The sequence below is a fragment of the Pongo abelii genome, chromosome X, assembly GCF_028885655.2.
Source record: "Pongo abelii isolate AG06213 chromosome X, NHGRI_mPonAbe1-v2.0_pri, whole genome shotgun sequence".
NCBI lineage: Eukaryota > Metazoa > Chordata > Mammalia > Primates > Hominidae > Pongo > Pongo abelii.
This window is the reverse complement of record NC_072008.2, coordinates 137,052,063-137,124,151: the sequence shown is the minus strand read 5'-3', so window position 1 is coordinate 137,124,151 and position 72,089 is coordinate 137,052,063. Positions and strand designations below refer to the sequence as shown.

The 72,089-nt window shown below is 41.9% G+C and overlaps 1 protein-coding gene across 4 annotated transcripts; it reads right to left on the bottom strand.

Annotated features, from left to right (window-relative positions):
* Positions 1 to 26,032: 26,032 nt before the first annotated feature.
* Positions 26,033 to 64,626, bottom strand: ARHGAP36 (Rho GTPase activating protein 36). Of its 4 annotated transcripts, none has more exons than XM_054545064.1 (12): positions 57,425 to 57,482; positions 33,990 to 34,148; positions 32,677 to 32,742; positions 31,937 to 32,172; positions 31,499 to 31,691; positions 31,225 to 31,280; positions 30,842 to 30,992; positions 30,163 to 30,311; positions 29,811 to 29,987; positions 29,474 to 29,571; positions 29,235 to 29,341; positions 26,033 to 27,291 (listed from the first exon to the last, which is right to left on the bottom strand). In XM_054545064.1, exons 1-12 carry the CDS (start codon positions 57,480 to 57,482, stop codon positions 27,134 to 27,136), a joined length of 1,608 nt encoding a protein of 535 aa, XP_054401039.1. In that variant the 3' UTR covers positions 26,033 to 27,133. The 4 variants fall into 4 exon arrangements, with proteins under 4 accessions (XP_054401039.1, XP_024096478.1, XP_054401038.1 ...); XM_054545063.1 differs by lacking the exon at positions 57,425 to 57,482 and adding an exon at positions 64,212 to 64,626 and having other exon boundaries at positions 26,042 to 27,291; XM_024240711.2 differs by lacking the exon at positions 57,425 to 57,482 and adding an exon at positions 42,894 to 43,012 and having other exon boundaries at positions 26,042 to 27,291.
* Between the last annotated feature and the right edge of the window lie 7,463 nt (positions 64,627 to 72,089).

The window sequence follows — 72,089 nt, the reverse complement described above, 5'->3', positions numbered from 1 at the left end:
GCCTCTATGAGTCTAGAAGAACCACAGTGTTACTGGGCTTGGGGTATCCTCTAAAGCAGATACAGCTTAGATCACAATACCCAAATTCTTTCAAATATATGGAAAAACTTCCCAAGAAGGTTGGGTACAAACAATCTGAGACTTTGAAAACTATAATAAATACTTAACTCTTCAATGATCAAACACAGATGAACATCTACAAGTATAAAGATGATACAAGAAAACATTACCTCACCAAATGAACTAAATGAGGCACCAGGGACCAACCCTGGAGAAACAGAGATTTGTGACCTTTTGGGCAGAGAATTCAAAGTAATTGTTTTGAGGAAACTCAAAGAAATTGAAGATAACACAGAGAAGAAATTCAGAACTCTATCAAATAAATTTAACGAAGAGATTAAAATAATTAAAAAGAATCAAGCAGAAACTCTGGAGCTGATAAATGCAATTGGCATACTGAGTATGCATCAGAGTCTTAATCACAGAATTGATCAAGAAGAATAAAGAACCAGTGATCATGAAAACAGGCTATTTGAAAATACACAGAGGAGAGAAAAAAGAAAAAAGAATAAAAAACAATGAAGCATGCCTACAGGATCTAGATAATAGCCTCAAAAAGGCAAATCTAAGAGTTATTTGCCTTAAAGAGGAGGTAGAGAAAGAGATAGGATTAGAAAATTATTCAAAAGGATAATAACACATAACTCCCCAGAACTAGAGAAAGATAACAACACTCAAGTACAGGAAGGTTATAGAACACGAAGCACATTTAATCCAAAGAAGACTACTTCAAGGAATTTAATAATCAGACTCCCAAATGACAAGGACAAAGAAAGGATTCTTTCTTAATAATAATATAATATATATTAATATATACACTAATATATATTATATATAATATAATAATAAAAGCACCAAGAGAAAAGAAACAAATAACATATGATTGAGCTCCAGTATGTCTAAGAGCAGACTTTTCAGTGGAAATCTTACAGGCCATGAGAGAGTGGCATGACATACTTAAAGTGCTGAAGGAAAAAAAATCTTTTACCCTAGAATAGCATATTTGGTGAAAATATCCTTCAAACATAAAGGAGAAATAAAGACTTTCTCAGACAAAGAAAAGCTGAGAATTTCATCAACACCAGGCCTGTCCTATAGGCAATGCTAAAGATAGTACTTCAATCAGAAAGAAAATGACATTAATAAGCAATAAGAAATTATATGAAGGTAAAAATTAACTTGCAATGATAAGTACACAAAAAACACAGAATATTATAACACAGCAACTATGATGTGTAAACTACTTTTAAGTAGAAAGACTGAAAGATGAACCAATAAAAAATAATAGCTACAAGTTTTCAAGACATAGCACAATAAGATATAAATAGTAGCAACAAAAAGTTAAAAAAGCAGAGGGCTAAGTTAAGGCATAGAGTCTTTATCAGGTTTTTTTGCTTGTTTGCTTGTTTATGCAATGAGTGTTAAGTTTTTATCACCTTAAAATAATGGGTTACGAGATAGTATTTGCAAGCCTCATGGTAACCTCAAACCAAAAAACCTACAACAGATATAAAAAAATTAAAAGCAAAAAACTAAATCATATTACCAGCGAAAATCACTTTCACTAAAAGAAAAACAGAAAGGAAAGAAGGAAGAGAAACTACAAAACAATCATAAAACAAATAAAATGGCAGGATTAAGTCCTTACTTATTAAAATAACATTGACTGTAAATGGACTAAACTCTCCAATCAAAAGGCAAAGTGGCTGAATGGATGAAAAACCAAGACTCAGTGGTCTGTTGCCTACAAGAAACATACTTCACCTATAAAGAAACACAAAGACTGAAAATAAAGGGATGGAAAAAGATATTACATACCAATGGAAACCAAAAACTAGCAGAAGTAGCTATATTTATATCAGACAAAATAGATTTCAACACAGAAACTGTAAGAAGAGACAAAAAAGTCACTATATAATGAGAAACAGGTCAATTCAGCAAGAGGATATGACAATTTTAAATATTTATGCACCCAACACTGGAGCACTCAGATATATAAAGCCAATATTATTAGAGCTAAAGAGACAAACAGACCCCAATACAATGAGAGCTGGAGACATCAACACCTTACTTTCAACATTGGACAGATCTTGCATTCAGAAAATTGACAAAGAAACATCAAACTTAATCTGCACTATAGACCAAATGGACCTAATGGATATTTACACAACATTTCATTCAACAGCTGCAGAATACACATTTTTTTCCCTCAGCACATGGATTATTTTCAAGCATAGACCATATGTTAGGTCACAAAACAAGTCATAAAACATTTTTAGAAAATTGAAATAATATCAAGCATCTTCTCTGACAACAATGGAACAAAACTAGAAATCAATAACAAGAGTAATTTTGGAAACTATACAAATACATAAAAATTAAACAATATGCTCCTGCATGACAAATGAGTCAATGAAGAAATTATGAAGGAAATTGAAAATTTTCTTGAATCTAATGATAATGGGACCAAAACATACCAAAACCTATGGGATACAACAAAAGCAGTACTAATACTTTATAGCTATAAGTGCTTACATTAAAAAAGAAGAAAAATGCCAAATAAACAACATAGTGATGCTTCTTAAAGAACTAGGAAAGCAATAGCAAATCAAACCCAAAACTGGTGAAGAAAAGAAATAATAAAGATCAGAGGGGGAAATAAATGAAATTGAAGTGAAGAAAACAATACAAAAGATCAATGAAACAAAAAGTTGTGTTTTTTTGAAAAGTTAAACAAAACTGACAAATCTTTTAGCTAGACTAAGAGAAAAAGAGAGAAGACCCAAATAAATAAAATCAGAGATGAAAAAGGAGACATTACAACTGATACAGCAGAAATTAAAAGGATCATTAGTGGCTACTTTGAGCAACTACAGGCCAATAAATTGGAAAATCTAGAAGAAATGGACAAATTCCTAGGCACATACAACCTACCAAAATTGAACTATGAAGAAATCTAAAACCTGAACAGACTAGTAACAAGTCATGAGATCAAAGCCCTAAGAAAAAGTTTTCCAGTACAGAAAAGCCCAGTACTCAATGGCTTCAGTGCTTAATTCTACCATACGTTTAAAGAAGAACGAATACCAGTCCTACTCAAGCTATTCCAAGAAATAGCAAAAGAGGGAATACTTTCAAATTCATTCTATTAGACCTGTACTACCTTGATCCAAAACCCGATAAAGACACATCAAAAAAGGGAAACTATAGGCCGATATCACTGATGAATAGTGACACAAAAACCCTCAACAAAATACTAGCAAGCTGAATTTGACAATACATTAGAAAGATCATTCATCATGACCAAGTGGGATTTATCCCTTGCATTTAAGGATGTTTCAACATATGCAAATAAATTAATGTGATATCAACAGAACGAAGGATAAAAGCCATATGATCATTTCAAATGCTGAAAAAGCATTTGATAAAATTCAACAGCCCTTCATGATAAAAACTTTCAATAAACGGGGCATAGCAGAACGTACCTCAACATAATGACAGCCATATATGACAGACCCACAGCTAGTATCATACTGAATAGGGAAAACTGAAAGCCTTTCCTCTAAGATCTGGAACACGACAAAGATACTCACTTTTACTCACTGTTACTGTTACTCACTGTTACTCACTGTTAGTGGGCATCATAGCTAGAGCAATCAGACAAGTAAAAGAACGAAGGGGCATCTAAATTGGAATGCAAGAACTCAAATTATCCCTGTTTGCAGACGAAATAATCTTATATATTTTTAAAAACCCTAAAGATTCCACAAAAAACTATTAGAACAGATAAACAACTTCAGTAAAGTTGCAGGATACAAAATCAGCAATAAAAAATCAGTGGTATTTCTATAGGCCAACAGTGAACAATCTGAAAAAGAAATAAAAAAGTAATCACATTTACAACAGCCACAAACAAAATGAAATACCTAGGAATTAACTTAAGAAGTGAAAGATCTCTATCATAAAAACTATAAAACATCAGTGGACGAAATTGCAGAGGACACCAAAAAAATGGAAAGATATTCTATATTCATTGAATGGAAGAATCCTTATTGTTAAAATTTCTATCGAGACTACCCAAAGCAACCTACAGATTCAATGCAATCTCCATTAAAGTACCAATGATATTCTTCACAGAAATAGAAAAAAACTGTCCTAAAATTTATATGGAACCACAAAAGACCCAGTACAGCCAAAGCTATCCTAAGCAAAAAGAACATACTGGAGAAATCATATTATCGGACTTCAAATTATACTAATAAAGCAATAATAACCAAAATAGTATGGTACTGGGATAAAAACAAACACATATACCAATGGAACAGAATAGAGAACTCGGAAAAAAAATCCACATGCCTACACTGGGGAAAGGATAGTCTCTTAAATAAATGGTGCTAAAAAAACTGGATATCCATAACTATATGCAAAAGAATGAAACTAGACACACTGTATCACACTATATCTCACCATATACAAAAATCAAATACAAATGTATTAAAGACTTAAATCTAAGACCTCAAACTGTAGAATTACTACAAGAAAACTGGAAACTCTCTGGAGCATCAATCTAGGCAAAGATTTCTTGAGTAATACCTCACAAGCACAGGATACCAAAGCAAAAATGGACAAATGGGATCACATCAAGTTAAAAAGCTTCTACACAGCAAAGGAAACAGTCACCAAAGTGAAGAGACAACCCACAAAATGGGAGAAAATATTTGCAAACTACATCTGACAAGGGATTAATTACCAGAATATATAAGGAGCCCGAACAACTCTGTAGGGAAAAAAAAAACTAATGATTTGAGTAAAAAGTGGGCAAAATATTTGAATAGACATTTCTCAAGACATACAGGTGGCAAACAGCATATGAAAAGGTGCTCAACTTCACTGATTATCAGGGAAATGCAAACCAAAGCTACAATGAGATATCATCTCACCCCAGTTAAAATCTATTATATCAAAAAGATAGGCAACAACAAATGCTGGTGAGGATGTGGAGAAAAGGGAACCCTCATACACTGTTGGTGGGAATGTAAATTAACACAACCATTATGGAGAACAGTTTGGAGGTTCCTCAAAAAAACCAATATAGAGCTGCCATATGATCCTACAATTCCACTGCTGGATATATACCCAAAAGAAAGGAAATCAGTATATCAAAGAGATATCTGCACTTCCATGTTTGTTGCAGCTCTGTTCCCAATAACCAAGATTTGGAGGCAAGTTAAGTGTCCATCAACAGATGAATGGATAAAGAAAATGTGGTACATGTAAACAATGCAGTACCACTCAGCCATAAAAATAATGGTATTCAGTCATTTCCAATGATATGGATGGAACCAGTGGTTATTATTCTAAGTGAAATAAGCCAGGCACAGAAAGACAAACATCACATGTTCTTACTTATTTGTGGAATCTAGACATCAAAATAATTTTACCCATGGAGATAGAGAGTAGAAGAATGGTTACCAGAGGCTGTAAAGGGAAGTGGGGGTTGGGTGAGAGGTAGGCATGGTTTATGGGTACAAAAATTAGCTAGTATAAATGAATAAGACCTAGTATTTGCTAGCACAACAGGGTGACTATAGTCAACAATAATTTAATTGTACATTTTGAAAATAACTAAGAGTGTAATTGGATTGTTTGAAACACAAAAGATAAATGTTTGTAAGGTTGGATACCCCATTTTCCATGATGTGATTACTATGCATTGCATGCCTATTCAAAATATGTCATGTACTCCGTAAATATGTATACCTATGTACCAACAAAATTGTTTTAAAAATTAAATAAATAAATATAAGAATAAAGATAAAAAACAAAAACTACCTTTTTGAAAACATAAATGAAATTGACAGATCTTTAGCTAAACTAAGAAAAAGACAGCGAGATCACAAATAAATAAAATTATAAATGAAGGAGGGGACATTACAACTGATACTACAGAAATACAAAGAATCATAAGAGACTACTATGAACAATTATATGCCAACAAATTGTATAGCCTAGAAGAAATGAATAAATTTCTAGAAACCTACAAGAAGACAGAATCAATAATAAAAAATCTTCCAAAAAAAAAAATTCAGGGCTGCATGACTTCAATGGTGAATTTTATCAAACATTTAAAGAAGAATTAATGCCAATCTCTCTCAAATTTTCCCCCAGAATGGAAGAAAGTTGAACACTTCCAAACTCATTCTGAGGCTAGTATTACCCTAGTACCAACGGTAGACAAGGACACTACAAAAAAGAAAATTACAGGCCACTGTCCCTGATGAACATACATGCAAACATCAACAAAATACCAGTAAACCAAATTCAACAGCACATTAAAAGTATGACACAACATATCAAGTGAGATTTATCCCTGGGATACAAGGATGCTTCAGCATATGCAAACCAATAAATATGACACACCACATTAGGAAAATGTAGGATAAAAATCACATGATCATCTTAACAGATACAGAAACAAGCATTTGACAAAATTCAGTATCCTTTAATGGTAAAAACTCTCGACAAATCAAGTATATAAAGAATGTACCTCAGTATAATAAAAACCATATATGACATGCCCACAGGTAACATCATACGTGACAGTGCAAAGGTGAAAGCTTTTCCTCTAAGATCAAGAACAAAACAAGGATACCCAGTCTCACCACTTCTATGTAACATAGTAGTGGATGTTCCAGCTGAAGTAACTAGGCAAGGAAAAAGAAATAAAAAATATTCAGCTTGTAAAGGAAGAAGTAAAATTGTCTCTGTTTGCAGATGACATGATCCCATGTGTGTGTGCGTGCACACATGCATGTGGCTCTAAAAACTGCACCAAAGTAGTCTTAGAACTAGTAAACAAACTCAGTAGAGTTACAAGGTAAAAATCAACATATAAAAGTCAATTGTGTTTCTCCACAGTAACAATGAACTATCCAAATAAGGATTTAAGAAAAAAAATCCATTTACAATAGCATTAAAAATAGTAAAATACTTAAGTATAAATTTAAGCAAGGAGGTGAAAGACCTGTACACTGATAACTATGAAATATTGATGAAAGAAATTAAAGTAGACACAAATAAATGGAAAGATATCTCATGTTCATGGAAGAGTTAATATTGTTAAAATGTACATACTATGAAAAGAAATCCACAGATTTAATGTAATCCCTACCAAAACTCAAGTAGCATTTAAAATAAAACATAGAAGAAACAATCCTATAAGTCATTTGAAACTGCAAAAGACTCCAAATAGACAAAGCAATCTTGAGCAAGAATAACAAAGCTAGAGGCATCACACGTCCTGATTGTAAATTATATTACAAAGCTATAGTAATCAAAACAGAGTGGTATGGCATAAAAACAGCCATATAGACCAGTGGAATAGAATAGAGAGCCCAGAAATAAACCCACACATATACAGTCAACCAATTTTTCACAAGGGTGCCAAGAATACAAAATGAGGAAAGGATAGCTTCTTTAATAAATGATGCTGGGAAAACTGGATATCCACATACAAAAGAATTAATTGGACCTTTATACCACACACAAAATTCAACTCAAATGGATTAAAGACTTAAATATAAGATGAATAACTATAAGGAAAAAGAGAACATAAGGAAAAGTTTCCTTAACATTTGTCTTGGCAATTATTTTTAAAATATGATACTGAAAGCACAGGCAACAAAAGAAGAAACAAACAAATGGGATCATATCAACCTAAAAATCTCTGCACAGTAAAGGAAACAATCAACAAAATGAAAAGACAATCTACACAATGGGAGAAAATATTTGCAAACTGTATATTTGTTAAGGGGTTAATATTTTAAAAATATATACAAGGAACTCATATAACTGAATGGCAAAAAATAATAATAACCTGATTTTAAAATGGACAAAGAACTTGAATCGATATATCTCAAAAGAAGACATACAAATGGTCTACAGGCATATGAAAAAGTGCTCAACATCACTAATCATTAGAGAAATGCAAACCAAAACCACAATGAGAAATCACCTTACACTTGTTAGAATGGCTATTAATTAAAAAACAAACATTAACAAGTGTTGGCAAGGATGTGGAGAAAAGTGAAATTGTATACACAATTGTGTACATAAATTGGTGCAGCCGTTATGGACAGCAGTATGGAGGTTCCTCAAAAAATAGAAAATTGAACCACCATGGAATCCAGTAATCCCACTTCTGGTTATATAAAGGCATTGAAATCAGAATCTTGAAGAGATATTTGCACTCCCATGTTTATTGTAACATTATTTACAGTAGCCAAGATTTGGAACCAATCTAATTATCCAACAGTGAATGAATGAATAAAGAAATTGCAGTATATAAACACAAAAAAAATACCATTCAGCCTTAAAAATTAAGGAAATCCTGCCACTTGTAACAACATGGATGGATTTGGAGAACATTATGCTAAGTGAAATAACCCAAACGCAGAAAAACATATACTACATGATCTCACTTATATGTGGGATCTAAAATAGTCAAACTCATAGAATTACAGAGTAGAATGGTAGTTGCCAAGGGCTGAGTTGGGGGCAGGATGGAAAGATGTTGGTCAAGGGTACAAAGTTTTAGTTATGCAAGATAAAAAAAAGTTCTGGAGATCTACCATACAGCATAGTGCCCATAGCTCACCATACTATATTGCAAAGAAGGTAGTGTTTTCTCTTTCTTTTCTTTCTTTCTTTCTTTCTTTCTTTATTTTATTTTATTTTATTTTTTTTTTTTTTTATGGAGTCTCACTCTGTCACCCAGGCTAGAGTGCAGTGGTGCCATCGTGACTCACTGCAGCCTTGACCTCCTGGGCTCAAGCGATCCTCCAACCTCAGCCTCCCAAATATCTGGGATCACAGGCACGTGCCACCATGCCTAGATAATTTGTATTTTTTTTTAATAGAGATGGGGTCTCCCTATGTTGCCTAGGGTGATCTCAAACTTCTGGGCTCAAGCAATCCTCCGGTCTCGGCCTCTGAAAGTGCTGGGATTACAGGCATGAGTCACCATACCCTTCTTGTTAAGTGTTTTTACCTCCCTCAACAAAATAATAATAACAATGGCAGGAGGAAACTGGGAGGTGATTGATGTGTTTATGGCCTTGAGTTTGGCTCTTGTGTAGGGATATACATATAAATAAATGAAATAGAATTGAGAATCCAGAAATAAACCTTACACATATTGTCAGTTGATTTCAACAAGAGTGCCAAGACAAGGCAATGGGCAAGGAAAATGATGAAATTGGACCCCTGCCTCATACCATACACAAAAATTAACTCAAAATGTATCATATACGTAAATATAATAAGACTTGAGACTATAAAATTATTAGAAGAAAACTTAAAGGTAAATTTTCATGAGTTTGGTGTTAACCAGTGGTTCCTTGACTATGAAATCACAGTACAAGTGACAAAAGAAAACATAAACTGAACTTCATTAGACCAGTACTACCTTGATCCAAAACCAGATAAAGACACATCAAAAAAGGAAAACTATAGACCGATATCACTGATTGATAGTGACGCAAAAATCTTCAACAAAATACTAGCAAGCTGAGTTTGACAATACACTAGAAAAATCATTCATCGTGACCAAGTGGGATTCATCCCTGTGAAGGATATAATCAAGGAAGTAAATCAAGGAAGTAAACACACAACCCATAAGATGGGAGAACATATTTGAAAATTATATCTTTGATAAAAGACTTGTATTCAATATTTATAAAGAACACATATCTTAACAAAGAGACACACAGACATAATATAAAAATGAACAAATGCTCTAAATTGACATTCTTCTAAAGAAGACACACAAATGGCCATTAAACACATGAAAAGATACTTAATATCATGAGTCATTAAGGAAATAGAAGTCAAAAGCACAATAAGATACCACTTCACACTCACCAGAATGGCCATAGTAAAAAGAAGACAGAAAATAATGAACAATGGCAAGAATATGAAGAAGCTGAATTCCTCATACATTGTTGGTGGGATGGGAAAATTGTGCAGCTACTTTGGAAAGCAGAGTGACATTTCTCCAAAATATTAATCATGAATTTTCTGTTTGATCCAGAAATCCCTCTCCTAGGTGTTTACTCAAGAGAAATCAAACATATATCTGCACAAAAATGTTCATAGTAGCACTGGTCATAACAGCCCAAAGTGGAAACAGTCCAAATGCCAATCAGCTAATGAAGAGATTAGTAAAATGTGATATATCCGTAAAATAGAATATGTAATGCCAATAAACAATGAATGTAGTACTTATACATACTATAACATGGATGAACCTTGAAAATAAGTTCAGTAAAAGAATCCAGTCACAAAAGATCACACATTTTAAGATTCCCTTTATAGGAAATGTCCACAATAGGCAAATTTATAGAGATAAAACTTAGATTAGTGTTACCTAGGGCTGAGGATAAGAAGGAATAGGGAATGACTGCTAAGGTGTATGACTTTTCTTTTAAAAGGGAGGTACATGTTCTAAAAATTGGGTAGTGTTGATGGTTACACAACTCTATCAATTTTCTAAACCATCAGATTTTATACTTCAAATGGATAAATTTTGTGGTATATGAATCATATCTCAATAAAGCTGTTTTTAAAAATGAAAAAAGGAAAGCTAAAATGGCTACATTAATGTCAGATAATGTTAATGTTAAGACTAGCAATATTACCAGGGATAAAACGGCCTTTGTATACTTATGAAGGGGTCAATTCACTAATGAAACAACAATTCTAAATGTGTGTGTACCTAACATCAGAGCTTCAAAATAGATGAAGCAAATACAAATCTTAAAACAAAATAAACAAATTCACATTTATAGTTGGAGATTTCAATACTGTTTCTACAAGCACAGATAAATAAATATGTGCAGTATACAGATTATACTATACTTGAGTTATACTGTTAACTATTTGTCTTAATATATATAGAAAATACAGCACCCAACAACAGCAAAACAAACAGTTTCAAGTACACATGCAACACTTGCCAAGATATACTACCATATTTCTGACTTGTAAAACAAACTTCAACTAATTTGAAGGATTTGAATCAGACAAAGTATGTTCTATAACCACACAGAATTAAATTAGAAATAAACAACAGAAAGATATCCAGAAATCTTCTAAACAGTGTAAAATTAATAAATATTTCTGATTTTCCTTTTGAACAGGAAAGAGTAACAGGGAGCAAATTTACCATCCCACTTGACATGACTAAAAACAATCAATGTATATGAAATAATGGTTCTCAAGACATTGAATGTCATGCAACAAAGGATAGTGATCCCTGAAAGACAGAAAATGAATGAGATGAGCCAACAATTGTTCCAGCTTGCTACCTGAAAGAGGTACCAAAGTGCAGTGCAGAGGATAGAAACCCAGGTGTTGCCCAGAATCCAGGCATTCTCTCTGAGTTGAGGAGTTAGACCTAGAAGTCCTAGGAGTCCCAGGTAGCTAAAGTTCACAGGGCAGAGTAATTGAAAGGAGACAGTCATACAGATAAAGAAATGAGGAGATCTGCAGAGTGTCCTTATTCATTGCTTAGATCAGGGCTGATGGATTTGTGCATGTAAGAACCCAAAGGGATTATAGAAATAGTACCTCACATTCACATAAGGCAGAAAATAATTTCTGTACCTACCACCAGAGTGAAAGACCTTATAATTCATGGGACATAGAGAGGAATAATCAGAAGGGTCTTGTCTGAGTAGTGAAGAAAATGAACCCTAGACTAAATGCTGTTCTGGTCTACCTGGAAGTTTAAAAGGAAGACATGTAAGCACCAGCCTTTTTTCAAGTAATTTAGCTGCATCCTAGAGCAAAGCTCAAGACTAGTTATAGGAATACAAAATACACAACACCTATAAGTCAAAATTCACGTCTGGCATCCCACCAAAAAATTACAAGATGAGCAATGCATCAGGAAAACACTACCCATAATAAGGAGAAAACTCAGCTAATCAGAACAGACACAAAACTGGCACAGATGATAAAATTAGCACATAAGAACATTAAAATAGTCAATTTGCCTGTATCTCGTGTTCAAGAAGATAGAGGAAATACTGAATGAACACGTTAGCTGGAGAAATGGAAGATACAAAAAAGACCCAAGGCTAACTTGCAGAGATGTAAACCACATTGTCTGAGATGAAAAATACAGTCAATGGGAATAACAACATATCAGACATTCAAAATAAAAGATAAACAAAGATAAGCATATAGAAATCAAAACTCTCCAAAATGAAATACAGGGAGAAAAGAGATGGAAGTAAAATGAGGAACATCATTAAGTTGTGGGATAATTTAAAGTAGCCTAATATATATGTGATTGGAGCCTCTGAAGAGGAGGAGAGAGAGACAGAACACTAAATATTTGAAGAAATAATAGTATAAAACTTTCTAGAATTGGTGAAATCTATAAAACCACAGATCCAGTAACTTCAGCATGTCCAAGCACAACAAAGATGAAAAAAATACATTAAGCACATCATAATAAAATTAACCACAGTAATTCATGAAAACAAACTCTTAAAATAAGCCTAGAAAAAAGACACATCATGTAGAGGAAGACAGGTAAGAATGATAGATAATTTCTTTTCAGAAACCATGAAAGCTATAAGACAGTAAAACAATATGTTTAAAGTACTGTAAGAAGGACAAAGTAAATCCACAATTCCATACCCAGCCAAAATGTGTTTTTTTTAAAAGGGATAAAATAACATTTTAGGATACAAAAAAGCTGAAAGAATTAATCACTAATTACATTTTGCACTAAGCAAATTGTACAGGAAGCCCTTCAGGTGTGTATCTATAAATATGGATATGCACAAAAGAAGGAAAACCACTAGGGTTTTAGCATATTAAAAGTAAAATACGTGACATTTTCAAAAAATTGGGAGGGAGGAAATGGCATATCTTAGGATTCTTATGTGGCAGAGAAAATATGAATATGGTTCCCAGGATCTCTACTTCCTGTTTTTATGTCCTGTGTAATCCACTCCCCTTGAGTTTAGGTGGGACATGTGATTTGCTTCTAGCTGGTAGAATACGACAAGAGTAATGGGATATTACTCCTTTAGTGAGGTCATGTTATACGGCAAAGATGATGAGCTGCCACTCCTATCATTATATTGCGTTATAAAAGTCTTACCAGACTGGTAAGAGAGATTTTCTGCTAGCTTTAAAGAAGCAGACGAACATGTTATGAACTGCCTATAGAGATAGTCACATGGGAAAAACTGAAGACAGCCTCTAGGACCTTGGAGACACCTCCAGCTAAGGTAAGAAACAAAGGCCTTTAGTCATACAGTTGCAAGGAAATTAATTAGGCCAACAAGTTTAATGATTTTGGAAGCAGATTCTTTTCTAGTTGATTCTCTAGATGAAAATATAATCAACCAAAACCTTGATTGCAGCCTTTGAGACCCAGAGCAGAATATCTCATTAAGCCATGCCTAGATTCCTCACCCACAGAAACTGTGAGATAATAAATGTGTGTTGTTGTGTGTCGCTGCACTAAAGTTTGCAGCTAGTGCCCCAAGACAAGAAAAATAAGAGATGAGTCTTTATTACAGACCCCAAAGGAATAAGGAAGACTTTATTCACAGATACCACAGTCATCAATGTAGAAAAGCCAACCAATTTTACAAAACAAAACTATTATGACGGATAATATACAAATTCAACTTCCAAAATTTAATTTTATTTCTACATACTAATAGTGAGCAATCAGAAGTTAAAATTTTTTAAAATACCATTTACAAAGGCATCAGAAATGTGAAATACAAATAATTCTGACAGCAGAGCTGCAATATTACTGAAAACTATAATATGTTGCTGACAGATAATAAAAAAAGACCTAAATAAGTGGAGATTTACAGTGTTAGTGGGTCAAAAGAATCTCGGAATTGATCTACAGATTCAATGCAATACCAGTCAAAATCCTATGAGACTCCTTTCATTAAGCTGATAAACTGACTCCAAAATTCCTATTTAAATGCAGAGGACCAAGAATATTCTAAACAACTTGGATAAAGGAGAATAAACTTGGTGGCTAAGACAGCTCAATTTAAATGTTAATTTATAGTCATAAAGATAGTATGATACTGACATAAAAATAGACAAATAGATCCTTCAAACAGACAAAATGTAAAAATACAGAAAAAATGAATTAACTGATTTTTGATAAAGTTATAAAGGCAATTCAGTGAAGAAATGGTAGTCTTTTCAATAAATGGTGCTAGAAAATGTGAATATCTGTATGGAAGAAAAAGTTAAACTTCAATCCATACCTTATACTATATACAAAATCAACTCAAGGCTAGCGGTGGCTCATTTCTGTGATCCCCGCACTTTATGAGACTGAGGTGAGTGTATTACTTGAGCTCAGGAGTTCAAGACCAGGCTGGGCAAAATAGCTAAACCCCATCTCTACAAAAAATACAAAAATTAGATGGTTGTGTTGGCACACCTGTAGTCCCAGCTACTTGGGATACTGAGGTGGGAGGATCATTTGAGCTCAGGAGATCAATCCTGTAGTGAGCCATGATCACACCACTGCACTCCAGCTTGGGCAACAGAGTGAGACCCTGTCTCCAAAATATAAAAATAAAAATAAAATTTAAAAATCAACTCAAAATAAATCATAGACAGAAATAAACAAACTAAAATTATATTTTTTACATTTTGTTTCTTAATATGATATATTAATTACATTGATTGGCATTACTAGTCAATAGGGAAATGCAAACCAAAACCACAAGAAGATGCCATTCAGACTCATTGGGAGGGCTATAATAAAAAAGTCAGATAACAAATATTATTGGCAAGGATATGAAGAAATTGGAAATATCAGACATTTCTGGTAGGAATGCAAAATGATGCAGTCACATTTTTACAAAGTGTTTGGCAGTTTCTCTAATATTTAAACTTACGGTTACCATATGACGAGCAATTCCACTCCTACATGCATAAGAGAAATGAAAACATACTCCACACCAAAACTTGTATATGAATGTTTATAACAGCAATATTTAAAACAGGAAAAACTGGAAACAAGCCAATTGGTCCTCAACTAATGACTGAATAAGTTAAATGATAAAAAATTTCTAGGAAACAAAAAACAAGAACACAGGACCAGGAATAGGGTGACGCAAGTGAGGAACCGAGGGTGCAAAATATAAGGACATCCTCATTCTCAGGGACTTGCCCAACCCTCAGCATGAGTTCCTCCTTAAATTTTGTGCCTTAGGCTCCTCATCTCCTCCCTCTAATGTCGACCTGAGAGAGACATCTTGTGATCTTGGATTAGGCAAAGATTTTTTAGAAATGACACCAAAAGCAAGATTCATAAAATTTTTAAAAATGATAAACTAGACTTCATTAAAATTTTAGAAGTTCTGCTCTCTAAAGGGCACAATTGAGAGAATGAAAGTCAAGTCACAAACTAAAAAAAAAAAAAAAAAAAATCCAGATTGTACAAAGAACTGTCAACATCCAATCCAAAATCTTAGTTAAAAATGGGCAAAAGAGTTGAACAGATACATGATCAAAGAAAGAGGAAAAATACAAAAAAAATGCTCTACAACATTATTTACTAGGTGCATGCAAATTAAACATGGTATAGCTATACAATTAATTGTTATTCAGCATTTAAAAGGAATAAAGTTCTGATACATACTGTTAATACATATAACATAGATGAAACTTAAAAACATTATGCTACATGAAAGAAGCTGGTCACAAAAGATCACATATTGCATGATTCCACTTACAAAAAATATCCAGAAGAGGCAAATCTATTAAGATAGAAACTACTTTGGTTGCCTAGGATTTGGGTGATGGGGAGGATAGAGAGTGACTGCTAACCGCTACATGGTTTCTTTTTAAGGTGATGAAAATATTTTTATTTAAATTCTGGCAATGGTTGCATGCCTCTGAAAGTATACTAAAAGCATTAAATTGTATACTCTAGATGGTAAAATGTATATGAAAATTATATCTAAACAATTATTTCAAATAATCATGAGATTTCTGCTTAGGAAAAGCACATAAATCTTTCTTTCCAAACTCCTGCACACTAAGGACAACTATAAACTCTGGAAGTAACTCAAAAGACAACCAAAGAAAAACTCTGAAAAGTGGAAGAGGAAGGTGTCTTGGTTTGGGACCATAGAACTAGGAAAACAAAATGGCAGCCAGTCGTATTATGACCTCTTATCCAACAGAAAATGGTGACCCAGGCCTGCCATTTCCTCACCACCAGCTTAGCAACGGAAGGTAGTCATATAAGCTCATTTTTCCTCAGGATCAAATAGAAGTGCTATCTATAACAGATGAGCCAGACAACAGTGAAAATCAATAAGAGAAAAATGTCAAAACACTTGGAAACTAAACCAAACTAAACCAACCGTGGGTCAATGAGAATATCTCAAAAGAAATTAAAAATGTATCAAACTGAATAAAAATAAATACTCACCATATAAACACTAGTGGTATACTGTTAAAGCAATGCTAAAATGAAAATAGATAGCATTAAATGCTTACATTAGAAAAGAGTAAATCAATGATCTAAGTTCCTACCTAAAGAAAGTAGAGAAGAGAATAAACCAGATGCAAGCAGAAAGGAGGAAATAATAAAGGTATCAGTATAAATAAAATTGAAAACAGGAATATAATAGAAAAAAATCCATGAAACAAACAGCTGGTTCTTTGAAAAGAGCAATAAAATTGAAAAATCTACTACAAGATTGACAACGAAAAACAGAGAAAAGACACATATTACTAATATGAGGAATGAAACAGACTATCACTATAGACCCTGCAAACATTCAAAGGATGATAAGATAATACTAAGAACAAATTTAATCTCATAGATTTTGCAATCTAAAAGAAATGTACCTAATATTTGAAAACCCAAAATAAAATAATCTGAATAGTTTTATAATAATTAAATAAATTAAATTCTTTAATTCATAATTTTTCATAATTTCTAAAGTTCCCAAAAAAGAAATCTCTAGTCCCAGTTGTTTTCACTGGAGAATTCTACCCAATGTTTAAAGAAGAACTAGCACCAACTCTATACAATCTTTTCCAGAAAACAGATGAGGAATTACCAATTTCCAATGCATTTTATGAGGCCAGTATTATCTTGATACCAAAACTATATAAAAAAGTACAAAAACAGAAAGTTAAAGATCAATTACGGATCATTAATCTAGGCATAAGAATTCTCAGAAAACAATAGCATAGTGAACTCATTAATGTAAAAATAAACAACTTAAATACCATGACCAAGTAGAATTTATTCCAGATATGTAAGCTGGTTCCATATTCATAAATCAACCATTGTAATCCATAATATCTACAGGCTAAATGAAAAATCATATGATCATATCAACAGATACAGAAAAAATATTTAACAAAATCCAAAATTCATGATAAAAAGCAAAAACCTCTTAGCAAGATAGGAATAGAGAGGCACAATCTCAACTTAATAAAAAGCATCTATTATACAAAAGACCTACACCTAACATCATAATTAATGGTGAAACACTGAACGCTTTTTCCTCAAAGATGAAGAAAAATGCAAGGATGTCCTCTCTCACCACTATTATTCAATATAATATTGGAAAGTCTAGTCATTGCATTTAGATAAGAAAAAGGAATAAAATGCATATAGATTAGAAAGAAAGATATAAAACTGCCATTATTTTCAATTGACATGATTATCTGCATAGAAAAGTTCCAAGTAACCTATTAAAAAACACTCTCTTAAAACTAGTAAGTAAGCTCATCAAGGTCACATAAGACAAGATCAACACACAAAAATCAATCCCTTTTCTATATACTAACAATGAACATGTAGAAACTGACATTAGAAATGCAATATTAGATATGTCTGGTTCCAGCTCCAATGTATAAACAGGTTGGAAGTTGTCACTTCCGTCCTACAACAAGAAAAAGCTGGACAAACTAAAAATCGACAACTTTTCTTGACCCATCAGATAACTGAGGTCACAGGGCAAACTACCATCCCTAAATCTGGAGAGAAAGGCAGGTTAAAAAATCTACAGCAACTGAAATCTGCTTAACTAAAGCAGAAGCTACTGGAACCATAAGATGGTAAAAACATTTAAACGGTAGTTCTGAAAAATTGCTAAAAGGCTGAGTGTGGACTAGTATGAGAGTCAGAAACTCATAGGATCCACAGTCTTAGGAAGATCCTCACATTTTTAAATCTACTTTCCCTTCTAGGAACCCCATCAGGTTCTTACAATGAGGATACAGGATCCAAGAAAAGTCTCCTTATGGCACTGGAGAGATAATAGAAGAGTAACCTTTCTGAAATACATCTAGAGCCCTCTCCATAACAAATGCTAACTCTCCAACATAATTCTGAAACTTTATCCTAGCTGAGAGAAGAGAATTCATCTGCCCTCCTGCATCTTCCAGCCTTCCTGTCTCACCTGAGGGAAAAATAGTAAACAAGGGTCAGACTTTTGAAGAAATAGATTGGAAATTTTCTCCCATTTTGTAGGTTGCCTGTTCACTCTGATGGTGGTTTCTTTTGCTATGCAGAAGCTCTTTAGTTTAATTAGATCCCATTTGTCAATTTTGGCTTTTGTTGCCATTGCTTTTGGTGTTTTAGACATGAAGTCCTTGCCCATGCCTATGTCCTGAATGGTAATGCCTAGGTTTTCTTCTAGGGTTTTTATGGTTTTAGGTCTAATGTTTAAGTCTTTAACCCATCTTGAATTGATTTTTGTATAAGGTGTAAGGAAGGGATCCAGTTTCAGCTTTCTCCATATGGCTAGCCAGTTTTCCCAGCACCATTTATTAAATAGGGAATCCTTTTCCCATTGCTTCTTTTTGTCAGGTTTGTCAAAGATCAGATAGTTGTAGATATGTGGCGTTATTTCTGAGGGCTCTGTTCTGTTCCATTGATCTATATCTCTGTTTTGGTACCAGTACCATGCTGTTTTGGTTACTGTAGCCTTGTAGTATAGTTTGAAGTCAGGTAGTGTGATGCCTCCAGCTTTGTTCTTTTGGCTTAGGATTGACTTGGCGATGCGGGCTCTTTTTTGGTTCCATATGAACTTTAAAGTAGTTTTTTTCCAATTCTGTGAAGAAAGTCATTGGTAGCTTGATGGGGATGGTATTGAATCTATAAATTACCTTGGATAGTATGGCCATTTTTATGATATTGATTCTTCCTACCCATGAGCATGGAATGTTCTTCCATTTGTTTGTATCCTCTTTTATTTCCTTGAGCAATGGTTTGTAGTTCTCCTTGAAGAGGTCCTTCACGTCCCTTGTAAGTTGGATTCCTAAGTATTTTATTCTCGTTGAAGCAATTGTGAATGGGAGTTCACTCATGATTTGGCTCTCTGTCTGTTATTGGTGTATAAGAATGCTTGTGATTTTTGTACATTGATTTTGTATCCTGAGACTTTGCTGAAGTTGCTTATCAGCTTAAGGAGATTTTGGGCTGAGACAATGGGGTTTTCTAGATATACAATCAGGCAACCTACAAAATGGGAGAAAATTTTCACAATCTTCTCATCTGACAAAGGGCTAATATCCAGAATCTACAATGAACTCCAACAAATTTACAAGAAAAAAACAAACAACCCCATCAAAAAGTGGGCAAAGGATATGAACAGACACTTCTCAAAAGAAGACATTTATGCAGCCAAAAGACACATGAAAAAATGCTCATCATCACTGGCCATCAGAGAAATGTAAATCAAAACCACAATGAGATACCATCTCACACCAGTTAGAATGGCAATCATTAAAAAGTCAGGAAACAACAGGTGCTGGAGAGGATGTGGAGAAACAGGAACACTTTTACACCGTTGGTGGGACTGTAAACTAGTTCAACCATTGTGGAAGACAGTGTGGCGATTCCTCAGGGATCTAGAACTAGAAATACCATTTGACCCAGCCATCCCATTACTGGGTATATACCCAAAGGACTATAAATCATGCTGCTATAAAGACACATGCACATGTATGTTTATTGCGGCACTATTCACAATAGCAAAGACTTGGATCCAACCCAAATGTCCAACAATGATAGACTGGATTAAGAAAATGTGGCACATATATACCATGGAATACTATGCAGCCATAAAAAATGATGAGTTCATGTCCTTTGTAGGGACATGGATGAAATTGGAAATCATCATTCTCAGTAAACTATCACAAGGACAAAAAACCAAACACCGCATGTTCTCACTCATAGATGGGAATTGAACAATGAGAACACATGGACACAGGAAGGGGAACATCACACTCTGGGGACTGTTGTGGGGTGGGGGGAGGGGGGAGGGATAGCATTAGGAGATATACCTAATGCTAAATGACGAGTTAATGGGTGCAGCACACCAGCATGGCACATGTATACATATGTAATTAACCTGCACATTGTGCACATGTACCCTAAAACTTAAAGTATAATTAAAAAAAAAAGGAAAAAAGAAAATAAACAGCCCTAAAAAAAAAAAAAAGAAATAGATTGGAAACACTGCAGGCAAAGAATGGAACAGGAGACAGGAGGGGAAAAGCTCTATCATTAAAGAAACACTTGTAAAAGTCACATTCCAAAGACACAGACCCATTAAAAGAGAGATGTAATCAGAAGATTATAAAATATCCCCCGATCCACACCTCAACACCATACCAACAGGGCTCTAGTATAATAATAGTGAGTTACAATTGAAAGAGCTGCAAGACACAGACTCTCTCTCAGAGGAGTACTTAGGAAAGCACAATGTTAATTGGGGAGACAAAAACAAGAACACTAGAAAAGTTTAAGCCTGAGGCACCAATAGTTACAGAAAAGATTAAACAAAGCCCAATTCTTGCCAGATTAACACGAATCCTCAGACTAGAGGTTTACTTACCTTAATTCCTGACATCAGATACAATACGTTCAGCTTTCAACAAAAATTACAAGGCACACCAAAAGGCATGAAAAATCATAGTCTGAATAGACAATGCAAGCATTAGAACAAGACTGATACAAATGTTGGGATTATCAGACAGGAATTTAAAATAACTAGGGTTAATATGTTAAGGGCTTTAATCAAAAAAAGTAGACAACATGCAAGAACAGATTAATCATGTAAGGAGAGAGATGGGAATTCTAAGTAAGAATTTTTAAATGCCAAAAATGAAAAAACACTAGCAGAAATGAAAGCTGCTTTTAATGGGCTCATCAGTACATTGGGCATGGCCAGGGAAAGAATGAGTAATCTTGAAGATAGGTCAACAGAAACTTCTTAAACTAAAATAAAAAGAAAAAAAGGATGAAAAAAGAAAAGAGCATCCAAGAACTATGAGACATTTTCACATGATGTAACATGTGTAAATAGATTACCAGAAAGAGGAGAGAGAAAGAAACAGAAGAAAGATTTGAAGTAATAATGGTACATCAATTTCTAAAATCGACGATAGACATCAAGCCACACATCCCGGAAGTTCAGGTGACACCATATAAATTGCCAAAAGTCATACTTAAGCATATCATATTCAAGCTGCAGAAAACCAAAGGTAATGAGAAAGTCATGAAAGAAGTCAGAGGGGAAAATACTTTGCCTATAAAGGAACAAAGATAAGAATTACAGTGGACTTCTCACCAGAAATCATGCAAGCAGTGGCACAAAAGCAATTCAATGGAGAATAAATAGTCTTTTCAACAATTGATGCCAGAGCAATTAGATATCCACATGAACAGACATTTCACTGAAGACTATACAGATGGCAAATAAACACATAAAAAGATGTTCAATGTCATTAAGCATCAGAGAAATACAAATTTAAACCACAATGAGATATCGCTACACAGCTATCATGATGGGCAAGATAAAAAGAAATAGTGACAAGACCAAATGCTAGCAAGCGTGCAGATACATTGCTGGTGTGAATATAAAGTTGTATAACTACTCTGGAAAGTGGTTTGTCAGTTTCTTATAAAACTAAACATGCAATTGTGTATGACCCAGTAATTGCACAGCTGGGCATTCATCCAGAAAACTGAAAACATATGTCCACTCAAATTCTGTACACGAATGTTCATGGTGGTCTTCTTTATAATAGCCCCAAACTGGAGAAACAACCAAAATGTCCTTCAGTAGGTGAGTGGTTAAACAAACTATGGTACATCTATACTGTGAAATACTACTCAGCAGTAAAAAGAGATGAAGTACTGCTACACACAACCTGGATGAATCTCAAAGTAATCATGTTGAGTGAAAAAAAAAAAGCCACTCCCAAAAGCTCACATATGTATGATTCCATTTATATAACATTCTTGACATGACAAAATTATAGAAATGGATAACAGAGTAGTTACCAAGGGTTAGGAAAGGGGGTGGTGGGGATGAAAGGTAGATTTGTCTATTTTGCTATAAAAGAGCAACAGGAGGAATTCTCATGGTGATGGAACATTGCTGTATCTGGACTGTATCAATGTCAGTGTCTTAGTTGTCATATTGTACTGTAGCTTTACAAGATAGTACAACTAGAGAAACTGGGTAGAAGATATTCAGGACCTCTCTGTATTGTTTCTTAAAACTGCATGTGAACCTACAATTATCTCAAATAAAAATGTTTAATTTAAAAAATTTAAGTAAAACATCAAGAGATGGTGGTGTGGTGGTGTCACTGAGACCGAGGAAAGTAAGTGTATTACCAATGTTTACTGAATGTAATAATAGGTTATTGGTGGTGACTTTTGCCACCATTTTATTAGAGTAGTGGGAATAGAAGCCTGATTGGTATGGACTGAAGAATAAATGGGAGGTAAGAAGGAAGACAGAGACCGGGCGTGGTGGCTCACACTTGTAATCCCAGCACTTTGGGAGGCTGAGGTGGGTGAATCACTTGAGCTCAGGAGTTCAAGACCAGCCTGGTCAACATGGCAAAACCCCATCCCTACAAAAAAATACAAAAAAAAAAAAAATAGCTGGATGTGGAAGCATGCGCCTGTAGCCCAAGCTACTTGGGAGGTTGAGGCATGAGGATGGCATGAGCCCAGGAGACGGGTTGCATTAAGTCACAATCGTGCCACTGCACTCCAGCCTGGGTGACACAGATGAGACTCTGTCACAAAAAAAGAAGGAAGATACAGAATAGAGTAGCCTCTTCTTTCAATGAGTTTGACAAAAAGAGCAATATAGCAGTTGTTACAGGGTGATGACGGATCAAGGAATTGTTTCTAAGGATGAGAGACACTTGATCATGAGAATATCCTGAAGTAAGTGAACTAGTAGACAAGGAGAGATTTAAAAATCAGGCAAAAGAACTGAGAAAATAGTGTAAGCAAGGTTTTAGGGGTGGGGGTAATGGAGAAGGAAAGTGGAGGAGAGACAGAGCAAGGGAAAAGAAACTAGAATAGGAACTTCTAAGCTGAAGGAGTGCTATATAATAAGAAGTAGTGCTATGCAATATGAAGTGAGAGTTAGTGAAGCCAAAAAGACCTTTGTAGGTGTAGGGTCAAGGAGCTGAAGTTAGCCTCAATCTCCTTTATGAAGTAGGAGTCTGAGCCATTGTATGGGGTGTGGTGAGGGTAGAGTGAAAGGGGCTGTTGTTTGAGAGGAGTGATGAAAATCTTGGAGTGCAGATACGACGAAAATTGGAGAAAGAGTTGACCTAGGGTGTGTGAAAGGATTGCAGGGTGGCCAGAAGGGCCAGCTGAGGTTGGAAATTCTTGGGGTGCTGCTCCTTTCTCCCACAGTGGTTATTATGGAATCAGAGAAAACATTTGTTTGGAAAGACTGAAAATTGGAGATAAATAGTGCAGATGTGGCATTTGGAGGGCAAGGGGATGATAAGGCAGTTAATACTAAATCAATATGCCCCAAATTTTGTCTGGACAGGGAAAATAGTGAAGAGAAAAGGAAGGTCTTGGGTACTGGACCTCTCAGGGAAGCCAAAGAGCAAATGGCATGGACCCAGCCTTCATTAGAAGAGTTGGGCCTCGGTGGGATATTGGAGTTGAAGCCACGCCCAGTGATGCCAAGTGACTGGGAGTGGTTGAAGTACTAAGAAGTTAAAGGTCAGAGAGGTGTGAGGCCAGGGTATATGGCTAAGACTTCCATGTGTACATTGTTGGTGGCACCCAGAATAAGGACAGGACTTGGAGTGTCAGGAAGCCTGTGAGCTGGGTCCTTACAGTGTGGAGAACAGCAAGGATAATGCCCACATCTACGAACACTCTCAGGCACAGTCCCTGGGGCTGGTTAGGAATTGGCACTGGGAAGCAATGTAAGATTAGGAGAAAACCTGGTTTCAGGGAAGGCCAGAGAGTGAAGGCAATGTTTTCAAATAATCTACTTTCTTCTTTGTTATCTGGTTTGTTTTGAAGCTGAATGGTGAAAGTACACGTAAACTTTTCAAGGGACACATTTTACTTTTTTGACCCCATAAAGTCCTGGAAATGCAGTCAGAAAGTCTGTCTGAATCTTACTCCCAGATCTCTGACCTTTCCCAAGTCTGAGCCCTAGTATGACTATTCATATAACAAGAAGGTTGGAATGGTTGAACTCCTACATTTTCTTCTGCCTCTGATATCTGTAAGCCCCAGCTATAACTGCTAGAATCTGCCTGAAATATCAGTTATTGTCTAATAGCCTGTCCTTTCTGGAGAGTAAGGACCTATAAGGAAGAAACCTGAAACTTGCTTGTTGAAAGTCCAAACACCAATATAAAAAAATTGCTGCAGACATCACAGTGCATCTTTGTGTCTGAGGCAAAATCCCAGGATGAATGGGCCAGTATAATCTAGTGTTTAAACAAGCCAGCTTTAGAGACTGGCTGTTTTTTCACTAACCAACTGTGTAATTTGGGCAGGTTATTTAACCTCTCTGTACCTCATTTTCTTCAAGAATAAATTGAAGATGACAGTAGCATATATCTCAAAGTGTTATTGTGAATGTTAAATTAAATGATGAATGTAAAGTTTTTAACAGTGTCAGACACTTTGGAAGATCTTGATACGTGTTAACTATCATGATTATTATTATTTACAAAATTTATTAGTGTAGGAGGGGACAATGCTAAGAGTCTGCAGTCTGTAAAGCTCTATGCAAGGAAATACCCTAAAGCAAAGTGTGTAAAAATAAATAACACAAACCATTCCACTTTCTAAGGCCCTGTATCTAACATGGAAAATTTCCAAGTATGTCATGAAGCCATAAGTTTTCAAGAAAGGTTGGAAGGCTTATCAGGCAGACAGCAGTATGTTCTTCCTCTGACCCTTGGAAGTTATATGTCTGCTGATGTTTCTAGGATTTTATTTTTCACTGATTCAGGGGGAACTTCTCAGTTGAAAATACCTAGTGGTCTCCTCATTTATTCCCCTCCCTTCCCCCTTAGAGGCTCTCCTCTTAAGCTTCCTTTGCTTCCCCTACTTCTCTTTCATCTCCTCTTAACCTTTTCTACTTTAACAGTAATACTTCCACCCCCTTTATTCCATTATAGCCCTTCCCCTTTATTCTATTTTACTTCCCTTTATTCCACCTCCTCCCCCATTTATTCCACATCAGCCCCTCCCCTTTATTCCATATCATCCCCTCGCCTTTATTCCACCTCACTCCACCCCCTCATTTCATGTCACTCCCCTTCCCTTTATCCCATGTCATTCCCTCTCTATTCCATGTCTCCCCCTCCCATTTATTCAACTCTATTCCCTCCCCTTTACCCCACATCACTCTATCCCCTTTTTCCCACTTCACTCCCTCCCCTTTATTCCACATCACTCCACCCCCTCATTCCTTGTCACCCCCTTCCCTTTATCCCATGTCATCTTCTTCTTTATTCTACATCACCCTGTCCTGTTTATTTCTATTCACCTCTCCTTTACCCCTTCAGCTCTCCAGTCAGAGCTTCCCAACTCACCCCCCAAATTAAAAAGAAGAAAAACACAGTAAGCCATGAATATGCTGCTGTCACAATACAGATGTTTATTAATGATTAAATGCCAGAGAAGTTTTAACAATCACAAATCTTTGAGCTCAGCAGTTGTTACCCATTAAATGATCAATTTCTATCCCTCAATACAATACATTCTTTATTCTATGGACCTTAGCAGTTGTTACCCATAATATCAGCTGTAATTTTGGATGTCATACGCAACCCATATCTGTGTGTTACCAGAGCATGTCCCACAATTTTGTACTGTCCTGTATAAAGGAATTACAGAGACGATAGTTAAGAACATTTGTAATCAAGTGACTTTACCTACTTGGAACTATGTGTCCTTACCTAACTAGCTGTTTTGCTGACAACAGGTGTAAACACAAATTGTCTTTAAAGCAGATCCAGGCAATAAAATCTAATTTTTCCTCTAACTTTGGATCCCAGAAACACTAATTAGATCCACACTTGAGGTTTCCCTGTTGGCGTGACCTGAGCAAAACTGCACAGAATTTTGGGAGAGGCCATTTGGCAAGCCATTGGTCTGAATAATTTGGAGGGGGAAATCCTAAGGTGGTGGAGTTGCTGCGGGGACACGGCTATGAGTTGGTGTGACATGATTTCGCATTAATTGTTTGTCAGCTGTCAGTAGGCTGACCTAACGTTCTAGCAAGCCTCTTGAGGGCCTTTCCAACTGAGCTCTCTGGAGGAGGGTAGGAAAGTCAGGGAAATCATGCAATCCCATTTGGGGAAGGGAAAGCATCTCAAGATTTGTGAGGTTCCCTGGGAAAGGTGTTTACCATAGATGTCACATCAATTAAAGGAAAGTCTGCAGAGAGAGAGAGAAAGCCAAGATCAGGGGTAAAAGAGAAAGGCAAGGCAGCACTGGGGAGCTTGGGCATGACACAGAAACATCTCTGCTTTTACCAGCAGAAGAGACCAAGCATCCCCAGGGAAGGGGCTGGCAGTGTGTTTGGAATTCTCATCCTGACCCGAGCATCAGGTGGAACTCCTTCTTACCTTCAGATCTTTACCTTCAACTCTCTCCTTAATGTCTCCTGTGACATCCCAGATGTACTCCCACCCTTTTCCCCTGTCTGGCACCTTATAGAAGGAAAAACATCTAAGGAAAGAAGTAGCTGACGCCAGTTTTGGCCTCCTTCTCCCGGGGCACACGGAGCAATGGGCGGTCTTGCTCCGGAATGGGAGGGTTACCCGCTCCTTCCTCATCGTCATGGGAACGGGCAGTGCCAGGAGGCAGAGCTGGCTCCTCAGAGGAACCTGAAAAATAGTAACAATGTTAACTCCTTATGTTTCTAGATCTTATACTTTGCACAGCACCCAAGGCACTAAGACCTAATTTTGAGTTTCAAATACAGTATGAGGCAAGAAGGTAGGACAGGGATGATTATCCCCATTTGACATATAAGAATACTACAGCCTGAGAGCAGAACACAGATCTCTGAAACTAGGACTACTGTGGAAACTGGGAAAAGAGCTGAGTTAGGAAAGAGAAAGAGTAAGACAGATACCCTGCGCTCAGAGGGAATGGACAATACCACCCGGGAGACAGGTAAGAGGGTGACTTCCTAATAACCACCACCACCCTACAAGTAGCCTGACTAATTTTACCAAGCAAATGAATAACAAAGCTAGAGCTGAAAGCTGACAGCACTGCATAGAAGACAGAAAGCAGGTGTTGCCCTTCAACACCTCTGGGGAGGACTTGTAGTCCATGACTTGGCCAGGCTGAGACTTGTTTTTAAGGAGAGTGGTATCTACAGGGAATGCAACACCTGCATCTTTATGAAACTGAATTGCCTTTGGATTCTGAACCTCTTTAGAGTTGAAATCTTCAGGCATTGGGACTTCTCCCACATCCATGACTTCTTCAAGATTGACAGCCAGGTCTTGTGGAGGGTCTGGAATTGTATTGAGAATGGAGACATCTTCAGTTTCTGGAGCCATAGTGGTAACTTCTTCTTCTTCAAATGCATTGGCTTGGTCTTTCTGATGATCTTGAACTTTGTTGTAAATCTGAGCATCCTTAGGTTTTGGAGCCACATAGAGAACTGAATCTTCTTCAAGACTGGGGCTTTCTTCAGAGTCTTGGTTTCCACTAACATCAGAGGCTTCTTCATGTCCCGGAATTTCTTCAATATCTGAGGCTTCTTTGTTGTTTGGGACTCCACTCACATCTGAGGATTCTTCATGGTCTTGCATTTCATCAAAATCAGAGACATCTTCAGGGCCTGTGACTACATGGAAAGCTGGGACCTCTTCAGGGCCTGCAATTCCATTGGTCTCTGGAGCTTCTTCATGGCCTGGAATTTCTTCAATGTCTGAGACTTCCTCATCATTTGGGATTCCATCAAAATCTGAGACCTCTTCAAGACTGGGATCTTCTTCAGAGTCTGAGAGTCCATTAACCTCTGGAGATTCTTCATGATTTGGGATTTCATGTCCACCAGGGGCTTCTTCAGGGCTTGGAACCACATGAAGAGCTGAGACTTCTTCAAAATCAAGGTCTTCCTCAGAGTCTGAAACCCCATTTACCTCTGGGGCTTCATAGTCTGGGATTTCTTCAGTATTTGAGGCTTCATCATTTGGAACTTCATCAATATCTGGGACATCTTCAAGACTGCGATCTTCTTCAGAATATTGGATTTCATCATTATCTGAAGCATCTGCATGGTCTGGGATTTCATTGTTTGGGATTACATCAAGATAGGGAACTTCTGCAAGGTTAAGATTTTGGTGGTCTTCAAAATCTCCTTCTTCTAGGTCATGGTTTGGGTTTTCTCCAGAGTTCAGGATTTCTTGCACATCTGGGGCTCCTTCAAGGTCTGGGACCATACCAAAATATGGAATTTCTTCAAAGTCTGGGATCTCAATGAGTTCTGGAATTTCATTATCTGGTTCTAGCATATCTCCAAGGGGAGGAAGATCATCAAAATTTAAAGTATCATCATTATCATCATCATCATCTTCCTCATCAAGCTCTGGTATTCCTTCAAGATGTGGGCCCTGAATCTCAAAGTTATTTGGGATTTCTAGACCTTGAGCTTCCCCAAAGACTACTCCTTGATTAAGATATTCAAATACTAGCTCATCATCTTCCTCAGAGGACTCATCTTCCTCAAGGGGCTCATCTTCAGCAACGACCTGGCCTTCAAAAAGGGCCTGACCTTCAGCAAGGGACTGACCTCCAGCAGGGAACTGACCTTCATCAAAAGGCTTGCTTTGAGCAAGTACAGCAGCCCGGGCTTCAGCAGAGGTTTCCACTGGATCAGAAAGTAGTGCATCCTCTTCCATCTTTATGCGTGCACTCCTGAATGGGAAGGATTTTGAAAAAGTCAGTTTGTGCACTTGCATTACTTAATATAAAGATGGCCTGGAGTTGGAAAACCTCATAGGAGAAGGTGCTTCAGGCTAAGCGTAAACAAACCCAAAAAACACTCACTGGATCTTCCTCAAGTTCCTGCGTCTGATAAAATCAAGCGCTTCCGGGCTGGACTTCCACACACGCTTAGCAACCTGCCTCTGAATATGCGGAGGCACCTGAGGGTAGAATTAGTAACATTAGCCATCATTACACAGCACCTTTTCATTTATACTCATCTCTTTCAGGTACCCAGGACTAAAGGTACCAAGGCCAGCTAATGTGGGAGGAATTTCTAGACTGGACGATCTTGTGGCTGCCTGTTTTGGCTACCCTCAAAGATGCAGGTACAACTGTGCCTTGCCTTGTGAACAGGAGAAGGATGTGTAAAACAAGTGCATCCAAAACTTGCACCTACCTGGAAGAGGACATCCCAGTTATCAATCATGGCACGGACCACATTGACAGAAGCAACATAGTGATCAATCCCCAGTTTTGTTTTCCTGGACTCTCTCTTGCCAAACTTTCCCTTTTTCAGGAGAGCAGATCCAAACACCAAGGCCAAGTTAGTGGAAGTCATACGGTTGCCTGGGACCTAGGCAAAGGAAAGCAGAAAGTGATGACACTGAGGTAGTACTGGGAGTTGTACAAATGAATATGTCTCTTTTTATTCTTGTTTCTCTCTCTCCTCTCCATCCACCCTCTTGCTGATATACTGCCACATATGTCCCCTACTACAGTTTTCACTACTCTTTCCAAGATCTTTTTACCAACTGTCCATCAATGCCAATCGAGTCCTCGCAGTTCTCAGTGATTTTATGCAGGGCCTTCAGCAGACGCTCCAGGGTATCACTGTGGCAGGGTGGCATCAGGTAGACCAGCAATTGCAGGGCAGAAAGCTGATCCTGGGGCTTTAAAGCTAGAAGAAGGAAAACAGGGGCTATCTCAGGGGGATAGTCTTGGCTGCAGACTGATACCAAGGGAGGTGAGATTCTGCTTGAAACTTGCTGGCAGTTATGGAGAAAGTACCCAGGCATCTTGCCTTTGCTCATTTCCAAAGCATTTGAGCTCAGGAACTCTGAAAGCAAGAAGTGCCCCCATAAAAACCAGACCTCCCCTACAGAACCTGAGTGGTTTTGTTTTTTTTTTTTTTTTTGACCTGAGAGGGCACATACATCTTCAAGAAGCTCTAGAGAAATTTCCAAGCAACAGACTTATAATGGAACATTTAGAAATACAAAGAAAGTAACCCAAATAAGTTTTCCATTAAAATTTTATTTTTAATTGACAAATAATAATTGTATATATTCTGGGGAGGTTTTTAAAATCTTCTTATGTTCATTTTGCCTTAGTTCTTCGAAGTCCTCCAGCCTGAGCTCTGTCCCTAGAACCCCTAGACCCCAGTAATATTTCCTTTCCTTGCCCTACTAGGGAGGTCAGAAGACTCACTTGCTGTCAGGAGGAATGACATGTACAGATCATCTGGCAGCAGAGAGTCCTTCATGTCACGGAAAAACTCCTTGAGGAGTGCAGCCACATCATGCACATTCTGATTGTCATCCAGCACTACATCCAGACCTTGATCAAATTCTTCACGGAGCTAGGAAAAGGAGAAGACAGGGACTGTCTGCCTGGCCCACCACAGCTCCATCTTGGTCATTCCTTCAACAGGTTCCAGGATTCAGTGGAGGTAGCTGGCAATATGGTGGGCCTGGGGGCTACAAAGAAGAACCTGCTCCTCCCCCCACCAGGTAGTCAGGTCTATGGGGGAACCCCACCTCCTCCTGCTCTTTCTTATTGGAGGAACAAACATGTAAACATAGCCAATTTACCTGACGCACTCTCTGCACGGAGTATTCAAGGGTAAAAATCCCCACTGCGCTTAAGCCTGAAAGAAAAGACCAGGGGATGCTAAGCATCTCTGAATCCCTTTCCCAAGGCATTTCCCTTCTCCCCCCACCCCCTACTGCATCCCGACCTCCACTGGGTGTCAGGGGAATGTTATCCAAGCCCTTCATCCTCGACCTCTTTTCTCCCCCCATTTCCAGAACATCCCTCCTTTCCCTTTGCTTCCTTCCTTGATTTACCCATTTGCAGCTCCCTTACCATGTTTTTCAATGAATTGGCAGCAAGCCTCAACAACCTGGGGGATTTGTTTCGCAATCGGATTGAGACTCATCTTCCTTTTGGATCCCAGAAGTCGTTGGCCAATTGGAAAGGAAATTTTTGAAAGCTGCAGGGTCTGCAGCAGCAGGGCTCCGTCTTCCAGCTCAGCCAGGCTATCCACAGACACTGCACCCTGTGGAGAAATCCAGATTATCTTAAAATGGGAAATAAAGAGGGTCAATTAGGACCTTCCTGAGTACTGTATGTATGACATTCAGAACAAGTTACATTCCCTTTGTGGCAAGCCAAGGACACCACTTCAACATATTGTGTTCAGCTGCCCCCTGCCTCTGAGGGCACAGGCCTTGACCCTCCGGCCTCACATTCCTGCATACCTCAGGAGAGGCCCCTGCCTGAAACCTGGAGGGTTTAACTCACTCGACGCCCACGGCGAGTGAACTCCCGGGGCAAAGTGGGCTCATTCCGCCTGCGACTGAAAAAGCGCCGGATGCGGCCAAACACCCTTTGCACCACGTTTCCCCGACGACGGCCCGCAGCCTGACCGGTGGCTTCTTCAACCTGCATCGCAGCTGTCAGTTCAAGATGCTTGCGGCGGGTAAACTCGTTCACCAGGACCTCTTCCAGGCGAATGCCAAATGTCTTGAGAGATACAGCTGGGGAGCCACGGAGAGAAAGAATGAGAAACGTCAAAGCCTCGCAGAGCTTAAATCAGGAGGAAGCAGGGACTGTAGCACTCCTCCCAGCAACCACCCGCAGCCAACCCCACCTCTCCAGAACCGCAGCGCCCCTCCCTGGGGAGCTAGCCAAAAAGACCCCGCAGTGGTTTGGCGAAAGGACTCAGCTCCACTCAACCACCCCGACGAGGCTCGAGGTCCCTGCCTTAAATTTTCCCTGGGGGTGACTACCTTGAAGCAAAGAGGGCGATTTCTTCGGGTTGATCTGTGTGGGGTGAGTCCACCAGGAAGGTCTGAGAGGACCGCCCCAAGCACCTATAGCTACTGCGCCATTTCCTGATATCACCCCCTGTGGGGTTTGGGAGCTGAGGAGAGTGTCTCCTGGGACAGTGGACGCCACCCAGTCTCCAATAGCCAGGGCCACACTACACAGGGGGTTAGCATTCTATTTCTTTTCTAAAGAAAATATAAGAGCCCCCTCACCCCTCTGTTGTCCTCTCAAAATCAGAAACCACTTATCCAAGGTGTTCGGACGGTCAATAGATTGAGCTACAGGAAGAGAAAAAGAAAAGATACACTTACAAATAGGACTTAATAAGTGACTAAAACATCCCAATACACTGATCTGCAGCAGGGGGAGGGGGTGGCAGAGAGGCGAGCTCTGTCCAGCGGGCGAAAAGTAATTTGCTTTCTATGAGCCTCAGTTTCCCCACCTAGCAACAACGACAAGCCTATCTCACTCTTATCAGACTCCAAGAATTTAACCAAACCAGACAATCTAATGCGCCGCGCGCGCACCGCGCATCTTGCTACGCACCCGTAGTCGCTCAATACAACACTTAAAACATAAATTCCGGGGCTCTGAAGCCCCCAGATCACGCAACAGGAGAGGGGAGGGAGGGGCTCTCCTGCAGCGCCACCGCGGGTGAGGGTCGCCAAGTTACTGCGGGCGCACTCGCACCAGGTTGCCGTCGGCTCCCTGCGCTGCGGTAGGAGAAGCGGCGACACCTGGCTGTCCCCGCACTCCGAATCTGGCATCAGTGGCTGCCAGCGGGGGCTCCTCGCCCTTTGCTTCACTCAATTCAAGCGGCGTTCGCGGTGCGCGCCTAGCGAAGCTGCCACCCCCAGCACTTTCCAATACCTCTGGGGCGCGCCTGGGTCCGCGCTACCCGCCTGGGCTCCGCTGCCAAATCCGCGCGCTTACCCCTGAGATTCCCTGGTGCGCTCGAACCTCGTCCTGCGCCGCGTCCTGCTCGCTCCCCGGCAGCCAGCTGAGGTGGGCAGCGCTCGAGGCGCACCTCCTGCCGCCGCCCCCGCGCCCGCACCGCCCTCCCGCTCACCGCCCGGCTAGGAGCGTCTCTCTCTCTCACGCACTGTCTTGCTATCTCCCTCTACTCTCTGTCTCTCGACCGCGCTGTCTCTATCTCTCCCATTTCTCTCCAGAGTGTCCCTCTGCGCTTCCGTCTCGCTCTGCCCTATTCTCGCACCGCACGTGGTGCGTCTGTCTCTTCACCGGCCCTCTGTCCACTTGTCTGTCCCTGACATCTGCCCGTCTGTCTTACTGCCCCCTCAACCCCCAGCCTTCGACCAAACTCAACTAATTTTTACCTCTTCTGCAATTCAACAAACAGCCTTCAACTCCGGCTTCTTCAGTTCCCCAGACGCCAGGAGAACTGACCAAGTCCGAGATCAGGCGTGAGCCCCTCCCACCCTGCCAGACCCCTAATCCGCCCCGTCCTGCCCGGAGGGTCCACTCTCCCGAAGGCGAGGATGCCACAATCCGGGGTACAGCTTACCTCTGTCAGGTTTGAATTCGGAGAGGAAATGTCTGGCCACGAGTTCGTGGTAAGCAGTCTCTTGCAGCTTCAGACGCTCCAGCTCGGAGAGGCTGTGTATTGATACCATCTTCGTCCTGCGGTCGGGGTTGTGTCCTGGGGCTCCTCCCAAGACACTCACTAAAAAAATGAAGGCGGACAACAACAGCAAAGGGGGCATGATTCTGGGGCACAGTGCCCTTGCTGCCTTCAGAAAAGGAATGCAGCCACCCATTCTGGAATCGGATGATTATCAAGGCTGCATCATCCAATTGTCACTGGACCTGGTGGAGAGAACTATGGGGGTGGGGGTAGAGGGGGAGGGAAAACTGGGAGGCGGCTTCACCCTCAAGCAGAGCAGCCTCTGGTTGTTTTTGCTAAAAAAGAAAAAAAAATCCAACTTCAAAAATTCAGCCCTTAACAGATAGTCCAGGAAAAAGAAAACCTAATTAGAAAAAAAAAAAAAAGTACAAAGAGAGAAAACAAGAAGAAAAAATAAAAGAGAAAAACATTTTTTAACAAAAGCACTTTGAAACAAAAATAAGATAATATTTTCCATTAATTAATTAATTAATTAGAGCGTTTTTAGAGGTTTTTTTTTTTTTTTCTTTCCATGATGATACTCGATGCTGGCCAGGTTGGATAAAAAGGGGACTTTCATCTAGGTTAGGAGAGCTGCAAATTCAGACAAGTCCAGAAAACAAAATGAACACATGGGTCTAGAGCCAAAAATCGTCCCCAGGCCCTTTGACCTAGTAACTCCCCTTCTAGGAATCTATCCTAATAAAATCTTCCTACAGACAGGGAGAAGCATATCCACATAAACCATAATAGTAACAGAAAAAGGGGAAAAAAGCTAGCCCAGCAATGATATTAGTTATATAAATTTTGTAATGGCCACAGTATGGAAAAATTTTGCAATCATTAAAGTTATATTTACAAAGAGTTTTTTAACAACAAATACAAAACACAAAATTGTATTAATTTTGATTGCAACTATGTGAAGAAAAACATGCTTAAAAGACTGACGGAAATGCACCCAAATGCTAACAGCATTTGCATTAACTGGTGAGATTTTGTTTGCCTGTTGCCTTTTCTCTATTTACCAAACATTGTACAACTTCATTATATTACTTTTTCATAAAAAAATCATTTGTACCAAAACCAACAAACATCATTTCCAGACCATTTCTAGTGAGACTCCTTAAACAGAATTGGTGATCAAAGTGGAGTTTGTCTTAGTGTAATGGTAAAACCTATTTTATATGTGCCTTCTCCATGATGCCCACTATCTTATACTACTTCCAGACTACAAAGCATCCCCCGTGGGGTATGCCCCTACACCTCACACAGCATCCTTTCCCGCACATTTTCTATTACTCATTTGTTCATTCATTCATTCATTCATTAAAGAAAAAAAAACACCTGTATTAATTGCCCACTTTGTGCCAGGCGCTAAAGATTCAAAGGATGAGCAAGGTAAGCAAGGTAATACTATTTCTTTTTTTTTTTTTTAAAGATTTAACAGTGCATTGAAGGAGATACACAAGTTAGCAACAATTTACAAAACCTTGTGATGTTAGACCTCCAAGATATAAAAAAAGTATTGTGAGAGCATAAAGGAGAAAACATCTAAGTCTGCCTGGAGACAGAGGAGGGGAGCATCCAGAGAGAACAGCTTGTGCAAAGGAAAAGAGATGGGAGAGAGGTTGTCATATTCTTGAAGCTGTATAAAGGGATTGGAAGGAGATAAATCTGGATGGGCAGGGATGAGATCATGGATGGCCCTATAAGCCAGCTTAAAGAGTCGGACTTTTTCCTGAAGGCAATAGGGCTTTAGGCAGGGAGTGAAAGAGTCAGGGTTGCACCTTGGAAAAATCACAGAAAGCCATGAAAAAGCTGTTTTGGGTAGAGAGCTGGAAGTAGGTAGATGAGCCAAGAGGCAAGGGATATTGACACAAGTCAGTGTCATTAGGGCTGGAGTAGGGGATGAATCTCATGGATGGAACTGACAGGGCTTAGGGAACATCTTTAATTGCAATGGAAAGAAAACAACTTAGGATAGCTCCCAAGTTTACGGTTTGGGTAAATATGGCTGGTTCCTGATAGAGAAGATAATTCAGGAGATGGGGAACTAAACCTTTTGCCAAGAAAGGAAGTAGTTACATACAACTTTACTGAATGTCTCTTTCCCATGGAATCTACAATAACACTCCATATATGATTTGGGGGGTGGGGAGCTTAAATTTCAAAGATCAGGCAATGCAGCTTTGGCAGAGAAAAGTTAAGTAACGGTTTGTCATGCAATAATCTAAATAGATGAGCTATCTTCTGTCCAAAAACAAACAAACAAACAAACAAACAAATAAACCATACCTTGAATTTTGTCTCCAAAACTCTTTTGCCCACTTCCCTTAATAGCCAGGATCACAGATGTCAGAAATAGGTGCAGTAAGAGAAAAGATGAGGAGTTTTCCTATGGCTTTTGAACTAAGCCAAGAGGAAAACACCTAGCATAGATATTAAACCTTCAATCTGCAAAGCTCCATCCCCTGGACCCAAAGTGAACACCTAACCCCAACCACCAAACTGCAACTTGCAAAGTGACCATTTTAACCAAAGGCACAGGCATTTAACTACAGTTCCAGACTAAGCCTCTAGCAATCCCCCATTCAAAATAGCAGGTCCAGAGTCTATTAGTCTAGGGTCTCATTCTGAGACACGCAGCCTAGCTCTGGCTTAATTTCTCTAACATTACTCCCTTCTCCCCCTTCCCCAATCCAGACATCTTTTGTACCTGTTTTGGAGTTTCAGTTATTTCTTCTTATTGAAGCTTACCAGATCTGATCATCCAAAGAGCAGAGCTGGTTTTTTCACCCAAAAATAAGATGAAAATCAGTCCCTTCTCTCCCCCAAATATAAGGTAAGAACAAACAGTAAAATCCCCAATCAACAACAGCCCCAAAAGGAGAGAGAGAGAAAAGCCTTTGAGAGATGAGTCAGCCTAGATGCTTACAATTCCGAAGGAAATCAAAGGCCTTAGAATAAACCGTTTGTCATTGCCTCCCTGCTCCAGCACACAGGGCTAAACTTAAGAGCAGTTATATGCTGCAGTTCTAACAGAAAAATTGGCATTGCCTTACTTGCTTTCAACCTTCTCAAGGTGCCAGTAGCATGCAATACAGAAGCAGATTTAGGAAGACCAATGTCCCCAGACAAGAAGCAGATGGGTGGGGTGGGGAGGGGGAATGAGTAGGCAGGCTTTTGCACTATGAGAGAGGCACATAACAGGATCTTGAGATTTGAATACTCATCCTCAGGCCTGACATTTCAAGCTGAACACAAAAGGAGGCTCCCTACAGGAAAGAGGTGCCAAGAGACCTCTCTTGCTCCAAAGTGTTTTCCCCTTACCCCTTCAGTATACCGTGGCACTAGCCTGAAGAGACCATGAGATTCAAAAGGAAGATGAAAGCAAACCAGCTCAGTTTTAGTCTAGAATTCAAAACATTTGCAGAAACACTATCTTTAGACAAATACTTTTACTGGTGTTAGAGCCAAATATAACTGAGTTCAAAGCCAGCCTCTAGATTTCTTAGCTGTGTGATCTTAAGAAAGTCAGTTGAATTCTCTGAGTCTCAGTGGCCTTCTCTATAAAATGGTGAAATGACACAGTATCCATTTCAGTGGTTGTCTGAGAGTTGAATGAATAATATTATGTGTGATATTTAGCATTGGTTTTTAATAAACATGTTAATGTTGAAGGTTCTTTGCAGAGGGCCGGAGTTTACAAAAAAAATCATGTTTCAAAAGTAATTACATAAAATTAGAATTTGTATCAATCCATTGAACAATCTAGTCTTCTCCACTAAATTTGAATTATGTAAAGAGATCTTAGGAGATTTTAAAGAATATATCTTTCTTCTTCATTCTCCAATTTCAGCAGAGTCAAGTATTTTTTTAAAAATCATCTTATAAAATTTAGAAAAACTAACTGCATAGGTTAATATTTCAAATGTTATTATTCAGATTAATAAAGTGCCTGTATGTCTCAAAATTTGTTTCTCTTTCAAGCCATCCAATTCTACATTGTCACTAGCTATATATATATATATATATATATATATATATATATATGATTTTATTTGGATAAGTAAAGGGGCTAGAATATGAGCAGATATCAAGAGAGAGAATTTGAACAAAGAGCGGACAGGCACAAATCAAGTTTCCATCAATACAAAAAGGGGAAACACACTTGAATGGCATCAAGTCTGTTTCTCACGTCCTCCCAAAATGCATGGCACACAGATGGAGAAACAAATTAACGTCAGAAAGGTTACCCACTTCAACATTGTGAGGACTGAAATAGTTTCAGCTAGGCATAAATCTACAGCCTTCATGATTTGGAGGACTAATTTACTCCATTGCCCCCATAAAATAGTTAAGAATGGTGCAGTGCTTACTAGTAAACACCTATGAAAAAAAAAAAAAAAAAAAGCAGGGACTGCACTGATGCCATGGTTTAAATCCTTATAAATTAGGTACTTTATGGCATTACTAGAATTTTGTTCCAAGCCTCTGAGAGTGCCTCAAAGTTTAGGAAATTGATAGTGAATGGGGCTGGGTGCCCAGAAGGTACTGCATCTACATTATTCAAATGACTACAGGCAGCGGCAATGGATACAGACATCCCCATTAATATATCACAACATGAGAAAGAGATATGGGTCTCTATATGAAAACATTTGGGTACCAATTTGGTCTGCTGACACATTAGCTTATTCATCCCAGAGCATTAATGAGTTAGCCTTTAAGTTGTTATCCCATAACCTCCATTTCAGCAAAGGCTGCAGATGCAATGAACAATATGGCTCATTTTATACAATGTGGTGATGATGCTCCAAGATAATTAAATCTGGGGACAGTGTTCATCAATACATTGAGTCAGCCCATCATGTTATAGCAGAAGGTCATAAACTAGAGGTAATATTACTGTTAAAATATATGCAGAAAAGCCCTGGCTTCAAAAAATAAGAAAGTTTCAGGAACATTATAATATTAGAATGTTTCAGAAATAGGACCTTAGCCATCACCTGGTCCCAAACCTCCATTATACAGGTCAAAAAACTGAGGCTCACAGAGAGACAGGGGTTTTCCCAAGACCACACAGCAATTTGACAGCAGAGCTTGGACAAGAACCCAGTTCTCTTCACTCTCAGGGCTCTTGCCATTGACGCACCCATATTTGCTTTCACTAGCTGCAAGAGTCTGCATTGCTAAATAAAGAAATCAAAAGAATACACATAATCAAAGCCTGATTCCATAAGCCAGGGTAGGTCATATCTGACAGCAGGCAGCCACCACATATTACAGCATCTTTGTAAAATAAGTACAGTCGTCATTCCATGGAATCCTGTTTTTAAATTTTATTGACTAAAGAAACAACTCAGGCTCAGGATGGTGAAAGGCAATTTTTATGCTATAAAGATCCCAAAGGATAGTGTAAACAAAGGCAATGTGACATCAAGTACACCAAGATATAGATATTCTCACTATTATCTGCAATATGTATCAGGGTGCATAATAGTGTTGGCATCACAAGCTGTGTCATGCATATCATTTTTTCCCCTTTTGGTTGCTGCTTCTATTAAATTGTGGTGGAAGAAGTTAAAAATAAGATGTTCTGTCAATAGGAGGTAAAAGTTTTTAATGCCTAATTTGTCTCCTGCTTTTCATTTTCTTAAAAGCTTTCCATATGCCCATTATCTCCAGACCCTAGCACACAATAGATGTTCAATAAGTGTTTGTCGAGTGAATCATAGGATTATAAGCTCTTGAGAGTCTTGTAATTAAAACAGCTATTCGTGATTCATGAATAAATGAATCATGCCACTTTATTCTTACAATAACCCCTGGAAAGAGGTAGGTTGGATATTTCCTCCCCATTTTACAATAGCAACAAACTAAGGCTTTGGAGAGGCTGCGAATTACCTAAAGTTGCACAAAAATGCCATGGAGGAATATGATCTGGGAACCAGCTCTCCCTTCCTATCCCCAGCTCAAGCCTTGCCCTTTCCACCAAACCATAGCAGTTCTTGGTATTCATCACCAACATCTGCTGCCTGGAACTGGGAAAGTCTAAACCAAGACTACCTTCTTTCCTAAGGATGTGGTTGGATTTCTGAGGTATTATTTTTATACATTGCTCAGTGCCATTCCGTGGGAAATGAAGATAGAAAGAAAGATACATACATGGACACACACACACACACACATATATATACACACACACATATGTGTGTGTGTGTTTATATATATGTGTGTGTGTGTATATATATATATTTACAGGAAGAGTATATATATATATTTTGAAAAAAAAAAGACTATTATGAAAGATAGAGGAGAGGAGTTGACAGAGGAGAAAGACACCAAAAGCCCTGTGTAGGCATCTCACCATATTTCTTACCCCAGCCCACCCCCAGCCTGACAGCATGGTATCCTGGCAAGGTCCTGAGATATAGACTGGAACTTAGCTTCAAATCCCAGCCTCACTCCATGTAAGTTTACACACTCACTGACTACGTGACAGAGAGCAAATTATCTTGCTTTTCTGAGCCTCAGATCTATGACCTTACAAAACAAGAATCATGGTACCTATTAAGTGTGGCTGTGAAGATAAAATAAAAGATAGGGTAGAATGAAAGTGTTCTACAAAGGGTACATTTCTATGCCAAGCAAGCAAGCAAGCAAGGTGAGGAATTGCCCTCCAAAATACCTGGGAGCCAAACTTGAGAGGAAGACTTAGCAGAAGTGCTACTATCTGGAATGAGGCAGATGGTGTCCCCTGCTGAAGAATGCCTCTGTATCATCCTTTGAAGATGAAAATGGGTACTCACCCACTGTCAGCAGGAAGCACACTTCTAGATGGGATAAGATGAACTGCATCTTCACTGGGTCTTTCATGATCAGAGATACAAGGCAGCTAACTGTGTGATATGTGGGGATTAGTCTAGTCTATGAAATGTAGATAAAAGCTAACTGGCCTACAAAAGGGATTTAGTCCTGAACTTTGGCTTCCTTGGCACAGTATGGAAGCCACCCATGCTAGAGATGGTGGAGGGAAGGGGAGAGCTATCTGGAGTAGAAAGCCCCTGTTCCGCCCTGGGATCTCTCAGCCTAGTCGAAGGTCACATAAATGTCAAGTGTCTGAAGACTATCAAGAAAGGCCCATGGGTTTAACATCATCTTTCTTGCACTAATTTAAATATGTTTCCTTTCCTTTGTTCTTTTAAGGAATATTAAGAGTTGACTATTTCCCCAGGCCCACCAGCACTGGACAGATCCCTAGTCAGCTATAAGTTTTTAGTTTGCACTCTGTAAATTCTAATTCATTCTTCTCATCTCCCTTGCCTCTCTCAAAGCTTCCCTCTTTGAGACCTGCTCCCTTTCAGACACACACACACACACACACACACACATATTCCCACTCACAGACATCCATGTACACACACACCCTTACACTCTTACATAAGCATTTTCCCTCTCTCTCTCTCACACACACACACTCACACACACACAAAACTCCCTTCTCCGATGTACTCACTACAAGAGAGGGAAAAAGGGAAATGAGACTTAATTAAAAGAAGGGTCATCAATATTTGCCTCTCCAGACCACATCTGTGGCTTCTACAGAGTGAGCATAAGAAATAAAGGACTGATGGGGACACTCCCGGAAACCATCTGAACAGACGCCATATCAAAGAAACCTTCAGAATAAGGAAGTTCTCAGAATCCATGCTGAGAGCTTCTTCTCCTCCATCTTTGTTTCCCCACTCCCACCCCCTCTATTCTCCTTTGATCGTATCTTCCCCAACAATCATCCAATTTTCTGTCAGTTTTCTTTTTTCAAAATCCTGTCTGAGTGGCTGTCATAGGGAACTGGGGCTGTGGGAGATGTTTTTCCCTGTAGTTTTCATGGCAGGAATGGTATTTTAAAACTACATTCAAATAAGCATATTTTTAAAAATATCAATATCTGTCTGTCTGTCTATCCATCCATCCATCTATCCATCCCCATTCAAAATTGGACCACTCTCATGGCTATGACGCAATCAGAAAAATCCCTAGACCAGGAGTCAGGAGGCCTCCTCAGTTACTAAGCAGCTGGGTGGCCTTGGGCAAGTCAGAGAGTGTCTCCAAGCCCGAAACATAACTGGCATAATTTATTATCATTCTGTTTATCTAAGGGCACTGTAGAGACACAACTCTCACGTCTGCAAAGTCCTTGATTCTTCCACTGGACTTAGCTAACTCCGGGACACAGGGCCACACGGCTGCTATTCGCAGTTGAAGAGAGAGCCCACCCCCACAAGCCCCTCCAAGGGGCCAGGGTGCAGGGGACTGAGCCTGTCTCCACCCCCGACCCTCCGCCCGAGCACCCGTCCCGCTGCGTGCCCTCGGCTCTGAGCTAGGGACAGGGGTGAGGGTAGGGGGATGCGGACTGTGCGCCCTCTGCCTCTCGGGGTTGCCCTGGGTCTCTGGCTGCCGCTGCGCTGCAGAGCATGGCCTTTAGGCTGGGTTGAGGTAAGCTGCGCGGGTCCTGCCCCTGGGTAGCTCCAGGCAGCGCAGAACCTGTAAAGTTAAACAAAGCCCCGCGGCGCGCAGAAACCACTCTCTGCTTCCTGCTCCTCTGAGAATTAGAAAAATTAAATCTTTCTTGCGCTCTTACGTTTGAGACATTGAACGCAAAAGCCTGCGCAACTTGTTCCACACTCTCAGGTCTCCTCTCCCTCCCTCACGTCGGGCCTTCCACGTGGAAGTGCCCTCACCTCCCTCTCTCACCCCGCAGTGGGCTGCGCTCAGGCCACTGGTGCCCTACCCCTGCACTACCTCTTGGCGAGCCTCTTGGTCCGGCCAGGGAAAGGCTGCGTGACCTGCTCGACAGTCCGGCGGGCGGCAGCGGGTAGTGCTGAGAGGAGCTGCAGGCACTGCCAGCGCTTGGCTCTGCCGCTCAGATTCCCCCACTCTCTGGAAAGCTTGCCGCGGTGGGGAGGGGGCTGATTCATAGCAATTTTCTACCCAGCAGCCAGCTCAGTGCCTTACGCATACCTGTTTGCTGAATTCTCTGGGCCACTCCCACTGGTTCTCACTGTACCCCACAATCTTCTCTCCCCTATTCAAAGCAGAGCTCTCCTTCAAGAGTCAGCCCAAGGGTCCCTTCCCTCTGAGTGCTCTGAATCTCCCCTCCCCTGGCCATGCCACACAACCTCACAGTACAAGTGAAGGAAGAGCAGAAATGGAGGTTCAGATGGTTAAGAAACTTACTCAAGGACACAGCTAATTAGTAGCAGAGCCAAATGAAGGTCCAGAACTCCTGGATCCCAGCTCAGCACACAATTTGCCACAGCACTTTGCTTCCCTTCTGCCTTGACTGGTGTGGCATTTGAGGGCAGGGGACATTCTTTGTTGGCCCTTTGTACACAAGGATTGCACAAGGAATAGTCCTTTCCCCTCCTTGCCTCACTCTTTCTGCTTTTTGTTTCTCCTTCCTGTCTAGGGCCTCTGGTCTTCTTGTCTAGGGCCTCTGGTCTTCCAAACTCAGAGATAAAAAGGTCATTTTTTTCAAAGTTCAATGATCAGCAAGAGCAAAACAGAAGCTGACTTCACAAAGTCCTCCATCGACCTGGCTGGCAATGGTCTCCCACCCCCGCCCCCCACTACTATAGTCTTAATTTTTCATGTACTGTCTTCTTTGCATATCTAGGCACTTAGAGAAGTCAGAAGGCCATCCACACCAGCCCAAACCATCTTACCTTTTAATACCTCTTCCAAAAATACTCTCTTCTAAACTGCAGCCCACCAATCATATATACAAATCACCACTCAACCAAGCAAAAATATATAATTTACAAGAGCTAAATATTCTTATCTGATGCAACAAGGGCAATATAGGGTTATAATCACAAGATCTTAAGTGGGAGAATTTCAAATACACAATTACACCCCCCCCCCAATTGAATTCTCTCCTGTCTTGGGCCAAGTAAATGCACAAGGGACTGTGTTGTCAGCAAAGAGGGACAGAAATGGAGAAGAGTCAAGAATATAAGAGACTATGCGTGAGCCCAGCAAGAGGGAAAAATGGGGAAGCAGAGCCTGGGCAAAGGAGAGAAGGAAGAAAAAGGAAGGGAAAGGATAGAGTACAGCTGCTGGCTCCAAGTATAGCTGCTGTGGAAGCCCAGGCAGACATGGACTTATTCTCCAAAGGCTCAGAGATATGACTTTTAGGTGCCTGGATCGGAAATGAGATCCAGAAGCCCCGTGTCAAGTTTCACTTACCCTCTAGTAAAGAGAGAGAGCGTCTGGCTCTAAGCAGCTCTGGTGGTGCTCTTTTCAATTTAAGTGCCACCTCACCATCATTGCTACCTTGATGAGGCCCTCGCCCTCCTCCCCTCCCCCAGAATTAAATAAATCTTACCCAACACAGGAGTACAATTTGAATACTCAGGACAATTTGCCCTTCCATTGAAGGAGAGGAGAGGAGAGGATCTCTCCCTCTCCTCCTGCTGTAAGTGGACTGGGTGCTGCCCCTTTATACATTCTAGAGCACCAGGTAAGTAGAGGGGGAGAAAGGGAGGGAGCGGCAGTTTGAGGCTGGTCCAATTTGTCCCTGGCATCCCCTTTTTCTCTGACTCTCTCTCTCTCTCTCTCTGTCTCTCTCTCTCCCTCCATCTCTCTCTCTCTTCTCTCTCTCCCTGGATTTTTCTGCAGCCCCTCCCTCTGGCCCTGGAAGTTCTGCTCCCCTTCCTCACTGCAGCATCCTGCAATCAGCACCCTGCAACCAGCACCCTCCACTGTGATAAAACACAAAACATTGGAGTACATCTTTCTGGTGACGCTTGCTTTTTAATGTGAGATTTTAGACCTATATGCCAGGAAAAAAACTTGAGTTGAGGTGGGAGAGGGTGTCGCCGGAGAGGAAAAGAAAACCCACCCAGGTAGCTAGCAACATGGGCTGGTATTGGGGGCAGCTGGGAGACATGATTTGAACCTGAGTACACAGGGATCCAATTTAAACAGAGGACTGGCATACTAGAAGAGGCCTGGATTACAGCGATTGTCTGGTAACATACATGCACAAAGACCGCATGATATAGAGAGAAGGTAGATAACAAAATATCACTCAGCCTCAGTTTTCTCAACTGCGAAATAGGAAAATTAGTGCTCCAATAATACTGTGGAGAAGAATGTGTGAAATGCCACAGGTAAAGTACCTAGCACTTACCTTGCCACTGAAGCCCACAGAGGGGAAAATAACTTGCCCAAAGTCACATAGTAAGTAGCAGAGTCAGGATTGGAACCCAAGTCTCCCAAACATTCCCCTCCCCAGGAGGGTGCCAGTGCTATCCTTGGGGACTTGGTTGTGGAACTGGGGAGGCAGGTTAGGAGCTGAGTTTATGCATATGAAAATAGACGTTCTATCACTCAGTCCCAGCCTCAAGGGCTCAGGCTCCTGCCTCATCCCCCTTCTCATCATCACTCAGGTAATCTCCTCATGCCATCTTGGACTGATTCATTGCCACTTTAGCGCCATCTCTGCTACCTAACTGAGATGGTGAATCACCCTCTAGATGGCCAGGGCCTCTGCCCTCCAGGAAAGAGGCTTTCTTTTTAATTGCCTGCAGAAGCCTCAGCCGCAGTGAAGCAATGCTCTTCCAGACAGGCTTAGAGGTGGAGGGCTTTGAGGAGGAATGGAATAACTCTTTGTCCAATGGAATAACTCTTTATCCAAAGCCACTGCCCTCCATCCCAGCAGTGCCTAGGGTCCTCTCTTTAGGTTCCTTATGATAACTCCTCATGTACCCTCGAGTCTCAATGTTTCCTAGGGATTTCACCGAGGACATCTCTTGCCGCCTGTATAGCGCTTGCACTGTGTGTCTGGCACAGTGCTAGATGCTGGTGGGACATAAGTTAACAGGAAACATTCCTGGCACCCAAGGAGTGCTCACAAGAAGTTTAAAAATATTACTGTGGCATCTTGGTAAGAAGGAAAAGAATACAAGCGGAGGTGAGTTAGGAAGTCCTTGTAAGGAGGGGAGGTGATGGGCAGAAGAGCCTCATCACAAACCCAAGGACTGGAGTTGTGACCTGGATTCTCTTGTGGCCAGTGAATGGCATCACCAAATCATTGGTGCAGGCATTTCCATTAAACACAGCATATTGCAAGTTAACTGAACTCCTGCCCGTCCTCTGTGTTTCTGGCCTGGCTTGGGGGCATCAGCTGGTGGCCATGCCCCCCTCCCAGACTCTAATCCCCTTTCTTTTAAACTTCCATATCTTTATATTTTTGAAGAGGGTGGAGGAAAGAGGGAAGGAATGGGCATCCTCTGTATGTTAACTGGAAGAAGTACTTCACCTATGTTACTTCCTCTAAGCCTCACAACTACCCCGCGACCTAAGCCAGCGACTTGCCACGTTAGTCAGCTAAGAAGTGGCAGAGCTGGTATTCGAACCTATAAAGAACTCTGAAGCCTGGATATTTTTACATGACACTTTACATAATGCGCCACGGGGTAGTCGGAGGGGGAGGTCCATCTCCCTTTCCCTTGCTGTCCATCTCCACAGAAAAGAAGCAAGTGGAGGACAGGAGCCAGAAAGTCATCTGGCCGCGGATCATTCCGGAGTGACCCCCGCCGCCACCACTCGCGTAGTCCGCTTATGGCGGGAGGGCACCTCAGAGATTCTCACAGGGGCTGTGCCGCCAGAACCAGAAGTGCAAAGCACCTTTAGCGACTCTATCGCCCCCTGCCGCCTGTGGCGCCCAGTCCGAAGCTGCTGTTTTCAGGAGGGCTAGTGGGCTAAGAAAAGAGCTCACTGACTGACTGCCCAACAGCTGTTGCTAGCCAGTGCTAGGCTGCAGACAGCCTTGCCAAATGTGGTGACATAAGCGGGAGGGGGGAACATTTAGAGAGCCCTACTATGTGTCCAGCGCGGGGTCAGGGATTTCTAATAGCCATTGCCCTTTACGTAGAAAATGTGATGCTTTGAGAAAGAGTGAGCTCTCCATTAAGAAAAGTCTTCGAGCTAGATTAGAACAGGCTTCGCAAAAAGCTTATCTGCCAGTCTTAAATCTTTACTTCTTGAAACCAATAAAGCCCTCAACCCTTAACAGTGGCCAGTTCTCTCCAGTGGGGCTCAGGGGGTGGGGGCGGGTGTGGGCGGGGGAGAGAAGCACATGTCCTGGCTGAGGGTGGGGGTGCGGAGGGGGACAGAGGTCAAGGAAGGCAGTGAAAGGGCCAGGGGGAGGGTGTGGGGAGGAGGAGCCTCCAGCGGGGTCTACAGTGCGCTGAGTCAGGGTCCTCGTCGAGCCCTCGCGCCCGCTCTCTGATTCCCCAGACCTTCTTGTTTTCCTGGGTTCCGCCTGGATTTTCCTTGGACCCAACTCACTTACTCCCTTTGCTTGGGAATGGGGAACATGGGGGCAACACCCCAGGTCAAAAGGAAAAGAGCATCTGTGCCCGCCCCGCCTCGCTCGCTCATCCCCCCTCCTTTTTTCCCCTCCTCTCCTCCTCGCCCCCTTCTCTTTCGCCCAAAGGGAAGGCGGGGGCGGGCTGTGTGTGTATGTATGTATGCATGTAAGCGTGTGTGCGCGCGCGCGGGTGCGGTAGATCTGTGTGTGCGTTCGGTGTGTGGCCGGGTGTGGGGGGTGTGTGCGCGGAGCACGTTTTAGCTGGAGTGCTTGCTGTGGTGTGTATTTGGTTTGCGCTTTGACATGCAGCATGTGTTTGTGTGTGCACGCTTATAGGTTGTATGTTTCTGCCCGATTATAGTGGGATTATGTGGGTGCGGTTTGAAGGTGGGTGTGTGCTGTTCCTGCCGGGGTTTGTGGTCGTGCTGTGGTGAGTGTATATGTGTGTGCAGTGTGTGGATGTGTGTGTGCCCGTTGAAGCTTGTGTGCATATGTGTGGAGTGTGTTTATGCTTAGATGCAGTGTGTCAATGTGGGTTTACAGGTGGTGTCTGTTGAACTGTGTAGTGTGTGAATGTGTTCGTGTGCAAGATTTCTCTATAAGTCAATTTACTTGAGATGTGTGTTCAAAGGTTTATGCATGTGAGGGTGCGGTGTGTGTCTTTTGGTGTGGTGTTCTCGTGTGTGGTGTGGACGCATGTGGTCAGCTTATGTGCTTGGATGAAGGGGTTGTGTGTGTCTTGAAGGGGGATTGCCGCGTAAGTGTATGGGTGCGGTGTGTGAGAGTACAGGGTTGTCTAAAAGAACCCAAGTGACCGTGTGTGTGGTTGGGGGCGGGGACGAGTGGGACTAAGAGAAGAAAGGAAGTAGGGGCCGCGACCCCGGCAGGGGTTCCCGCTGGTCTGATCTTCACCGTGGGGGTTCGCCTGCCCGCCCACCTCTGTGTCGGCAAGGCCCGCTGGGGCAGAGTGTGAATTTACCTGGCTGCTTAGAGGAAAGAAGAGGAGGGCGCCGCACGTGATTGGCCAGGTAGGGCGCCTTGGGCGCGATACAGGGGCTGGTGGGAGTAAGCTGGAAAGATTCTTGGTCTCTGACCTGACACCCCTCCCCCGCCCAGGAGATCCCAGCTGGTGCCTAGCTGAGCCCAACTATTTGCTCAGGGCCTGGCTGTTTCACACCTTTTCGGCTTTGCGTGGGCAGATCCAGTTGCCTGGAAGCCCTTTCCCCTTGGGCCTTGTGACAAACTCTTACTTATTTTTTTTTAAACCTAACTCCAGAATCACAAAACTTTCTCTGCTCTTCTGTACTTTTCCCTCTCAAATGAGGGCTCACTTCTTTGAGCCACCACAATTACACCCTTCATACTTCTCATGACATGATCATACATAACTGCAATCATTTCTTTCCCTTTTTAAACTCTGAACTGCTGTAGAGAATACCTGGTATGTAGCAAGGATAGTTGTAGCAATAATAATAATGTTGCCATTTGTTAAGTACCTACTGCCTACTGCGCATTGTGCTAAGTGCTCTGACATGCATTATCTCCTTGGGTCCTTACAATGATCCTGTAAGGTAGATAGAGCTATAATTATTGCTATTTTTACACTTCACACATCAGGCTCAGAGTAGTTAAGTAATTTCCCCAAGATCACACAGACCCTAGGAGGCTGAGCTGGTATTTGAACTCAGGTCTACCATATTTCCTAAACCTGTATTACATACCAGGTGGCTTTACTAAGAGTCCCCTGATTCCTGCTAGACATTGAAGTTTCTATCAAACATTATCATTTCTCTACAAATCTTTCTTTTGAGTTTACTGACAGCATCAAGAGTACTCATCATAATTACTTTCTTTGTCTCCCAGACAGCGGATACTTTCTCCACCTAATTACCTGCTTTGTTGATACTTCAAAATCTGTAATTACTCTAGGCACAAGTGCACCTCACCAGCTCCAGTTCTGGGAGCTCTCCGTAGGCTGGTGCTGAAAGAAAGAGTTGAAAATGAACATTTTCTAGCCACAGGGTCAGGGGATTTGGGTATGGAGGGAAATGGAGGTGAAGAATCAGGGTGGAGTAACAGAATGATTTCACAGCTCCCCCAGACCCATTTTTACAATATCACTACCAGAAGTTGGTATATGGCGAATTTCAAATAGAGCAAGCATCTCCATACCAAACTGCATGCAGAAAAACAAGCAGAGCCTCTCCCTCAGAAAAGATTACTGAATGGACCCCATTTTATATTATTTATGAGTCGGGGGGCACTGCACTTGCCTAACGGGGCTCACGCTGCTCTAATGCCTTCCAAGCAGCCTCATCTGAGAAACCCAAATTAAAGCAATACATCGCATTTTGGGGAACACATTTATGGGGGGGCATGATGTCATCCCAGTCACAGCTAAAGGGCCTCTGGAAGCTCTAGCTCCCAGCTTAGCCCCCAGGGAACCAGCCTAGACTGCTGCAAAGAGGTCAGGGGGTGGATAGAGAGGGACAATTCAACAGTGGTGAGTCACTTCGCCACTTTTCAGGGGGGAAAGTGAGAAGCACGATTTAAATTGCCACTGTTATTATTGTGCCCTTTCATCTGGCACAAATGAGCCTGGTGCGTGGATGAAAAGCAGTTGGAACATCCATAAAGCTTCCCCCCAGCTGGGCCTGGGTCAGCACCTCATCCTGGGTGGGCACAAAAAGCATGGCCTAAAGTATTATGTAGCCAGAAAGTATCCTTTTGCGGGGGGGAAAGGGAACCTAAATACGTCAGTCTTACTCAGGCAGGGCATAGACCACCTGAAGCCCCTTGGTTTCATTAAACTTAAATCCATACAGGGTGTTCAGGCAAACTTTGATATCTCCCAGCATCTGGTCTCAGATGCTCAGCTTTCCTGCTGCTGTGGGGCCAATCTGACACCTCCTTACTCTCCTCTGAATATACTGGCTTCACTTCCACCTCCTCACAGCTGTTCATGTGAAGCCTCTCTTCCTCAGAGGTTCTGCCCCTGCTTCTCAACACCAGCACACACACATACGCACACATGCATAAACACATCGCTAGACTACCCATCTAAATCCTGTTGTATAAGTTCCACTTTGGTTCATAAAGACCATCTGGTTCACTCCAGCTCAGTGTTCCTGCCTGTGAAATGGAGGACAAACTTCAACTCTGAAGAAGCCAAAAGCTCCAGGCTATGGCTCCAAAGATGCAGTCCTGGGCCAGGGGCTATTAAGCATAATGGAAAGCTATCCTTCTCTAATGCCCCCCACCCATATAATTGGGGCAATAAGAAGGGCTATCAGAATCCCTAGCAACATGCCACCACCATGGAATGGACACACAGACACGCAGACACACACACACACGCACACACACACACTTTCCTTGGAGCTTAAAATCGCTGTCATAAGTCTCTCTCTCTCTTTGGAGTTCAGAAAATGTGTTCCCATAACATGAAGATTATATGGGGAATTGTAAAGGTGGAAAATGCTTTAATAACTCCCATTACTGTCCAGTATAAACAGAGATGTGTTTGATTTCACCCGAAATATAAGAATCTGGAGGAGCAGGGCACCAAAATGTAGATTTTTGTGGGGAGAGAGATCATGGTTTCCCCATGAGAGTAAAGCCCTTGAAAATCAGGGCTTTTGTTTTTTCCATGTGGGGAGGGCAGAGAAAGACCACAGGCTTCTGAATGAGACAGCTTTGTGTTGGTATCCCAGCTCGAGCACTTACTTGCTGTGTGATCTTGGGAAGGTTACTTCACCTCTCTGAGCCTCAGTTTCCTCAACTGTAAAATGGAGATGTTAACACCTGCCTAGAATTGCTCAGATGACTAAAGGAGGTAAACCATAGAAACCACCAGCCAAGTGGTTAACAGATACAGTAAATGTTTAAGAAAAGGTTAGTTAATTCCCTTCTGCACTTTTTTTCGTTCTCATGTAGCCCAGAGTGTCTCAACCATGGTGTTCAGGGAGTGGAGCCAACTGACTAAACTGCCAATTTTCCTCATTACTGGCTTGTCTGACACTCTTGAAATAGTCCCTCTTCTTTTAGGGTGATGTTTGATCAGCCTAATGCAGCCCCGGAAGAACTGGACCTTAAGTCCAATTCTCACTCTGCAGTTTCTCCTCGCAGTGTTAATGAGACCAAGGTTTCAGATGTAATACTCCACACAGGAAAGTTTCAAACTTTCTGCTCACTGTCCAGACTTCCCTCCACCCCAATTGCTGACCCAGCCCCAACCCAGTCTCCTAAATATGTGCCTTTTTGCCTCAGAAAATAAAAGTATGACTATTTCCTGGCTAAGATTGCCCTGTGACTCCTGTTTTGCTTTGCCCTCACTTTCACTCTAGAAATAATAGTGCCTAAGGCCATCCAGTTTCTAGCAGCCACCTACGTTGAGGGGTAGATGGGATAATAGAGAAAGATACGATGGTTCTCTGAGATATGCTGTGCAGCACTTAAAATACATCTCTGATTAGCTTTTATTCATATGTTCCCAATTAAAGGAAAATAAATTCTACTCTTTGCCAAAACTAGTGAAGTGGAAGAAGACCCCCATCTGAACCCCTTCCTCCCTGGTGCTTTTGCCTCCCTCTAGAGACAAAAGCAAGTCACTGCAAGCTAAAGCTGCATTTAAGCAGGGAGTGGTGGTGGAAGATCAAGAAATTGGGGGCGGGGGAGGGGTGGTGGTGGTGGATATAATCCCAGGGAGGGATAAAGAGACTACAGAGTAGAGAGGTATTGAGATTCATGGCAGGAAAAGCTCTAAGAGGTCCCCCCCTAGATGTTCCCAGACTCTGGAAGGTGCCTTCAACTCCTCCCTCTCCTTCATCCCTTCTATTTATCCTGCATGCTACCCTCACTGACCCCAAATTCCTCCTTGCAAGTGAGTCCCTCTGAGGATTTAAGAATTTCGAAAAACTTCTCCAGCTCCTACCCCTGTATGCTTCTGCGGAAATCCTGGAGCCTTAGCTTTGAAAAGGGAAATGGGAGGGGTAGCAATTAGGTGTCAACCACATCAGACAGAGAACAGTTAGAGCAGGGGTTCCAGATATGCCCATGCCACTTAGTAAGTTTCCTTAATAAGCAGGGACCTACCGGCTGCTGAGTATTGGGTACCCATCCCGAGGAAGCCGCTGGGTTTCTCAAGAAGTGTGTCTGAGACGTGACAGTAGCTGCCAAGGCTCATCAAACATGCCATCTACCTACTTCTGCTGATACATGTGAGAACAAATGATACTGCCAGAAGGAAACAGAAATCGTTTCTTAGTGACTCAGAGCCCCATCTATGAGGACACAGGTGGTGCGTTTGTATTGCATCTTTCAGTTGAAATTCTTTTTCACAGAAAGAAATTTATAGATAATCAAATAAGTCAAAGACCAGCATCTGGGTCCTGGGCAAAGTATCACCAACATCATGTTGACCACCTAGTAAATGTCTGCCATATGTCAGCATAGGAGTTTTGCAAATGTTTCTCTCTTTTAATTTCACTCAAGCTTCGAAGTCAGATCAAAAAGGATTGTAATCCTTGCTCAGCCACTGTGTGACAGTGGGCAAGTTACTAAACTTCTCTGAGATTTTGTCCTTAAAATAGAGACAATAATACTAACCTCAGAGAATTGTTATGGTTAGAGATAGTTTATGTAGTATGACTGGTATTTACAAATAGTAAACATTTGGGAAAAAAAAACTTCTTTTGATAACTGAGCCATAGAAAGCATTTAATATAATGACATCTACAACAGCAGTAATAAGAACTATTATTATTATTTACAACCCCAAAATATAGACATTATTATGTCATTTTAAGAGAGGTTAAGTAACTCTCCCACAGCAACCTTATAAGAGCTGGCCTGGGATTCAAACCAGTTGTTCCTCTTCCCACCCAGAGTTAGTGGAAATTTCATGATCATTGGGAAGATCATGTTTGGCCGGCCGGATCTAGTCATTACATTTAAACTAAAATTAGAAGAAAAAATTCTTTAAACTATGTATAGTGGGATTCTAGATCACTGTATAGATTATTTGCATATCACAGGTCCTAAATTTACCTTTGTATGCCTTTTTAAATTATAACAGTAATTGAAGAACAAACTTCATAGACTTTAGAAAACATAGAGAAAAATAACTATTATCCCACCACCTTAATAGATTCTCTAACTTTATCTTATTGTCGATTTCTTTCTAGTCTTTCAAAAATGCATATTTGACAGTTACAATCATACTATTTTCTATGTTGTTACATATTCTTCACAAAAACAATTTTTATGATTCTGTGCAATCTAATAAGGGGATATATCACAGAATTTATTTAACCATTCCACTATTGTTGGACATTTAGGTTGTTGTAGTAGGTAGGTGTGAAAAAAAAGGAATGATGTTACTTTCACCATTGCCATAATCACCCTCAGGGACCTGGTGCCTTGCTCTATCAGTGCTCAATGCTTTCCATCATTTGATATTTAAGCTTGATAAATGTCAGCTCTACTGCTGGAGCCTGAGATACATTTGCAAGAGTATTATTTTCTGCCGGTTTTCATCACACAGATTCTGTATTTCATCCTCACGATGGGTAAAGTATGGGCTAAGCTGTAGAGCATCACATTTTTTTTCCTTGGGAGAAATGTATTTTGAGGTACAAACAAGTAATAAAGAAAATTGGGGAAGTCCTGCCATTGGTGAATGGGGGTGCTTATCTGACGACCTGACTTGGAGAATGGGGTGTCTCATTGGTCTCATTGGCAGTCACGCCCCAGCTCTGGAAACTGATCCTGCTGCAGCACAACTAGGCCTGGCCTCAGCAAATCGATTCGGTCCCATCTCCAAGAAAAGATCAAATTTGTATGTAAAGTGGGCCCCAGGGTCCCTTCAGCTTTAGAGCTTTGGCTGCTTTACAGAAGTCCAATTGTTTGAGGCCAAATCCAATGCCAAGAGTGAACTGGGGAGAGAATTTCAAGTGGGTCAGTTGTGCTGTCTCTTTCCCTGGGAAAGAAGGCCTTTCTGGGCCCTCATTCCTCCCAGACCTCAGTGATGCCTCTCCCAAGTGCCTTCCTATGGTTGCGCATTGCCCGTTGTCACCCTGAAAAATCTCTCTGATGCAAACCACCATGGCACATGTATACCTGTGTAACAAATCTGCACGTTCTGCACATGTATCCCAGAACTCAAAGTAAATTTTTTTAAAAAAAAGAGTTGAACAAAAAAAAAATAGCAAACATCAACAAAAGAGTGATGATATTCTAATGAAGACAAAATAAACCTGCCCCTCAAAAAAAAAATTGCTGTGACGTACCAGCTATCTCTTGGACAAGAGGAATGGGGTGAAGGAACATTTAGATATTGCCCCAGTTCTGTCCAGTCAGCTGACAGCTTCCTCCCCCAACCCTATCTCTGACTCCTGAAGGCTTCTGAAGGACATTCGAAGGGAGGCACCAAGGCAATTACAGCCCTGCAGAATATCAGTCGTTACCCACAAAGTTACCCTTCACATCGTACAGCATTTCTCGGGGGAGTGCAATGAAATGAGCTCTTGCCCAGTCAAAAAACTACCCAAAGATTATTTATTTCAAAGTGATGCCCTGTGACTTAAGTGAGATTATACATGTAAGGAACTGAGCCTAAGGGCCCAGCATTTGGGAAGTGCTTCACATGTATCAGCTGCTGTTGTTTGAGTAATAGAGCTGATGTAGGCAGTGGTGTGCTGCAGGGGTATGTTGGGGAACAGGTCCCACCAGACCAGAAATGCAGCAGCGAATATAAGGTCTTACACTTAAGTTCAAACACCAAATACAGAATGGAGACTCCAAAAAGAACTTGGGTTTACTTAAGGAAAAAGAGTAGCTTTCGTTGAAGGTAATTCAATGTAAATAAAGTCTTTGTGTGAACTGTGTGGCTGTGCATGGGATTTGTGAGTGGTGCATACACAGGTGATGTGAGTATATTGTGTTGTGTGTGGAAAGTATGTGGTGCATGTGAAGCGTGTGTGTGTGTGTTCATGGCTTTGCACATGGGCATGCATAGGTGTGGTAATGTGTATGTTATGGGTGTGTTTTATGACTACGTATGTGTGTACCTTGGGTGTGGCGTAAGCTTCTAAAAGAGGGAAAGTCAGCTTTCCAGGACTATATTTATAGGGGCACAGCTGGAAAGCCTCTTTTGGCCCGGTCATTGGACATTTATAACTTGGAGCATGTTCAAAGAAAAGCAGCTAGACATGGGTAGGGGCCTTGAAGCTATGTCACATGTTAAACAGATGAAGAAACTGGGGAAGTTTGGCCTAGGTAAGAACAGGGTGAGTAGGGGAGGGGACAATGGGGAGAGCTGACACTGTTTCCTAGGAAGGAGGACCATGGAAGTCAATGCCAGGGCCAGAAGGTGGAAGCTCCCAGGACATAGATTTGGGTTCAGTTTAAAGAAAAGCCTTCTAATTCTAATAGACATTGCTGTTTTTAGATGGGAGTGGGCTTCCTGGTGTAATATGGACTCCCTCCTGTGTGGTTATTCATAAAGGAGGCTTCATGTCCTTGATTTCATTGGAGTCACATGACAACCTTCTAGTCCAAGCAGCCGTGAAATGTTTCCCCCACCCTCTTTTTCAGGGTATACTGTTTAAGCAATAAAGCCTTAAAAGACATCTTATAGAACTCCCTTATATTTTTGATTCACCAGGATCATATAAACCTTAAAAATATGCAAAAGAAAAAATTAAACTCTGTGTGTATGCAGATCTTTTTCCTTCTCAGAGATCTTGTTGCTGGCCTGAGGCTGTACTTGAACTGGCTAAGCATGCTGTAGTCTTTCAGCAGGAGGTCAAACTCCTGGGATGGTTCTCAGCAGGGTGTTGGGGCTGGCAAGAACTAAAAACAGGTCTCTGCTGAATTAAGTTGCTGAGGCCCCTCCTCTCCCTGCTTCCCCTCCCCCGCCTGTGAGGGGACAGAGGAAAGAGGAGACAACCCCAGGTTTGGTCTATGGCTGATGCCCAATGACGCACTCTCACCAATATAGATTTTGGAGGTGGAGACTATGGAAAAACAGGTGGCTGTGGGGGCAGGTGGCAGCCTGAAGGGGGTGGGGCTTATCAAGGGGGAGTGAAGGACAGTGTGGGTGGGGGTCCTGGGGTATGTCAAAAAGAAAATACCAGTCTTCTGAAACTTTAAGGATGAAAATATAATCAGTTGTCAAAATGTACTTTGTAGAAGCAGTTCCAGAAAAGGGGTGAAATGTGACCCACATATGCCGGTGCTGTGATCTTTGCACACTTGTGTCCTCAATTCCACAGAAATAGGGAAACCAAGCATTGATCTCAAGTACCCAAGGAAAGAACCCGACTAAAGACCCCAGGGGTCCACTACTGGGCAGTCTGGGGCAGTGGGCCGCTGGCAGAGCCTAAGCTGACCCAGGTATGCTGTCAACCTGTTGGGTAACCTTGGGCAGGCTTTTCCCATCTTCAGTGTCATCATCTCTTAAATGAAGGGGTTAAATTCGACGACTCTAGGGGGTCCATTGCTGATATTCTGTGTTTGAGATTGAGACAAGGGGACAAACTTCAAGGCAAAATGAACCCCCGCCTCCTTCAGGGTCCCTGGGGCCTGACTTGCCCTGTCAGGGACATTCATCCTTGGGCCTTGAGGGTCCTTGAGTTGCGGGACGCCGCTCCTGCGCGTCTGCCCCAAGGCTCTGGCTGTCCCTGCGGGCGGCTGAGCCAGCGACTCCGCCCACGCGCTCGTCCCGCGTACCGCCGAGCCATTAGCGCGATTGCTCGCGGTTCCCGGCAAAGCTGGTGATTTATGCGGGGCCTCGACGGGGCAGTCCCTTGAGCCAGGAACAATTAGCTAAAAGCCAGCAGGAAGGGAGGCAAGGGGGCGACCAGCCAAGCCCCAGGGCGCCCAGCCGGGGCTGCAGCCGCCGGCCGCCCCCGGCCGAGCACCCCAGCCCCCCGACTCGGTGGGCCCCACTCACCACGGCGGGGGCGGGGCTCAAAGGCCGAGGCGAAAAGGCAGTCCAGTATCCACGCCATGACCCGCGCTGAGTGCCCGGCAGCTCGCAGTTAACCTTTGCGTCGTCCCCCGCACCGGCCGCCCTAAGTAGCCCCCGGTGACCACGCCCTGAGCCGCACCCTGCACCCAGCTAAGAGTGTCTCGGTCACCGGACACCTCGAGCATGTCACGAAGGGGGCAGGGCCTCCGGGGAACCCCCGCTCCTGCCAGAAGAGAGGCCGCTGGTCCCGCAGCCCCTTGCCCCACGCGAAGGGAGGCAGAGACACACAGCTCCTGTCCTGGGAAGCTGACTCTGAGGGCGGGACCCTGCCCCTACCCCAGGGAGCCCAGAGTCTGAGGGGAGACGCCATCTCAGCCCTGGTGAGCCCCAAATCTGAGAGAGAGGGAAGGTCTTTGTCCCCCAGCCCCACCCCAGGAGCCCTTGATCGGGCACATAAAAACAGGCCTGTCCCCAAAGGCTGGAATTTGAAGGCAAGGTAGCGCACCTGTCCCAGGGAGCCTCGGATCTGAGGACGAGACAGTATCCCAGGCTCTAGAAAACTCCACGGTTCAGCGGAGCGTTATCTCAGCCCTCAAGAGGCCTAGTCTAAGCGGGAAGCGGTGAGTTCCCCAGGATCCCTGAATCTAAAGGGGAGATGCTGTCTCAGCCCTTGGGGACCCTCCCACCCCCACCCTTAACCCCTCTCTTAGGGCAGCCATCACCTCAGCCCCGAGTAGCTCCAAGTCTGATTTAAATCACTGGTCCGTTCTAGAGGACCAAGAATGTGAGCAGGAAAAATGATTTTGCCGCCTCCCCCAAGAAGTCCCATATCTGAGAGTAATCTTACTTCCCTTCTCCTGGGAATTCTGCAGCGAAGAGGGAGATGCTCTCCTGCCTGGGAACCTTTGTATTGAGGAGGTTGATCATCAACTGAGATAAAAGAACCCAGTGTCAAGTATGTATAAATGTGGGGTGCCCCCCAGTTGCTGCCGACTTACAGATTCCACTGCCAATGCTTTTGCTCAGGGCACTGATATGGGAGGGGGACCAACATTTATTTTTAGAAAGAATTTGATATTTGATATTTCAATGGAGGGTGGTACTGTGTTGGATTTTCTTACACTTCTTTTATGGCTTTGTATTTTTACGTTTTAAACACATATGGGAGCACGTGCCATAATGGGTTCAGTGTTTGGGGCATCTGGTGGTGGTAAAAACAGCCCTGCCCCCCAAATCCTGGGGTAGAAACAGCCACCAGAGATGGACCACATTAGGCAGGAAGGGCTTCTAAATGAAATTTCCTTTTTACTTCAAGCCCAGGGGCCCAAATTAATTTTTCTCCCAATTCGCCATTGGTAGCTCCACAGACGTGACTCTGTGCCTTGTTTTTCTCCACTGGGAGAATGGGGCTCTGTTGATCAAAATGCTAGTGAGGAGGTAGAAAGCAATATGGAAAACCTCCTTCCAACAGCTCGATTGTAGGCCAGAGGAGTGGAAGCCTCAATCACGGGGTCCATTGGGGAGAGCAGTTATTATATTTGCTTTGCTAACCGCTGATATTAGCATTAACGTGGCAAAAGGGGTGCATAAAATGGAAAAATTGCCTGTACTTTGCTGTACAATTCTTAGCAAAGCAGAGCTATCTTCAGAGTTTAAAGGCCCTCCACTCGTTTTCCTTCCTTTCTGGGAAACATGGTACCTCCCTGCCTTTGTACCAATTTCTAAATCATTTCAATTTTCTCTGTTTTCTAAAAGCAATCACAGACAACAAACGCTCACCAGACCTGCTCTTTTACCGATTTCTGCTTTACAAATACTTAGTCATCCAAGCCAAACAAGCCTAACATCTAGAAATGTCCAGTTTCAAGTCCAGGATATTGAAATCTCAGCCTTACCTCTTCCCATGAGCTTATCCAGCACCAGCTTTTGAAATGGCCTCAATGGGTTCCTTTTTTTCCAACTGAATGAGCTTTTTTGGGCTCCCTCATGGCACAAAATCTGCCTGCCTGGTCCAATCCCAGAGTCCTCGGAAACTGAAATTGCTCTCCTTCCAGGGCAGCTCTACATGAGGTACAAACCCATGACAGCCGTCCTTCTTTGTTGCCTTTTTCTCAAGAGGTGTAATGTAGTAAAGGAATAAAGCTACAGAAACTCACAAACCTAGATTGGAAGCTCAATTCTCCTATGTTCTAGCCATGTAATCTTGGGAGGGTTATTTAATCTCTCTGAAGCTTAGTTTCCTCACCTGTAAAATGGGGATATTAATAGCTATGAAAAAGCTCTAGGTGGACCAAAGCATCTACTCTTTTGGGAAAAAAGAGAAGAGGAAATACAGATGTCAGAATTCTTTAAAAAATTGATTTAGTAACTAAGTTAGCAGTTCTGCCCTGTCCCTTTTCTTTGACCTGCCTACTCTGCCACTTAATTGCTTAGTGTTACATTCCCTTTGAAAATCTTTATCCTTAACTAAATTTCCTGGGGTAGAAGGACATAATAGACATAATAGGGAAATGCATTCATCCATCAATCCATTAATTCATACAACAAATATTTTTCAAATGTCCTCTAGGTGCCAGATATTGAGCTATGCAAATAATGTTGATTCACACAATGAATTATTATGCAATTATTTTTAAGTGTGTAATTTAGAAGCTTATATGATAATCTGAAAATATGCGTTTGGTATTTTTAAATGAAAAAAAGGCAGGATGCAAAATGTGTGCACATTGTAATATAAACAGCGCAAATAAATAATAAGCCTATATACAAAAAAAAAAAAAGGCTAAAAGGAAACACACCAGATTCCGAGTCGTGATTGTATTTAGGTAATGCAATTATGGGCAATTTTTAACTGTTTTATTATTTTCATATCTTAGTATTCTCCAATTTTTTCTTTAATAAACATATATTATTTTCTGGAGTTAGAAAATCCTACTTAGAAAAAAATCTACAACTTCGTCTCTGCTGAATAAAGGACTAGGCTAGATAGGAGAATGACGAGGGCGTTTAGGTTGGGGTTGTGCCAGTGGCACAGGGCACTTGGGCTGGCTTTGGTGACCCAGAAAAGGCTGAGAAAGTTGGCCTGTGAGTAAAACGCAGAATTCCCTTCCTGTGCAGGGGCACATAACAAGTTATGACTCCTCATTTCTGAGGATGTAGGAGTCCTTAGTGCCCCCACCGAGCAGCCAGGAGCCTGCTAGCCTGGACCTGTAATCCTTCATCCCAAGGTGTGTGCTCACAAGGGGCACATAGGACATCCTTGTCCTCACTCTGACAGTCCAAGACCTACGGGACGACAGTTTACTGCTTCTTAAGCATCTTCTATTGTAATTCCAATTAAGAGCCAAGCATCCTGCTCCTAGTTTGGGTCCTTGTCTTCCCAGAGGTCTTTAGCCACAATGATAAAGTGAATCTGGGGCTTGTTGACTTTTAGAAGATAGGCTTCAGACCTTCTTAACTTTTTTCCTGAAGCCCAAAAGTGCTTGACACTCGGGCATATAATTGCTAATTAAATGGGACTCTAGGAGTTAAAGGCCCTTAAACCTTGTCATTGATCAGTGTTTCCCAAAGTACAATCTATTGGACCAGATGCATCAGAATCCCTTGGAATGTCATATAACAATGCAGATTCCCTGCTCCCACTCCAGTCCTACTAAACAAGAATTTCTAGGCTTGGGGACTAGAAAATATTATTTTTAACAGGCCCTCCATGGTGGTTTTATGCCCACTAAAGTTAGAGAAACTCTAATATAGAAGAAAGAAGTCTTTCCCTGCAAACCCTCCCCTTGCACCCTAGCTACAGGGAACACTGAGGCACCCTAGCCACAAGAAACACTGGGGCAACCAAATGGGGAAACTGGTCACTTTAACCCCACTCTACTTCTTCTGGGTGCATGGGGAAATATGTAGCATGGAAAATTGACCAAACCTTGAAACTTGACTCCTCATAGGACCTAGGTGTATTCAAAATGAGCATACTCCATACAAGTCATTCAAGTCATTCATTTGGATTTTCTAAGAATCCTTGTGTATATGTCTACATAGCACTTCCCAGTCAGGTTATTTCATTTGAACATTCTACTTGTTGGGTTCCTTGCATCAGGCAAGAGAGCACAGTGGAAAGGGCAGTCAAAATGCCAAGAGTGAGGCTGAACTTACTGGCTGACTGGCTGAGTGAATGTGTGTCTGCTTCCCAACATGAGCCTCAGGCTCCTCCTCTATGAAGTGGGAATCTCAGCCCTGCCACCCACCTCCCTTTACAGCAGGCTTGTCCAACCCATGGCCCGTGGGCCACATGCAACCCAGGACAGCTTTGGATGCGGCCCAACACAAATTTGTAAACTTTCTTAAAACATTATAAGATTCTTTTGCCATTTGTTTTACCTTATCAGCTATCATTAGTGTTAGTGTATTTTATGTATGGCCCAGCAATTCTCCCAAAGTGGCCCAGGGAAGCCAAAAAATTGGACACCCCTGCTCTATAGATTGTTAGGAAGGTCTCTGCATTTTTCAGGAACGAGATAACAAAGTACTTATCTCTGGGCCCATGAAGGGAATTGGCAGATTAGCACCCTGCCCCCCAGCATCTCCTTTTGAGAAGCCCTATCAGAAGGTCCACACAGAGCGCACAGGGATCATATTTGCTCTCTAAAGGGGACTCCAAGCCCCAGGACCTCAAGACCCTGCCTCCCTGGTTTTCTATTTGTGAAAGACTTAGCTGGGCAAATGGTAAACATGTCAGTGAAATCATGGGTGCTTTGGGTGACCACTTTGAACCTCAGAAGGGCCTCAGTTTCCTCGTTTCTCAAATGGGGTTATACAGAGAAATCTTGAAGTTCCTTTCTAGCTACTTAACAGCATTTCTAGGGGTACACTCCTTCCATAGCACTTTTTTCCCATAGCTCTATTAATTCTAAATTTTCATATCACTGAAACCTGACAAAGTCCTGGCACCATCTTTGTGAGGTAGATATGGGAGAGAATTATTCCCATTTTCTTAGATTTAGAAAAGTGAGGCAAAGTAAGTGACTATCCCAAAGTCACCCAGGGGAGAAGAGATGAGCTGAGACCAGCCTCCACATCTCTCGCCCCCTGCCCATTCTTTTCTTTTCCGGTACTCCTTGCTGGATCCCAGGAGCTGTCTGTCAGCGTGCTGACACCACTCAGGAAATGCAAGTTTCATCCTGACACCAGAAAGACAGAGCAACGATTACGCTTCAGTCCCCAAGGAGGCAGAGAAATTGCTTTTAGTTGACAAGCGCATCTCCCACACACATACCCCTCTGGTTGAATGAAAAGATAAAATCAAGTTAAAAATCCCAAATGCTCACTTAATTTTGTAAAGCATTTTGCTCTTTGAGCTACGGGTAGGCAGGATGAAAGAATTTTCCAACTCCAGAAGTCTCGACAGGGTGGGGTGGGGAGAATCGTGGGAACTAAGGGGGGCACAGGAAAAAAAATGTCAGAAAGAACAAAAAGCACGGGGATGTTTTCTTTCAGTTTTGTGCCATAATCAATAAGAAAATGGAGTTATCTGAAAAAAGAACTAGAAGAAATTCAGGTGTGTGCTTATGCCTTTGAAAAACTACAAGACATGCAAGCCACTGACATTTCCATTCTAGATGAAAATTCTGTGGCTTCCGATAACAAGAGTTTAGGGGCTCAGCAGGGGGACCGTCCACTTCTATGTGTTACCATGGACTCATGGGCTTTACTACCTCTGAAGTTCATCTCTGCAAAGCACTTGCCTTTATATATTTAAGTGTAGCAGCTCCCGATGTACTCTCACGTGTATTTTCAATCTCAATTGCATACAGCTTTGGGAGGTTGGCAGGACAGAGATGAGCACAACCCTCATTTTATAGAGGAATAAATTAAAGTTTGAGGAAGGGGAGTGACTTGCCTAAAGTCACTGCCTTTTTTGTTTGTTTGGAACCTGTTCTTGAACCACTTTTGTGCTTCCTTCTTTTGTGCATGACTCCCTCTCACACTACCCATATCCAGCCTAAAATCTGGTCTTTAGATCTTATATGTCTCTTGACCCCTCTCTTGGACTCCAAAAACTGGAGACTTTCACCTTGCTGAGAATTCCAAAGCCCCTAGAAAGCCTGAGAATCTCCCCAGCTAAGAACATTTTATTCTTATGAGGTGCATTCTGAAGTATTTAGGAGTGAAATGTCATGATATCTGCAACATATTTTCAAGTATATATATATTTGACTATCTCTTTCTCTCTCTCTATCTATATATATATATAGATAGAGATAATTTATTGTGCTATTATGTATACACACACACACACACACACACACAAGTTAAGGGGAATCTCCTCCCAGGCAGCCACCCCACTGGTCTACTCTAAAATCCGAGTGTTAGTGGTGCATCCATCTCATGGGGCTCTACCTCAGGACTCTATCAGGATGACCCAGCCCCAAACACAGAACTAGCTCTTCAGGAGGGGAAGGCTACACCTGTGAGTGGTTGTGATGTCTTACATGGAGCTTGGGTGTTGGTAAGTGGCTGCTTGTACTGCGTGGGAGTTTAGGGTGAAGGATTTGATGGTAAAGCAGCTTAAATTAGAGCCTGAGAGGAGTCCTTAAACAAATTCTAATTAGAGCTGGCAATTTTCCAAAAATAATTTTTTCTTTAATTTCAAAACTTGCTTATCAGGGTTGAAAGTGCCATTAGAGATAATCTAGTCCAACCTCTTCACATTACGGGGGGCCAGTGGGAAGGGGACACTGAGATCCAGAAGGAGAAAGTGACTTACCCAACATCGCCTAGCAAGTTAGTGGCTGAAAAGGGACTAAAAGCCAGGTGTCCAGCATCCTAGTCCAGGGCTCGGTCCATTACATCACACTGCTATCCCACTTTGGCTTCCTGGGTTCTTGAAAGGTCATCTGCCCACCCCAGGGCTTGCTTTCTTCAGACCAGCATGGCACTTGGGGGATTTGCAGTCAGCGACAGTCCCTGCTGCTGGGAGCAGAGCCAGGCGCCTGAAGATGGCACCTGTCACATCCCACTGGAATGAATTACCTCCCTCTGAAACTGAGAGGGCCAGGCGGAATCTGGGAGCGGCACCTTGAGAGCAGAGTCAGTCCTGGCCTGCGCGGCTAGCGTGCCATGGACATTCAAGGCAGAGAAGGTCATGGAAAATATCCTGAGCACTGTTTGCTGGGGAGCTTTCCACCTCTCTTGGACCCCAAGTGATTTATTGATTATTTTAGGGGCAGCCACTCTGGTTTATTGGTTTATCTGCCATTACTCGTGAGGGGGCGGGGTGGGGGGGCTGCCTGCCCGCTGCGTCCCCTGGTCTGTCTTCTCACAGGATTGGTTCATGGGACAGCTTAGCTGGACCCTCGTGAGCCTGCCGGGATTAATGGCATTTGACTGTAGATCATGAGAAATCACATCAGTTGCTGTGGGTGGAGGTGGATGGAGCAAGCAGGAGGAGGGCAGAGGAGAAGAAGGAAGATGAGCAATAGCGGGAGGGAAGAAAAAGGATGAGGGAGAAGGGGGAGAGGAAAGTGCAATAAAGGAATTCTCTTGCACAACAACCGCTGACATTTCTGAGCCTGTAGCTTCCCTCGCTTTTAATCATTCCCTTCATTAAGTGCCATTTGTCAATGCAAATAGGTCTTTCTCCATTATAACTCAATCCGGGGACAACCCACGCCTTAAACAAAGATGCAAGGCTAGCTCCAGAGCCCTAGGTTTCCCTAACTAAGGGGCTGTTCGCCCTTCCCTCCCTGTATTCCTCCATCTCAGGCGCCATAAGATTGGTATGTGAACACCAAAATTGGCCCTGGGACAAAAGATACCAAGGACTGACTTTATCTCCTGAGCTACTTTGGGTCTGGCCCCCACCCAAGGACCCCCTCTCCTGACTTCTTTGGCTCAAAACCCTCTCCTGCTTTCAAGCACCCAGGGCTTATAACCATCCTGCTGTTCCACCCTCCAGATCCCAGGAGAGTTATGAGATTGAAAACTAAGCGGTAAGGCAGGAAGGTGCCATCAGAGATGCATCTGCCTAGGACCAGAGACCAGCCATGCTGGAGAAGAGGGGCTGTAGCTGAGGCTGGGTCAAGTGGCAGGACGGCCATTTGACGCATTTGGCAGGCTGTGCACACATGTTGAAGAGGTGAAGACCAGGTTATATTCAGAAAGCCCTTCCTTTTGCTCCTAATAAGGAAACTTCTGGCCAGATCACAGGACTCTGGGCCCCTAGTGCCTTAGCAAATAACAGGAACACTTAAGTCTCTGAGTGACTGTGGACCCTGACTTCATTTTTAATATTGGCTCTGGGGTGGCAATTTCAGTGATGGGGAAGGAAGAGATTGTGTAACACGGGTATAGGTCATGGACTGTAGGCCCTCCTCACTGGGCCAGGCTCTGGGGCCTGGTATCCTGGGACTGGGGCTATAGCTCTCTGCCATCTCCCTAGGGAAAGAGCCACCAGTATATTCTCCAAATCACACACCTTGCTGTCCTCAGAGACAGTCCCTCAAATCTACTCAGTGATCATGAGATGCCCTGAAAGTTATGGGGTCAACAGTGGTGATATTAGTGCCCAAGGCCAGGTTCAAGGACCAAGTGCAGAACATCTGCTCCTCTGGCTTTTTTGTCCTTTCCTCCCACCTCAAAGGAAAAAAGGGATCCTCTCTGGGGTTCTTCTCACTAGTGTTCTGAAGCTCGGCCCCTTCTGCTGCTGCCACCTCAGCCACCAAGAAACCTCTGACCCTCTTGTACCTTCAGCCTCTTCTCTTCCGCTAACTCCTTCCTTCCTACGCACATCTCAAACCTCCCCGTAAAGCATAATCTCTCCCTTAGCCTTGTTCTACCTGCTCCTGGGTCTGCAAAACTTCTCAAATGTGTAGTGTCTACCATCAACTCACTATTTTACCTCTTCCCACTCCACTTCCACTCTTGAGGCCTTCCTAATGCTAGATGCATGGCTCCTTGTCAACTCTCAGCCCTCTTGGCCACTTGACAGCCATTTGCTACCCCATGATCTCTTTCTCCTTATTAATTGAAAACTCCTCTGCTCTCAGCCAAACCTCCCAGGTCTCATCTCTTAGAATTCTTCTTCTGCCTGTTCAGTAATCCTCTCTGTCATCTACTTTTCATCTTTTCTTTCCCTGTGGGCTTCTTCTTCCCTGTAGCCCACAAAAACATTGAAATGCTCCTATATAGAAACAATCTTCCCTCAACCCTGCGTCCCCTTCTAGCTATCATCCATCCTTCCTTTCTCAGCCTTAGTCCTTAATACCTTGAAAGAGTATTCTAGATATGCTCACCTTACTTTTCCCCAAACACTCCTGCCATCCACGGCAAGATGGCTCCTACCCCCTCCATACATGCACGTGCGTGCATGTACGTGCAGACACACACAGCCCCTCTCAGTGCAGTTACGAATGTTTTTTTTGGAGGCCTGCTCCAAGGGGACACATCTCTGTCCTATTTTGATTTTCATTCTCTGCAGAATGCTACATTGTAAGTCTCTATTTATTGAAACTCACTCTTCCCTTGGCTCTGCGGACACTGCTATACTGGTGTTCTTACCTCTGATTTCTCCTTCTGGCTCTGCATTCTCCTTTGGTACCCTAAATGGGAGCATTGCTCAGGTCCTGTCCTCAATGCTCTATTCTTACGTGGAGGGGCTCATCTACTCTGATGGCCCTTATCTCTTTGGATGGCTCACAATACCTAAAACAGTGTCCTCCATATAGTAGACACTTAAGTAATGTTTACCTAATTGATTAAAGTTTGTTAATTGCACAATGCCTGGTACATTTCAAATGTTCTGTAAAGACTATTATGGGGGATTTTACAGTTTACAAACATTTCCTGTATATTTGCCTGTCTTCATCCTCATCATAACCCTGTGAGGATGATTTTTTCTTATTCGCATTTTTATAGATGAGAGAAGAGGAGGGAGCTAATGTTTGTTTTCTGCCTATTCTGTGCCAAGTGCTTTATACATATTTTAATTTAATTTTCACAACAGCACTGTGAAGTAGGTGTTCTTAGCCACATTATACAGATGGGAAAACTGAAGCTCAGAAAGGAATTCAAGATCACAAGGAGCATATAATTTGCCTCCTCTGCTATTTCATTGTTCTGTAAATTTGATCATACCAAATTTAGTGAGCAATACTGGGGAGGCATACAAAAGGTATCATACAGTGATATTATAATTATTGTTTACATATGAGTATTTTTTTGGTTTGCATTTGTATGAAATTTAATGTCACGCATATAAAAAGCTGAAGAGGAAAATAAAACCCTTCTATTTCCAAACATTCTCTGCCTTTCTCCCTGCATATTATAATAAGAAGAACAGATTATTAAATGTTTACCATGTGCCAGGCATTATGTTTAGCATTTTATATGTGTGCTTTCATCTAATTCTCACCACAACACTATGAGGTGGGGGCTATTATTATATCTCAATTTATACATAAGGTAATTGTGCCTCATAGGAGTTAAGTAACTGGTTCGATGACCCCTAGTTAGTTTGTGAGGTAACTGAAATTTTAAATCAGGTTGGTCTGACTCCAAAGTGAATATTCTTTCAGTGGTACCAGGCTGCCTTTCTAAGAGGATAGGGAAACCAAGTCTCAGAGAGATTGTGATGTCAAGTCTCCTGACTCTACATTTTTTTCCACTTTGCTTCAGCTGCTAGCATGTCTTTGTTGAAGGGACTGCTTTTATTGTCAATAATCTTTCTATGTCTGTAGTCTGTCTCCTCAACCACATTGTCAGCTCTGCCAAACCTCTTTAGCTACCCCACAGAGGGTTCTCACTAAATACTTGTCAATTGATAAGCATGGGGCTCTCTTCAGTTGAGAGAATTATTAATAAACCATCAGGCTTTGACAAAGCCCTTCTGATCTCCAAAGGAGTTGAGCCCTTGGAGCTTAGGAGATGTATCAATTCCTCGCCTTCCTGCAGCTTGAAGTCAGGAGCCCACACTGCCCGCCTCCGCACAGCATCCATTCTCCAGGGAGCCTCTATAGCGTCAGAATCATTTCACCGAAGGCTAAATTGTGTGTGTGACTCTGGGAGGGTGAGGTCTCTGTAAACGGGGAGAAGAATGTGGGTTGTGATTCTGCATGCAGATGGACCCTGGGGATGTTTCGCACCTGCATGCAGATGGACCCTGGGGATGTTTCGCACTATCTGAGATGATGTGTCAACCGCTGGCAGTGGCACTCCATAGAACAAGCTTTAAAGATTGATCATTACTGTTATTATTGGGAATATTAATAATATTTCTTACATTTGTACAGTGAACTCCCATTTACGCAAAAGGCTCCTGCACAAGAATTCATTTTTTTTCCTTTGTGCTGGCCTTCCACAAAACCTTTTGGGCTTCGATATTCCCCCAAAGAAATATTCCTCTGTCCAGTTTTTGGGAAAGAGAACCACCCCAGGGGAAACAGAAACAGCTGAGACCCTGAGAACGGGAACCTTAGCTGGCTGGAACTGAAGGCCAACAATTGATCCTGCTGAGCAATGAAATATGTTTGGAGCCTGAACACAGATCCCCAATCTCCTTCCTTCTCTTTGCCTGTTCCCAGAGCTGGCGGGACCTCCCACCCCAAGCAGAATCCGTAGTTCCTCCCGCAATCAGAATTCAGTCATCCTCATCCCTTCCCCCATCAATGGCCTCAGGGACACTTATGTGGAAGCCACCAATTATCTCTTCCCCTCCTCTAGACCAATTTTCTCATGCATTTGTATGAGTTCACTTAGCATCCTGCAAAGAGACAGGCAGTAGTAATAATCACAGCTAACATTCATGGAGCTTTTACTATAAGGAAGGCACTATAATAAGCACTTTGCATGCATAATTTCTCTTCATTCTCATAATAGTCCTACAAGGAAGGTTTATTTGGATCCCCACTTTAAAGAGGAGGATTTAGAGTTTCTAAGTGAGTAAGCAGCCTGCCCAAGGCCACACAGCTAGCTAATGCAGAGCCAGGATTCAAAGCCAGATCTATGAACCCCTCAAGTATACTGTCTCTTAGTATCAGCTTCCATTTCTTGGATACAAACAGTGGGACTCAGAGATTGGAAGGCCATGTAGCATTCAGAGGAAAGAGTCTCAGGAAGTCAGGAAATAGTTTTCCTTCTATTTCTGCCAGTAACCGGCTAGATGAGTCTGGGTGAGTCACTAAAATTCCCGTTTCTGAATCTGCAAGCAGGGTCCACAGTGTGTGAGATGCAAAAGATATGAGCCAAGGAAGGTTAATCTCTTCCAAATCTATAGAGTTTTTAAAAAGCACCATGCAAATGCAAAGTGTTCCTTATCATAATCCTTAACATTATTATTCCAGCCTATTCATCTACCAATGAACCTGGGATAGAGTGCCTGGCTCTGCCCTTGGATTCTGGTGCCATTTAAGTGCCAAGACAAATGGTCTCAGGGAGTCAGGGGTGATCCATTATCTGGATATGGATTATTTCTCAGGAGTAAATTGTTAGCCCCGTCAGGTGGCTGATGAATTCTCCCACTGCACCTGGGGGCTCATCACTCTGCATGGGACGTGCAGGGAATGCAAGCAGCGCAGCAGCTGGAGTCGCAGTGTGACTCTGCAGATGGGGTCTTGGGGGCGGGGAACAAGGATGTGTTGGTTAGGTTCCAGGGAGCAGCAAACGACCCCACCCATCCTTGAGCGAAAAGACAGATAATGAACCCCACCCACCCACAGTCCAGCCCAGGGCAGAAAAGGGTAACTCCTTCCTCCTCCGGATGCTTGAAGCATCTTTGGGGAGAACAAATCACAAAAGAGGCCAAAAGATTCATACACAAGGAGCTACTGACAGAGAGATGAGAAGAATGGGCAAGAGAAAGAGAAATAGAAAAACAAGACATGGAGAAAGACAGGGATAAAAAAGACAGGGAAAGAAAATGAATAAAATAAATAAAGGATCACAGAAAAAAGACACATGGAGGAAGAGGAAAACAGTTAAAAGAGAAACCCAGAAATAGGAGCTAAGAGGAAAAGAAGAGAAAGAATTAGCTGGGTGCGGTGGCTCACGCCTGTAATCCCAGCACTTTGGAAGGCAGAGGTGGGCAGATCACTTGAGCCCATGAGTTAAAGACCAGCCTGGGCAACATAGCAAGACCCTATCAATATAATTTTTTTTTTAATTAGCAAGGCGTGTTAGCGTGCACCTATAGTTCTAGCTACTCGGGAGGTTGAGACAAGAGGATTGCTTGAGCCCAGGAGGTCAAGGCTGCAGCAAGCTATGATCATGCCACTGTGCTCCAGCCTGGGTGACAAAGTGAAACCCTGTCAAAAAAAAAAAAAAAAAAAAAAGAAAGAAAGAAAGAAAGGAAAAAGCAGACTCAGAAAGAATCCCCAAAAATGGGAAAGGTATATACAGAAAGAAAAAAATAAGAAAAAGGGAAATATATGGGGAAAGACAAATCTAGAGAGAAAACAAATAGGGGAAGAGAAAGGGGAAGAAACAAATAAAATAGAAAAGAAAAGTATACAGAGAAACAGAAAAATAGAACAACCAGAGATAAAGGAACACAGTGAAAGAAAAAGGGATGAGGGAGATAAGAATACTGGGAAAAAAATAGGTGAAAAAAGTTAAGAAACATAGAAGAGGAGATTGAAGTCTTTAGGAGGACCAGAAACGGTTTTCTTCCTCCCTCCCTCCCACTTTCACTGTTAGCCATTCTTGTGGGGTAAAATCAGTCAGACACAGACACACATTCGGAGGCAAATAAGCACATGAAAAATAGTACATCTGGACACAGAGGAGCTTAAAGACTTGAGATGTAGGCAGCGACAGACTCACAGTAGAGAGAGCCAACCTGAATACAAGGATGGGCCCCAGGCAGAAACTGACAAGGAACTAGATATACCACTGCAGAAGATGACACAAAGGCACCTTAAAAGATGGACACGTGAATAGACAGGTACACAAGCAGACATCCGCCAGGGTGGGAGGAGGAGGTTTGGCCTAGCTCCGTTCCTCCTCTCTTCTCTTTGCCTTTGTGAAATACTCTAATAATGGGCATTTACCATTCTGGGTCTCCTGCCCTTGGGATTTTCCTTTAGGCTTTGTGAAGGTTGGTAGCAGTGTGTTTCATTTAAATAAACTCACTCCTGCTAGGGTCTGTTAGTTACTGTGTCTCACCTCCTAGGAACACACGTCTCTCATCAGTTTAAATGATCATATCCAAAAGACCCCTTCGGGCATGAGTGTAAATGGCTGAATATCAGGCCCTTGGCTAAGACAGAGTTGGAGTCTGTATTGACACTTGCTCCAAGACTAGAACTTTTTGCCCCTAGTATGCCATGATCCTCCTTAACTTTATTGGACTTTCCTTTTCACCTCTGCAGTTTGAAGCAGTTGAGAAGGGGAGGCTATGCATCAGGATCCGCACCCCTACTTGAATAAAAGGAACGTCATAAGATTTCCTTGGTTAAAAAGTGTTTCTTGCGAAAGCGAAGTTTGAAAACCTCGGGGTTACACAGGGCCAGATGAATTCTAAGGGTCCTTCCAGCTCTGACATTCTGAAATTCTGTGACTAAGAGCTAATTTGTTCAACTCTAAACCCGCAGTAATTGCACAGAACTTGATTGAATTTTCTGAGCAAACATGGCTTCACTGTCTGCCCCAA

Excerpts from the sequence above, each read along its gene's own strand:
- ARHGAP36 (XM_024240710.1), bottom strand. The coding sequence starts at position 34,242 with ATGGGTGGCTGCATTCCTTTTCTGAAGGCAGCAAGGGCACTGTGCCCC. Across the intron at positions 31,281-31,498 it reads CCAATTCATTGAAAAACATG|GCTTAAGCGCAGTGGGGATT; the intron begins GTAAGGGAGCTG and ends CTTTTCTTTCAG. Across the intron at positions 29,988-30,162 it reads TTGGCATTGATGGACAGTTG|GTCCCAGGCAACCGTATGAC; the intron begins GTAAAAAGATCT and ends TCCTTTGCCTAG.